At 35.5% G+C, this 72,089-nt stretch overlaps 1 protein-coding gene across 1 annotated transcript; it reads right to left on the bottom strand.

Moving 5' to 3' along the window:
- Nucleotides 1-42,566: 42,566 nt before the first annotated feature.
- Nucleotides 42,567-46,773, bottom strand: LOC149572074 (uncharacterized). The gene is made up of 2 exons (XM_089810485.1): nt 46,108-46,773; nt 42,567-42,948 (listed from the first exon to the last, which is right to left on the bottom strand). The coding sequence occupies exons 1-2, from the start codon at nt 46,394-46,396 to the stop codon at nt 42,884-42,886; spliced, it is 354 nt and encodes a 117-aa protein (XP_089666611.1). The 5' UTR covers nt 46,397-46,773; the 3' UTR covers nt 42,567-42,883.
- Nucleotides 46,774-72,089: the final 25,316 nt, after the last annotated feature.

Genomic DNA, 72,089 nt, shown 5'->3' with positions numbered 1-72,089 from the left:
TATTTATATTTGATTAATAGAGGTCCCTTTACTCCTTTGGGTTGTGGTATTCCAGAGGAAGCATGGAGTGGTAAGAAGGTGAGTTATTCTTTTCTCAAAACCTTCATTCTAAAAATAGAACCAAGCTAGAAGCTAAGTCAAAGAAATGTGTATTCATTGGATATGGCATTGATGAATTTGGTTATAGACTTTGGGATTTTGAAAATTATAAAATTGTAAGAAGAATGGATGTCATATTCAATGAGAAAGTGTTGTACAAAGATATGTTCTAGCAACATGAGAAGAAAGAAGACAATTATGTAGTGTTGGATGATACTCCAAAAGATGATGTTCCAACAATTCCTAATGATGTGAAACAACCACAACAACAAATATCATAGACACCAATGAATGTTAGACGGTCAACAAGGCTAAGTAGACCTAAGAAAAGATTTTCTCCCTCTTTATATTCTATTTTACTTATTGATGTTGGTGAACTAGAATGTTATGATGAAGTTGTGTAGGTGGCTACTAAGATTCAGTGGGAGTCTACAATGGTAGATGAAATAGACTCCTTGCTGAAAAATAAGACTTGGGATTTGTGCAAGTTGTCTGCAAGTAAATGAGATATATAGAATAAATGGGTTTATGGTTTGAAAGAAGAGGATGGAGATAAGAAAAGATTTAAAGCTAGGTTTATGGTAAAAGGATTTGCACAGAAAAAAGGCATTGATTTTTATGAGATTGTAGTGCCTACCCTTAGTTTACATTTTATTATTATTGTCAAACTCTTTTAGGCCAGTTTTATGCTTGATTATTAGTAGCATTGTTTTGAGATTTTCAGATATTGTTTTAGATTCAGTTGATTATATGCTGAGATTACTTGGTACTCTATACTTCATATATGCATGATGATCATTATAGTATTTTCAATTAATGATGATGATTAGTTAGATGGTTTATTGTAATGCCCCATCAGGGGATCCTTGGAAACAAGGATGAAAAACAAGCAAGATAGATGTAATGCCCCATCGGGAGATCCTTGGAAACAAGGATGAAAAACAAGCAAGATAATTTTTTATTTTTTATAATATCATAGCCGATCAAGTGCAATTGCATATAATATCATAGTCGAAGCAACATGTATTAAAATACCTATTTAATCCATTTACATCAATCACATTCGTAGAAGGCATAAAGATACAAGAATGAAGTAACTAACCCTAACATAGAATCCATCTTATAACATACTCAACAAATATGTCCAATAAACCATAAAACCAGATATCGTCGTAGATCTACTGTCATCTCAAAATAGCATCAACATGCAAAATGATAAACTAAACAACCTAGCAGTATAGCATCTATGGTACTAAGTCAAAGTATAACATCCAACCCTTGGGTCATCATAAGGTACAAAATAAGAGTATCAAGTATCTCTCGAATAAAAAATAGACAAGTATAGACTGCAACATGAGAGGCACTACATTTATTATCATATGTGCTTTCTTATGGATACTTACCCCATATTATATGTCTATGGTGTGCATGTATGTTTTATTTATGTATGGCATTTATGATGTGGTTAAGGAAGGGAGTTGTAGTCACCTGCTAGTCAGGATCTACACGATGCACCACTTCCTACCATTACCTGTTTAGCTTAGAATATTGTGTTTGTACATGCATGAATTTTATGCAAGTTGCAAGTACCAGGTATCAACTTCCCTAAATTGCCAGGATGAGCATACCCTATCACATTATCTCAATGGTAAGAGAGGGGAGATAAATTCTTAAGTCCAAATCCTAAACCTTTAAGCCATTTGTCCTAGAAAATTAGGACAAGTATCTGAGTTGACTACCCTCTAAATGTGTCAAATGATGTTAATTTGTGATTATAACCCTTTGGTTTGATTTTGTATGTGTATTGATATGATGGGTTTTCGTATTTTATTTTATGAGTCCTTGGTAAAAAAATTTGTTAATTAAGTCTAATTAAAAGATTAAATTAATGATTTAATTTAATAGAAAATTATTATGATATTTTAATATTTAACTATATTTAATTAATTGAGAAATTTATTAAATAAAAATAATTAAAATTTAAAGATAAAAGTTATAAGAATAATTTTTTAGAAAGTGATAATATTAATCTAATTTAATAATAATATATTTAGAGTTCATTTTTAAATAAATACTAAAAATTATTATTATTTAAGTTAATAAATATTTTATCAATTAATGTTTCAAAAATTAATTAAAGGATGAAAAGATATTAATTTAAAATTTTCATAAAGTATGCATGTGATCAAAATATAACAAATTAAATCAAAAAGTGAAAAAGATATTAATTTATTTAAAGTTTCAAAATTGCATAATGTGTGCATGAGATTAAAATTTAATAAACTAATTGAAAAGAGAAGTCAAGTAAAAATTTAAATAAAGTTATTTTATAATTCAATTAATGTGTATGGAAAAGATAAAAGAAAGATAAAGAAAAGTTAATAAAGAGTTAAGTTTGTGAGTAGAGAGTTCTCAGGTGAATGCACAATTAATGCCCCGATTTGAGGAGAGAACTCCTTATCACTAATTGAGGGTTCATTTCAAGGGACAAAATTTTTTTGGGAAGGACCATGAATTTTGGAAGAAGAAGGAATTTTTAGAAAGGAGAAGGTATTGAGAGGAGGAACTTCTCTACAATTTTCTTGGGCGTAGTGATTAGCATCAGTGTCTAGGTAGACGCTTGTGATTATTCGTTAAATTTATTACGCTCTTTCTTTCTTGTCTTCATCGTGTCTGCCGAATGTTTATTTGAAGAATTCTTGCGATGAATGTTTCAATATTATTTCTAGTATGAATGTAAATCTATTGTTTACGAGAAAATAAAGATTGATGTTATCCTTCTTTCAATGGATTTTAAGAAAGTGAAAATTTAAACAGGGAAGGGTTTTGTATTGAAATCGAAAATTTAAATGGAAAAAATTGACTAGTTGGCCGTATTTTTCCTATCAAAGATTTGTTAGGATTGTTATAAAAAAAAAGAAGTAAATTTTAAATGGGGGGCAGGGAGGAGGGGGGATTGTTTATTTGTTTTATAATATAATATTTAAAAAAAGAAAATTTATACAAAAAAAATTATGTGGGAGGGTGGATTTTTCCACACCCCCCACTGCTACGAATTATGTACGTAGTGCGACTGTGGGAGCAGTGGTACAGCGTAACACTACGACCTCAAGCCTGCTGCAACAGGGCACACCACAACCATCCCTTTAAGGGAAGGCTAACGACCATTAAAATTATGCCATTTAAAAAAAAATCTAAATTGTAAAATTTAGTTTTTTATTAAATTTTAAATTTATTTAAATTTATGTTAATATTATATGATATTAATTTTTAATTAATATTTATTAAATATAATTTTATTAACAATTTTTTAATAATTAATTAAAGTATAATTATTATAATATATATATAATAAATGAATTAATTTAATTAGATTTAATTTTATTTATTTATTTTAAAATGGTAGTTATTTAATAAGAAACAAAGAGGTTTACTTAATTATTATTAATCTTGCTTTTTTAAAATTGCAAATTATTTTTATTTTTAAAAAAATTAATAATCATTATTTAATAATTTAAATAAATAATTACCCTAAATTATTTTTGAATAATTGACTTAAAATTGAATAAGGGTAATCGAGCATTTTATTTGACTATAAGAAAGGGTTAATTGGTAAGAGTAAATTATGAATTTTATCTACTCGAAATCTTATAATAAAAAGAAAATTGAAGCCCTACTGTTAATTCAACTACATGTTTCATATCAAACTAGACTATGAGACCACTCTGTTATCTGTGTGTTGTCTGTACTTTGGATTTTGGGTTGACTAGATTGTTGACCAATTTAGGACGTCTACCAGAGGCTCAGGAGTTATGTGATTGTGATGTTATGATATTTGATCTTTGATCTTTTAAACCCAACCATGGTAATGTGTCTGGTATGCTCTATGATGTGTATTGATCTAATGTTCATTGTTGTTTGTCAGTGTTCTTGTGTGACACTAAGGTGAATGTATGACCTACTTGACTTGACCATTTTGGAGTCTTTGATCAGTATTTTTGGGATGCTTCTCAATTACTCATGGAGAATTGATGCGTTATTATCTTTTGATGCTTTCCAATCAGTTGTATAGGGTTGAGGTGATTTTATATGATTATTTGATTTATATTTTTATGAGCCTAGGGTAGGTAATCTACATGTACTGTTAGGAAGTGGCTTGCAATAGGGGTCGAGGCCCTAAGTGGTTCCCAAGGTAACCCATTGTAAGTTGTTTAATAAGTGAAAACATTATACTAAATGGGAATAAAATGAACCTAATAAGAGTCTTTATATGTTCTCGCCCATGCCTCGAGTTCTAGTACAAACTAGGATGGGAGTAGAGAGAACGCTTGGTTGCAACCTTGTATCTGTAGTATGCCTTGTCAGTATGAGAGGATACTAGTGGCCGCATAGGAATCACTAGGGGACCAGGGTCCTAAGAGATTCCCAGGGTAACTCTAGTGTGATTCGTGCGATGACACTTGCCCACTTACATAATAGGTTTCCTACGAGTCTTGTGTGCCTCTAGGAATTAGATGTTGACCTATCTTAAAACCTTTGAGATAGAATACTTTTAGGATTTCCTGGACTTAGAGAGTATTTTTATATTTGGTTTGATATCATGTTTGAGACTTGAGACTATCTCCTCAACGCAGTGGGAGTGGGCCATTTAGGTCCCACACAGTCGGGTGGTAGTGCTTTTTACTCTTACCATTGAGATCCATATGTAGTCACCGTGGCTAGAGCTTCCTTATCTGCATTTCATTTCATTCTATCTATGTATCATTATGATAAATAGTTATATTTCATGATGGATGTTTACATCTTTTATGATGGATGGATATATCATGTATGGTGGATGGTTTCATTTATTTTATTGTACCATATATCATGGATCTAAAGAGGATGATGTATTTCTATTTTCTACATATGTATATTCTTTTAGCCTTTCATACCTTGTGACATGTATAGTGGATGATTGAGCAATCCAAATTTTATTTGCCAAGAGGCATTCAGAACAAATGTATATTATTTAAATGGAAATTGGACTTTTTAATTATTCTTTCATATGAATGTGGTAGTCGTTAGAGTTAGTATTAGTTAGATTTAAATGTGACTCAACATCATGGGATCCTTAAGGAATGTAACTTGTTATGTATGCTTTTAGTTGATTGTATGTTATTGCTTCCACTACTATGTGTTTGATGTGTATGTTTTGTCTTTCTTGTTTAAAATAAAAAATGTTTGGCAAACTTAGTAAAACTTTAAGTTATTTCTTTTGGATCCCTTAGCGGGGCATTACAGAGATATTCTCTCCTATTGTAAAAATGACTTCTATTCGTATTGTTTTAAATATTGTGGCTACTAAAGATTTGCATTTGGAGTAGCTTGATGTTAAAATAGTTGTCCTTCATGGTAATTTGGATGAAAAGATATATGTGGCATAGCCATAGGGATTTGAGGTCAACGGTAAGGAGAACTCAATGTGTAGATTGAAGAAAAGTTTATATGGCTTGAAGCAAGCACCTCGGCAATGGTATCTAAAATTTGATAGTTCTTTGCATGAGCATGGATATAGTAGGTGTCATTCAGATCATTGTGTTTATTTAAAGGGGTTGGATGATGATAGCTACATTATTTTATGTTTATATGTTGATGATATTCTTGTATTTGAGTCTAACATGGATCACATTAATGGGCTGAAATGTCAGTTAGCACATGCATTTTGTATGAAGGATTTGAGAGCAGAAAAACAAATCCTTGGTATGAATATTTGTAGAGATAGGGAGAATAGAAAATTGACTTTATCTTAGGTTGATTATATTGTGAAGGTGTTGCAACATTTCTCTATGCAGAATGCTAAACTTGTCAACACACCTTTACCTGGTCATTTGAAGTTGACTAAGGAGATGTGTCCAAAGACATAAGAAAAGGAGGGTAAGAGATTAACAAATGAAGTAAACATTCACAAACCAAAAAATAAATTCACATATATGCTTAGACAAAGGAAGAAAACAAGAAGTGCAAACCTCACAAGAAAAAGCACTCCATGCTTTCTTGATTCTGTAGATGTGTCCTTTTGCTGTGGATGTATGCTCAAGATGCTCAAAAGCTGCTTCAATGGAGATGGGTAATGGAAAATTGGTAGCTTTGTGAGCTCTCAATTTGGCATTATAAGGGTATGGTTGATGGCTTCGGTTCTCAAAATAGCATGGTAACTTTAGCTCAAAGATTGTTGATGAAATGGCTTGGGATGGGATTCAATTTATAGGCTAAGGGGTAGAGAGATGGAGGGCTTAGATGCAAGGATGGATGAAGGCTTAAGGAGGGCTAAGATGCACTCAAAGGGGAGCACATGGATTGTGCTTGTTTAGCACCAATGGGAAGGTGACACTTGTCACAAAGAGGATGAGTGTGTGAGGGTAGGGTAAAGGGTTGGTTAAAGTCATGATGAGTGGGGTTGAGTATGTAAGAGGGATGTAAGAGGAATGAGTGTGGAAGAGGGAAGAGTGTGTAAGATGGATGTAAGAGTCATGAGTGGGCTTGTAAGAGTCTTTTATGTTTTGTAAGAGCAATCATGACTTAGTGGTTGGGTTTTTTGAGGGGAGACTTTGGTTTGGATTAGGAAAGTCTTAAACTTGTTTAAGGAATGTGACAACATTAGGGGGTGGATTAGGCTTGGGTTTAGGATTAGATTAGGGATGTTAGAGATGTGCAAGTGGATGTCATTAATGAGGGTGGGTGAGTTAGTGGCTAAGCTTGGTTAGTATGGGTGGATGGGGTGGATTAGGCTAAATGGAGGATTAGAGATAGGTTAGGGGTTTTTGAATTTGAGGATTTCATTTATCAAATAGATTTATTTAATAAATGGGGATTTTTGGAATAGGAGAAAAGGATTTAATTGATAAATAATAGATTATTTGATTTATCAATTAGGACTATAGATGATTAATTAAATTAATCAACTAGGCGATGACAAAGGATTAATTAAATAGAAATTTAATTAATAATGCCTTTTTAGATAACTAAATAGGATTACTAAAATAGTGTAATCAAATTTAGGTGTCTACATTTTGCCCCTCTTTGACATAGTGTTGAGACAACACTATTTCAAAGAAGTTTGAATGAAGATGACATGAGGAAGATGTTTTAGCAACAAGGTTGCCCCAGTCTCGGATAAGAAGAGGAGAGACTAGACTTAGATGATGCCCCCTCAAGAAGGCGACGGGGAGAGAAATGAGGCTCGATGACTTCTTGAAAAGTACAAAAAATTGAGGTGAGCTGAGATGCAGGTTGGCAAAGAGAAGGGGCTGAATTAGCTCAAACTCTCACTACGGGAGAATGATAAAGGGAAATCAAAGGCACAATAGTTAAGCAAGCTTAAGACTTTCCAAGATTGGGGGGGGGGGAGATGGAGGAGCGGAGCGCTATAAAAGGAATCCATTGAAGCTTTTTGAGTGGGGGGATACTTCAAAGAGAAGTACCACCATGTAGTTGAGCACTAGATTTGCTATAGAACTGTTGGTTAATTGCCAAGGTTACCAAGAACATCAAGGCCTTTTCACCAACCGTCCAGAGGACTGACAAACTGACTCAAAACAAACACACAAGGATTGCCCCAGTATCACACATGAATCCCAGAGGAAGCAGCGTGGAAACAACACCAGGTAACCCACAAGTAGAAAAAGAAAACAAGCAAAAGACCTGATCAAGACCTTACGCTCTAATTGCCCCATTCGCAGCATACCATGATATGGAAGATCATGGCAACCTTGAGGAGGGAACAAGGAGATTGCTTGGAAAAGATATTTCAAGACCCAAAAGGGAAGATCCCAAATCAAAAGAAAGTGAAAATCCAAAAGAGAACTGTTTGCCAACGAGATGGGTAGGACGAGGTACTAACGGACCAAGATCAGACATGAGGAAAGCTATATCCTGCAAAAATCTATCAGAGAGCACCTAAGCTGATGGATCTGGATGAGTGATGCGTCTGGCAAGCTGAACTAAGAAGGATAACACTTTGGTGACAGGAGATCTAGCTAAAGGATGCATTGGAATATCTAACCAAGGTGTGCGATGTGTGCAAGATGTTGATCAAGGACAAACTGACACAAACGCTGGATAGATACAATGATACTAAGCTAAAGAGGATATACAAGCTGATAGACCAAGATATGTTACAAATGTATAAGTTTTTTCATGTTTTGGTTTTTTGTGAGATGGAAATGTTTGTGAAGGATGGGGTATCTATAATAGTTGATAGGTGGATAGGTAGATGGTTTGTGAAAAGCTTAAGGAAAATGGGATTCTGTGTGTGCATGTGATAGGATACAAGATTATTTACAAGCTAGAATATGGTACAAGCTTTGGACAAGATTTGGATATATACAAGGTATGGTACAAGATTTACAAGGTATAATACAAGCTTTGGTACAAGATTTACAAGCTGTACAGGAGGTATTGACAAGATCCATCAGATTTTGGATATTTGATTGGAACACCAAGGGAACAAGCAGGTGTTTTATGGGATGGTGGGTGGATGGATGAGGGATAGGATAGTGATAGATAATGGATTAGTCTTTAGCACACAAGGCGCCTGAATTACCAGGTTTTCACCAAGGTACCTATCCAAGGCGCTTGAATTGCCAAGTTTTCACCATTGGACGCTTATTTCTCTTTACTATTTTTTTTTTGTATTTTCTCAAAAGCTGGGTATACCAAGGATCTTCAAGCATAGAACTTCTTGAGATGAATGATGTTAGTGGGATCATTCAAAAGTTCTCCTTCTGGTGTAGATAATTGATAGGCTCTGGAGCCAAAGGAGGCAGTAACCACATAGGGACCAAGCCATGTAGGTTCAAACTTGCCTTTCTTTTCTCGATCTGCTTGGACTTTCATATTTTCTTTGAGGACCATGTCACCTGGCTGAAAGTTTCATGGGAGCACCTTCTTGTTGAAATTCCTTTTGAGATGAGTTTGATAGACTGTGAGATGGTCATAGGCTTGTTGTCTCTTCTCGTCTAAGAGATCTAGCTGGGTGAGTCGAGCTACTCTGTATTCTTCATCTGAGATTTTCCCTCGCAAAGATATGCGTAGTGAGGGAAGTTCAACTTCTATAGGTAATATCACTTCGGCACCATAGACTAGGGAGTATGAAGTTGTGCCTGTGGATGTACGGAAGGAAGTTCGATAGGCCCATAGAGCTAGATTTATTTGAAGGTTCCAATCACGGCCGGAATCATTGACAACTTTCTTTAGGATTTTGAGGAGGGTTTTATTAGTTGCCTCTGCCTGGCCGTTACCTTGTGGGAAATATGGGCTAGAAAAGTGGTGATGGATGTGGAGGGAAGTGCATAATTCTTCCATGTTGATATTTTCAAAATTACCTCCGTGGTCAGTGAAGATGGTGGATGGGATGCCGAAGCGGCAAACAATGTGGTACAAGATGAACTTGGAGACTTGAACTCCTGTAGCTGAGACTAGGGGGACTACTTCCACCCACTTAGTGAAATAGTTTGTAGCTGTTATTATCCATTTATGTCCATCAGATGAGAGAGGGGTGATAGTTCCAACTAGATCAAGGCCCCAACAAGCGAAAGGCCAAGGTGGTGCAATAGGCTGTGATCCTGTGCTAGAGCGTGCACAAGATTTGCATGTTGCTGACATGGGAGACACTTTTTGACAAAGTCACAAGAGTCTTCTTCAATGGTAGGCCAATAGTAGCCTGCTCTAAGGATTTTTCGTGCTAGGACAATACCACTCGTGTGGGCACCGCAAAGTCTGGAATGTACTTCTTTTAATGCCATCGCGGCCTCATTTTCATCTAAACATCGAGAGAGAGTATTGTGATAACCTCGACGATATAGGGTATTGGCTATGATAACATAGCGGGATGATTTTTGGATGAGGTTCTGGCGTTGGGTACGTGTGAGGTGAGGGGATATGATACCATCGTTAAGCTAAGCGTGAATTTCATGGTACCAAGGGGATTGGGGACCAACCAAGATACAAACACAGTTTGAATCCTCATTCGCATAGGCAAGTGTGAGGAGCTGCTCAACTAAAAACTCATACTGCGTAGCTTCTTGGGGAATTTCCAAGAGCAAGCCGATAGTGGCCATGGCATCTGCTGCCTTGTTCTGCATTCGAGGCACTTGTGTAAACTGAAGCTTTGTAAAATGTTGGGTCAGCTGATCAACTAGCTCTTTGTAGGGTAATAGCTTTTCATCTTTGGTTTGATATTCATTTAAGACTTGTTTGATAATGAGTTGGGAATCACCAAAGACTTGTAACTCAGTGATATTCCATTCTGCAGCTATCTTTAATCCTGCTACAAGAGCTTCATATTCTGCTACATTGTTGGTGCTAGGGAATTGTAGCTTGAAGGCTTTTGGAATGTAATCTTCTTGAGGTGTAACTAATAATATTCCTGCCCCTGATCCATGAGAGGTGTATGAGCCATCAAAATAAAGCTTCTATGGGGGCTATTCTTCAATTAGGCAGATATGATCATCTGGAAATTTTGTGAGCAAAGGATATGCATCTACTAGAGGTGCATCAGCTAGGTGATCTGCTATAGCTTGCCCTTTGATTGCCTTTCTGTCCACATACTGGATGTCAAACTCACTTAGTAGCATAACCCATTTGGCCAAACGGCCTGTAAGTGCTATTCTGGAGAGCATATACTTGAGAGGGTCAATCTTGGAGACTAGTTGGATGGTATGACTTAGCATGTAGTGGCGAAGCTTTTGAGTTGAGAAAACAACTGCCAAACAAGCTTTTTCCATAGGAGTGTAATTGAGTTCATAACCAACTAGGGTTCTACTGATATAGTAGATGGCTCTCTTTCTGCTATAATCATCATGTTGTGCTAGAAGTGCCCCTAGAGCAGTAGGTGTTGCTGATATATACAAGATCAAGGGACGACCAGGAACTGGTGGAACCAAGATAGGGGGATTGGTGAGATACTGCTTGAGCTGATCGAAGCTGCGCTGACATAAAAGATCCCACTTGAAGTTCTCATTCTTCTTTAGCAAGTGTGAAAATGGTGTACACTTATCTGCAAGTTGGGAGATGAAGCGCCGGACAGATTGAAGTTTTCCCTGAAGAGAGCGAAGCTGTCACAGTGTCTGGGGAGGAGGCATGTCTAAGATAGCCTTGACCTTTTTGGAGTCGATCTCTATACCCCATTTAGAAACTATGAAGCCTAGAAGCTTGCCAGATGTGACCCCAAAGACACACTTCTTGGGATTTAGCATGAGATAATATTGGGCCAACCTATCAAAGACTTTTTCCAAGTCAGCAAGATGATCCATGAAGGTGTGAGATTTGACCAGGATATCGTCCACATAATCTTCCAAAATGCTATGGATAAGATCATGGAAAATGGCTGTCATAGCTCTTTGATAGGTAGCCCCAGCATTCTTCAGGCCAAAAGGCATCATGGTGTAGCAAAAGGTTCCCCAGGGGGTAGTGAATGCTATCTTATGCTGATCCTCTTCTGCAATCTTGATCTGATTATACCCAGAAAATCCATCCATAAGGGACAGGATTTCATGTCCAGCTGTAAGATCTACAATCATATCTATGTTGGGCAAGGGAAAATCATCCTTTGGACAAGCTTTGTTAAGATCTCTAAAATCAGTACAGATTCTGATGTCACCGGAAGGCTTAGTGACAGGGACCATGTTGGAGATCCATTCTAAGTAGTCGATAGGTCGGATAACCTTAGCAGCTAACATTCTTTCTAGTTCAGCTTTGACTAGTAATGCCACCTTGGGGTGCATTTTCCTAAGCTTTTGTCTGACGGGCTTGATCTTTGAATCGACTGCAAGATGATGAACTACAAGCTTTGGATCGAGTCCTGGCATGTCCTGATATGACCATGCAAATTGGCCAATGTTCTCTCGTAAAACCTCAAAGAGGAGGTCAGCTTGGTCTTGTGATAAGGATGCAGCAATGTGAACAATTCTAGGGATCTCTGAAGAACCAATGTTGACTTCTCTAGTATCCTCTATTAGAATAGAAGACACCTCTGGTCGATTATCTTGAGGAGGCAATACTAAATCCTCATGTTCTGCTTGTGGCTCTGGATTTTCTTGTTGAGGGGTTCTCTTCGCTGCCTTAGCTAGTCCCAGATTTACCTTAGTTCCAGTTTTGGGTGTATCGAAACTAGGTTGGGGATTTTCTCCAAAATACCCCTTGGGATCTAGCTTGTAGATGTAGGCAGAATCTGGCTTTGTCTTCTTATGAGGAGTTTCAGCTCCCATGAATCTTAGAAGCGCTTCCTCTGATGCAAACTCATCAATATGTATGACACTTGGTTGGTCCCAATCTATGAGTTATGGATGAGCAAGTGGTAGGTCAATGAGATGGATGGATAGTTCTCAGAGAACAGAGTCTCCTAGGAAGATTTGGTCTGGGATATCATCGTAGGCTCTCTTTTCAACTTCCTCAGGAATGTCTTCGATTTCGACAAGGTCGCGGTGGATGTTCGAAAAAGCATGACCATTCTCGTTGGTGCCCCCAGTTGTGGGTATGCCAAAGCCAAGACCTGACTTTATTTCCCAATCATGTGCTTCGATGGGACATTGCATGCCCCTTTCTTTTGGTCCTAGTCCACCTCCTTGATAGTTCCATTTTTCAGTGACGAGCTTATGTTGTTGGGGATACTTCTGGCTGAAGTGATCAAGGCGTGCTTGATTTCTTGGAGGTGCATCCTTATGTAGCCAATTGTTGATATCTGGAGTGAGCTCCTCATGAAGAGGGGTTTTTGAGGACACAAAGGCGATTGGGCCAAACTATTTGTATCAAGGAGGTGGAATCTCCTTAGCTCTGTGATATGTTGGCCGTCCATGGGTATGTGGATCAAGTGGGATTGCTCTGACAACAAATGCATCTGATAGACTATATTCTCCACATCCTTTGTTGTTGATCTTTACAGTAGATAGGGTGGAGGCAAGGATGGTTTCTGCGTCATTACAAGTGTGGGATGAGCTGGCGATGGCTGTGCCGATGTCTATTCCAGGGCAATGGTTTGTATATGAAGCTTCAACCGCATTGCAGTAAGCAAAGGGTTCTGGATCGGCATGGATGGTTACCTCAGTGCCTTGATGCGAAAATTTGATGCACTGATGGTAGGTGGATGGAACGGCCTTCATAGCATGAATCCATGGGCGACCGAGGAGGATGTTAAATGGTAGGTTTAGATCAACAACATGGCAAACTGTCTCTTGAATGACTGGCCCAACCTTGATTGGTAACAAAATAGTCCCTTCTGTGGTCCTTTCCAAGTTGTCATAAGCTTTGATGGTGATAACCTCACTGATCATATCTGCCTCAGTATACCCAGCTTGTTTTATGAATTTTAGGGTGCAAATGTTCAAGGCTGATCCATTATCTATCATTACTCTTTTCACAGCAAAATTGGATACCATGATGGCTATACGAAGCGGAAGGGTGTGATCTGGTTCAACCGCGGGTATGTCGGTGGGTTTGAAAGGTAGGGCACATGAGGATGAAAGGTGTCCAACAAGATTACGAAAATCAGTAGCATTGATATCAGAAGGGACACAGGATTCTATGAGAGCACTGTCAAGGATGTCTTTGTACACAGGACTAGTGTGGAGAAGGTCTAAAATGGATATTTGGGCTGGCATGTTCCCAAGGTGTTCCAAGATATTGTACTGGCTTTTTGATGGAGCTGATGGTGTTGATGAAACTGGTGGGCCTGCGATGTTAAATCGTGCTCTTTGAGTGGTGACCGCACACTCATTGTCTGGTTCTCGAATATTGATAACATTGACAGAAGGCTCTTTCTCAGATATACAACCTATAAGGCTACCATAGTCTATATAGGATGAAGTGTGGTCATTGTTCTTCCCATGCTGTTGGTTTGGCTGGCGGTTGTTGGTGTTGTTTTGGATAGGTGCTTTTCCAAGATTTTGGTTGTTGTGTGGAGGAAAAGCATTTTGATAAATCTGTAAGCCTGCATTGGGAGAGGTTTGGGCACCAACAGTGATTTCCTTCCAATCAATGAGGTCTTGCACATAGTCTTTCAGTTTCATGCATCTGAGGGTGGTGTGACCGTTTACCCTATGGAACTTGCAATACTCATTGTCCTTGTACCATGCAGCTTTGGATTGGCTTGGATCAATTTGCTGGGTAGGAGGAAATTTGATGAGGTTTTCCTTAGCCAATTTCTCAAAAATAACATCCAATGGCTCACCAAGGGGTGTATAGTTTCTAAGTGCAGGTTGGAATCTGGGCTTTTTCCCTACAGCTACATTGATGGCATTAGCTTGATTGTTAGACCCTTGAAAGTTGGGTCTTGTATTGTGGTTTTGATAGCTTTGGTTATTTCGTTGTTGGTAATTGGTAGCTTGTTGGTTGTTTGTTTGATATGGTGGGTTAGACTGGTTTTGAGAAGGACCAACGATATTCACATGTCTGGTGTCAGTAACCCCATCTGTTGCAACATGCTTGTTTTTGTTCCAATACCTAGACTTGTCATTGGAATGTGATTGATTTTGGTTGGCCTCTTTGTAAATTTTTACCACACCATCTTTGATGAGTCCTTGCTCAAGGATCATTCCTTTCTCTTTGATATCCTTATAGGTCTGCAAACGGTTCATGGTCATGTGGTGAGCCAAGCTGGGATGTGCATTATCAATAAACATTTTCACCACATGGCATTCTGGCAAGGTGCAGGATATGCGGGTGGTAAGGGTTTGCCATCTTTGTAGGTATTTGGCAAGGCTTTCTCCACCTTTTTGCTTAGTGTGGACAAGATCAACTATTGATAGCTCTGTTTCAACAAGATGGGCATATTGGGCTACAAATGCCTCAGATAATTCAGCAAAGTTTTTAATTGTACCATAGGGGATTCTATAAAACCATTCAAGAGCTGGTCCAGCCAAGCTTTTGGGAAAAAGGCGTAACAGGAAGACATCATTGTATGCCACCTCCTGGCAATGCATGTAAAATTCTTTGATATGTGTGACAGGGTCTCCTTTTCCTCTGAATTTGTCAAATTTAGGTACCTCAAAGTGTTTGGGAAATGGTGTCGTGGTAATGGCTCTGTCAAATGGGTAAGGACACACATTCTCAAACTTGAATGCCTTTGGATCATTCCCTTCTTGGATGGCTTTTAGAGCTGTCTTCATTTGCTCCGACTCTGAATTGATAGGTGATGGTTGGGGTGCCCCCAATGTAGGAGTGCCTTGAGGTAGGTATGTGCTGGATGGGGCCATTGAATATGGATGGTTATGAGGGATTTTCTGATAGGGATTGTACATTGTTTGGGCAGCTGCATGGTGGATGATGGGTTGTTGAGGGGGAGGTGGCGCATATTGCTGCATGTGCTGCGAGGCTTGCTGTTGATATGGGATTTGAGGTTGGGATTGAGGAACATAAGCTGGCTGTGGGGTAAATGGATTGCTTTGTGGAGGTAAGGTATAAGATGGTTGTGAGGCTTGGGGAAAGGATCGGAGGGCTTGTGGGGTTTGACCAATATATGTGGGTTGTGCCCCCATTTGGGATGGCATCTGCAAATAATTGGTGGTTGGCTAGGGTGGTGGATTACCTCCTAGAAGTGGCATTGAAAAGTAGTTGGTAATTGGAGGTAATGGATTAGTTGGTGGTGGAGGTAGTGGGAATTGAAAGCTTGGGAATGGAACTGATGGGGTTTGATAGCTTTGTGGCTAGATTTGGAAGCTTGGTAGAGTGGTGGTGGGAGCTGGGGTCACTTGGGAGCTTGGTAGAAGATTGGCAATAGCTTGTGGGTTTTGATAGCTTTGTGGAGTGAAGGTAGTAGCTTGTGGATTTGTGGCTGGTGGTATTGAGCTCCCGAGACCTAATGGAAATGATGGGATTGTGCTTTGGGCTATGGTGAACAAGCTGGGGGCGATGAAAGGTTGATTACTTGGCCCCATGGGTGGCATCCCTGTTGTATATTGCTGAGGTTGGCCAAAGATGCTAGCACTAATTTGGGAGATGGGTGGATTTGGAAGGCTAGGTGTGGGAGCAGCAGCAATAGTGAAGGGGGTGAACGGTGAGGTGTTTTGGGTAAAGGGGGTTTGGAGCGGAGAGGTATGAACCAAGGATGGAGTGGTGGTGGCTGGGTTGGCTTGCGGCATGGAGATTTCAACTTGGGTGGATGATGGTATGTTTGGGTCTGTTGGGTCATATGGATTGGCTGGAGGCTCTTCTTTTGGAATAAATTGAGGATAATTTGGATCATAAGAGCCTATGGGTGGTGGCAGTTGCCCAAACAATGGGTGAGATGGATCTGATAATGGAGGGGGTCTTCCAAAGTCAAAGGTTCCTACATTGTCCCTTCAAAAATTAGCCATGATTGTCTCTTTGTTTTTGTCTATAATGGCGTTTACCAATACTGCATTTCCTGGTTGGTTCATGAAAGCTTCAATGTCAGTAGGTGATAGCATAGCTGGCTCTGGGCTGAAGGATGGCTGAGTGCTCAAGGGGGGTGAGGTTGTTCGATCTAAATGATAGGGCTCCATTGTTTCTTTCTTCTTGGCTAAGCAAGTGACGGGTGGCATGAAAAATGCTCCTAGGGATGAGATGCAATAATGCTGATGGATGCAAAAAAGGGGGAAGGCTTTTCTATGCAAATGATTTCCCTAGGTTGAGGAAAAGCTATATGACAAAACCTAAGAAGGATTGGGTTGGGGATTCTAACTTCAAAGATATGTTGTCAAAGCACAAAAGGTTTGCTTTCCTATGTGCAAGCTTGGTGGTGATTGTGTCAACTTAAGGATAGATTGATGATCCTTTAGGAAGAACACGAGATTGACCACTTGCGAATCCCAACCTTTAGCTCAAGGTGATGAGGGATAACAAGTGACAAAGCTAGATTACCTTAGACAAAGCTCTGTCAAAGGGATAACCTTGGTGAGATTGGTGGATTTGGAAGATTTTAGTGATGGCAAACTTTTAGCAAGGTGACAACAATTTTGAAAGCTTAGATGTGCAGATTTTCGATTACTAGCTAGATGGTATGATTCTAAATGAGGTGGATGAGCTAATAATGCTTAAGGGGATAAGCTAAGATGGCTGGCTTTTCTACAAAGATGACTCTAGAGTGAAGCTTATCCAAGAAGATGTGGAGAAACAAGGGTGTCTAATCATAGAAATCATGCCTAGTTGGTAAGGCATAAGCAGGATTAACTCCTGGATGTTGGCTAAATTTGATGGTGCGCTCTAACCAGGCCTCTTGAAGTGCTTCGTCGGTAGCTTTGTCCTCTGCTTTGTGGAGTTTGGAAATTTGTGGGCTTGGTGTTATTTCTTTTCTCTTGGCTGAAAGTTCTTGGTATGCTAGAGATGGCTTGAATTTGACCTTGTGAAACTTCTGTTTGGGTTTGGGTTGTTCCGACATAAATTCCTAAATTTGCTTGGCTTTGGGAAAAATATCAGTTGTTTTGCTTCAACTTGTTCAACTTCCAAAATAGGCAGTGACTACGCTAAGTGTGCCCTAAGCTAGGATTGACCAAGTTTGGCAAACATTCATTCAACAAGTAAAATAAAAACAAGCAATAGATAGGAACACCCAGATAGAAGTTTGTGGTTCTCAGAATGTGATACTTGCGCCAAGGAGTGTGTATGTTCTACAAATGTTTCGATCAGTCACTCCAAACACATTAACATCCTAGATGGTTTTCTGTAAGGCTGACAATTGGTTTAGCTAGGGAGTCCTCGATATACGCAAGGTACGTGAGGCCCAAATCCGTAGATGAGACCAAAAGGATGTCACACAGCCGAGAGGAGCGGTAACCCACTTCTCCTCTTTCACTTCTCAAGGGTATAAAGTTCCTTGAGGCTTAGCCCGAATGACAAAATCTTGATCCCAAGAGAGGTGTCTTTCGATTCACCTACTGATTCTTATACTCCACCGGAGCGCTGGAGTTGAGGTCATCCAAGGGGTGATGAAATCCCCAAGCAGGCCTCCTAAAAAGAAACAAGGTTTTGGATCCTAATCTTATGCACCCAAGATGGCCTCGAAAGACGACAAGGGGAGAGAAGACTCAGATGACCTTGGGCTAAAAAACACGCTTTTTCTTTTACCAACTGACTCTTATGTGTGCTAATCTAGACTTTACAAGCACTCATGTTTAAGAGACAATGTTCAATTCCAACTTGAAGCGCCAACAAAAGTAAATCGATCGAAGAATGCAAACAATAAGAAGAGTTAGGGTCAACAAAAGCAAACTCGCGCGCCTGGAGGCCCTCCACGTCAAGTATCGATTAATTTTCTTTAAGGCATTCAAGATTGAGTGTGAGTTTGTTTTAAGCCCAAAATAAAAGTGTGTGAGATTCGATTTCAAGCGCGCGCCCAGAGGCTCTCCACTTCAGTTGTTGTTCAATTTTAGTGCCCAAACTTGAAGTGTGATCGATTTAATCTAGAGTTTTGGCCATTTAAGAATTTTGATAAAAGTTAAAGCAAACGTTCAAAGACCAAGTGAGTGAGTTAGATTGTGGAACATTTAACACCTTTTTCAAGTAGACCCATCCCCATAAATGGCGCTGAGATTGCAACCAATGGTTAATATTTGATGGGTGATTAGAAAAGAGGTGAGTCCAAGGAACTACTCAAATTGATTTTTGTAAATTTGTATTTTAACTTAACAAAGTTTCTTAAATGTCCAAAAATCAAACTTTACCTAGATTGCATGTGAAAAAGAGATTTGTAATGGTTAATTGATCCTTGGCATTCAAGATTGGATTTTTTGTTTTAAGCATGCATTCCAAAGAAAGTTGATTTTAATCCATGACATTCAAGAGTGTGTTTTGAGCAACATTCATTCAATGGAAAATGTGTTTAACCATTCAAGTTCATTTTTTTTTTTAGCAACATGCATTTAAAGACAAATGGTTAAACATTCAAGTTCATTTTTTTAGCAACATGAAAACCTGCAAGAAGCATGGTTAGTGGTTCCATATGTGCTCCAACCTGCAATGAGACAAAAAAAAAAAAGCAATTTAGTTAGTTAGCCAAAATACGAAGAGGACAAAACAGATTTGCCGCACAGAACACAGGTGAGACATCGATTTGCGCAGATGCGGATTTTCGCAGACGACGATTTTCACAGACGCGGATTTTCGCAGATGTCGATTTTCGCAGATGTCGATTTTTGCAGACGCGGATTTTTGCAGACGCAAATTTTTGCAAATGTCGATTTGCGCAGACGCAGATTTTTGCAGATGTCAATTTTCGCAGACAGAACAGGTTGCAGACGCCAAAACTGCGCCAAAAAAGCTGAAAAATGCGATTTTTTTTTTTTAAGATGGTATTTCTTCTTCTTAAGTGCGTTCTTTAACTTGAAAAAACAAGAAAAACACCCTCACAACACACTCAAACAACAAAAAACATTAGATGGTTAGAAAAATGACATATAGATGAAAATAGATGATTAAATGACCCATAGTGGGGTCCCACCGGGCGTGCCAAAATGTAGAACCAGAATCAGTATGCAAAGAACATTAACAAATGAAGTAAACATTCACAAACCAAAAACTAAATTCACATATATGCTTAGACAAAGGAAGAAAACAAGAAGTGCAAACCTCACAAGAAAAAGCACTCCATGCTTTCTTGATTCTGTAGATGTGTCCTTTTGCTGTGGATGTATGCTCAAGATGCTCAAAAGCTGCTTCAATGGAGATGGGTAATGGCAAATTGGTAGCTTTGTGAGCTCTCAATTTGGCATTATAAGGGTATGGTTGATGGCTTCGGTTCTCAAAATAGCATGGTAACTTTAGCTCAAAGATTGTTGATGAAATGGCTTGGGATGGGATTCAATTTATAGGCTAAGGGGTAGAGAGATGGAGGGCTTAGATGCAAGGATGGATGAAGGCTCAAGGAGGGCTAAGATGCACTCAAAGGGGAGCACATGGATTGTGCTTGTTTAGCACCAATGGGAAGGTGACACTTGTCACAAGGAGGATGAGTGTGTGAGGGTAGGGTAAAGGGTTGGTTAAAGTCATGATGAGTGGGGTTGAGTATGTAAGAGGGATGTAAGAGGAATGAGTGTGGAAGAGGGAAGAGTGTGTAAGATGGATGTAAGAGTCATGAGTGGGCTTGTAAGAGTCTTTTATGTTTTGTAAGAGCAATCATGACTTAGTGGTTGGATTTTTTGAGGGGAGACTTTGGTTTGGATTAGGAAAGTCTTAAACTTGTTTAAGGAATGTGACAACATTAGGGGGTGGATTAGGCTTGGGTTTAGGATTAGATTAGGGATGTTAGAGATGTGCAAGTGGATGTCATTAATGAGGGTGGGTGAGTTAGTGGCTAAGCTTGGTTAGTATGGGTGGATGGGGTGGATTAGGCTAAATGGAGGATTAGAGATAGGTTAGGGGTTTTTGAATTTGAGGATTTCATTTATCAAATAGATTTATTTAATAAATGGGGATTTTTGGAATAGGAGAAAAGGATTTAATTGATAAATAATAGATTATTTGATTTATCAATTAGGACTATAGATGATTAATTAAATTAATCAACTAGGGGATGACAAAGGATTAATTAAATAGAAATTTAATTAATAATGCCTTTTTAGATAACTAAATAGGATTACTAAAATAGTGTAATCAAATTTAGGTGTCTACACAAGGTACCTTACACTTCAGCTGTAGGAAGCTTGATGTATGCTATGGTATGTATAAGGCTAGATATTGCACATGCAGTGGGAGTTGTTAGTAGGTATATGAGTCATCCAAGAATTGAGTATTGGAATGTAGTTAAATGGATTCTAAGATATTTGAGAGGAACATCCAGTAAGTGTCTACATTTTAGGGGCTCTACTACTAATTTTTAGGGATATGTTGACTCAGATTTGATAGGGGATATTGATACCAGGTGGAGTACTACAGGTTATGTATTTATTGTTGGTGGGGTAGTTGTGAGCTAGGTTTCTCAATTGTAGAAGGTTTATGCTTTATCCACTATAGAGTCAGAGTATGTTGCTACTACCAAGGTAGCCAAGGAGATGATATGGCTTCAATTCTTCCTAGAAGAATTGGGACACCCTTAGAGGGATAATTACTTTTTTATAGATAGTTAGAGTGTCATTCATCTTGAAAAGAATTTTTTTCTGCATTCACAGACAAAATACATACAGTTACAGTACCATTTCATTCAATCATTTTTGGATGATAGACAGTTAAAACTAGACAAGATACATATAGATGACAATCTAGTAGACATGTTTACAAAGGTAGTGACAAGGGAGAAGTTTAACTCCTCTTCAACTTTAGTTGGTCTTCTAGAATAAATAGAATAAAGGAACAATAGAGTCCAAGGTGGTTTGATCTAGTGGGAGCCTTAAGGAGTAGTGACATAGCTACAAGATCAGTCTCCAAGTGGTAGATTGTTGTTTAGTGTGGAGTCTAATCAATCCCTAAGTGGGAGATTGTTAGATTGTGGTGACTGATTAGGGAAGTATTATACATACTCCATAATTCATTGATGGGGTTATTTTATTAAAATTTTATGGATGACACGTTGCAACTAATTTCAACCATGAAGCGGCAAAAATACTTATATAAATAAAAGGTTTTTGGGTTATGGATTGTTTCATTGTGGGTTATGCAAAAATTGCTTCTTGTGGTGGTTTTGAGTTGTAAGGGATTATGAATTGTAATCAGGGCATAATCACTAGATCATAATAATATTGGACTTTCTATTTTATGGACATAGCCCAGGGTTTGGGTGAGCCACGTTAAATTTTGGTGTCTTGTGTTCTCTTTTGTGTGATTTATTTGTTTATGATATTTTTAATATTTGCATGTAATTGTTATTTCTATCTAAGGTTAATCCTAACAATGTGGGAGTTCGTTTACTACTTTATTACTTATAATTGAATTTTAATTGATTTTCAATCCCAATTATTTTTAAAAATAATAAAACAATGAGAAAATCATAAATTTATCTATCCCAAAGCATATCTTCTTTCAAATATGTTATACATTACTCAAAAATATAAATGATAGAGAGTCAAGCAACAAGTCCCTGCTCAACCCCAAAGTCAAATGAATAAAAAAATTATGTTTACCACAATCAAATTGAGTACCAACACATAAACCCCTTCTAGAGATGACAATTGAAGTTATGGATTTCAATAATTTATCATTAATAATGTTACTTATGATTTGGTCCATGATTAAGTCTAGAGCTATGTGCTTGTCAAAATTAAATGCTAATGCAGCCTTGCCAATCTATGAACTTGATAGGCATGTCTCACAAACATACTATACATACTTCATATTTAAAATACAATAAAATAAAATTTTGGTATCATTGTGTAATTTAATAACAAAGTAAAATTTTTATATGATATTTTGTCATCAATGTTATTCAAGGATGTATCCCCAGCTTGAAAATCCTTGTCCCCATACTAGAAACATTTTTGGGATGGGGGCAGCTACAGGATACTCCCAACATATCCTTAGCTTGATTTCAAAAAATAATAAGGGGCATCATAGAAACTTGAGGACATTATCCAAACTTGGAGGGATAATTGGGATGCCTTGGGGATACACTAGAAATCAAAAAGACAAATAACCATCTCAGTAGAATAGGCTACATCTACACTTAAGACACACATTTTTGTAGTGCCTCCAATGTTTGCATTTTTTACCTTTTTATATTTTGATAATCATGTTGGATGATATTCAAGATGACCTGATGGTAAGATACTATATTTTGATTGCTAGTATCATAGATGATAGGTACTATGTTGTTCAGTTTGATCATATCTACATGATGATGCTTATTGATGTGACATGATGCTTTATGATTATATATGGTAATTTTGAATTAAGACATATACTCTGTTTATGATTATATGATGGACTTATTAGATTTTGGATACTATGATTTGATGCTATGTATATTTATTTCATTCTTGCTTTGAGATATTTTATGATGAAGTGAATGATGTAAATAGATTATTTTGATGTAATTAAATAAATGGTTAATTAGATGATTTAGTGCATTTATCACTTTGGCTATATTATTATATGCAATTGCACTTGATTGTGTTATTAAGTGTGCAAGATTTATATCCCCGGTAGTGGCACATGGAGTTAGTGATTCAATTGTGCATACCTAGCCAATGTCTTCCCTATATGGTCAACGTATCTTATTTAGTTATTTAATTAAACTGTCTGATGATTTATTAAATCCACACTCATTTGCATTATGTGATTAGATTCATGAGCATGTCTGTGCATTTAGTGGTTCACATTTATCGTAAAATTTATTAAGGAATATTTTGATTTAATGGTTACAAGACTTTATATATTTGATTTAAGTATTTCAATTCCTGAAAGCTTTGTTGAAGTTCAATTCCATTTAATTCAAATTACTTGATTTTTTCTAGGTTGAGAAAGGGTTGTTTTAGTGGGCCAATTAATTTCTTGATATTATATTTCACTTTTAAATGTGGATATATATTCCAAAAGGGAATTATTTTCCCCACTTCTCACTTGTGGAATAGAAATTTGGAGAGAAAATTCCAAAATCCTCTCAGATTGATTTTTTTTATATTCATTATAGGAGCTACGAGCATGGGATTGTCACAAGGTTGAGGTTGTTGGATCTAGCTTGGGGAGGCCTTCATTTGTTGAGACTTTCGACAATGACCGTGGAGCGATTATTTTATCGTGTGCATTCTTGTTTTAGACCTTTTGGATGCAAGGTAGAGCTCTCCTATTTTATTGCTTTCATTTCATTTTGGAGTTTATTTCTGGTAGTAAATAGTTTGGAGGTAGAGAAATAGTGTTTCCCTCCATTTATGTATGCTAACTCTACCCAGTTGGACGGATACGAGCGTTTGAAGCCTTTTGGGCTTAGGGTTTTAGGGTTTTGGGTCGTTATGTTGGTCATTTTTGCATACAGACTCTAAACTCAAATTTTATTTGATATTTGTAACTTTTGTACCTAATGGCATAATGTGTTTTAATTTCATGATTTTTTGGAATTTATAGTTTTTGCTTTGATTTGTGTGTCATCGAGCTTTCTCAAGTTTTCTTGGTATTGAAGTTGGTCATGGATTCAAATCATCCATAGGGATATCTATCTGACCTAAGATGTATTTTATTGTATTGGGATTCATGTCAAGTCCATAGTGACTCGTGTCGAATCTATACTCCTAGCTACATGCTTGGTTCAGTGATTTGATACTTGGTATTTTATTTATTTCTCATCTAGCCCTTGTTGTTTATGATCATTGTGTAGTTGATTTGCCCATACATGATCATGTGAGTGTGCACTTGTCAAGTTCTTGCAAGACCCAAACTCCCAATTGCTTTAGGTTGAGTTATGTTCATTGGGGTTGGGTTGGGAAATTACATTGCCTACGAGCACTCATCATGTGATGAGCATGGGCATGTATGGTAGATTAGTGAAGGGGCTTCTCTTGTAACCTCAAGTCATGTTCTTGACAATGTTAATGTGAAGAAGTTTCTAAATAAGTGATAACTAAATGAATAAATGGGTAATAAAACTAAGATAGTAAAATGTTAAATACCTATACAATTTGATCCAAGGGTATGAGTTTATATGGTTTGATCTGAGTACACAGTGTGATGGCCTCCCAAGGGAGAGTTTCCACATGATTTTTTAGCTTGGGCTCCAGGATGCCAAGTGATCTATTCTCCACCAGAGTCCCTACATAGTAGACCCATAAAGTGTCTGACTAGGACTTGTTGTGTTGCATTGTCTCATGATCTTGGTTTCTGTCCTCTGTACTATTTGGCATGAGTGTTAGCCATGGATGACTATATTATGTGTGTTTAATCTCATATCACTATCTCCATCAGCATGATGGGAGTGGGCCTAAGGGTTCTACATGGTTGGGAGGTGTAGCTACCTTTACCACTACTAGGGACCAATGTACAAAGTTAGCCTTCCTTGATGTTTAGTTCCAGAGTTGGATGCTCACATGGTTCTCTATATTTGTCAAAGTATGTTTCCATGTGTTTTATGTTATTTCAGTTCATTGAGATAGTTGATTTATGCACATGTATGTTCTCTCTGATGTTCATTTCCACATGATTACATTAGATGCTATGGATTAGATGTTATGGTTAGATGTTAGATTATTGATCTCCTTATGCTTTTGAGTGTTTACTCCTCGACCATTATGGATCTAGTACTTCGTAGTGTGGAGGTTCTAACTCTTTCCCCCTTCTGATTGTTTGTCAGGTTGTTTCCTTGCAACCTAGGTGACATAAGTTTAGCATTGGACGATACTAGAAAAGTATCACATGACTATAGAAAGAAATATTGTGTGATATTGGAAAGTATCACATGATAGTAATGTGTTCTATCATGTGACACTGGTAAAGTATCAAACAGTAATAGTAAAGTATATATCATGTGATACTAGAAAGTATCACATGGTAGTTGTAAGAAGTATTGCCTGATACTGGAAATGTATTGCCTGGTAGTATTGTACAATGTCACACGATACTGAAAAGTATCGTCTAATTTCTATAAAAAAACCTACTTGGGAAAACAACAAGCATCTCTAGACTTGTTGGTTGAGATTCAAAGCGTGTTTTGGATACCCTATTGGGTTGCACCCCTTCCCAGATCTTGACAGTTCAGAGATTATGGGTTTCTTGTTTATCTAAACTTTCATAGTTGGTTTTTGAATGCATTATTAAGTAGTGATGCTTGGAGATTGTTGGTTGTGTGGATTGCTTGGTTAAGTCTTCCATTGCAATTTTTGATCGATTGCATGTTGATGTTGTTAAATCCATTCTTGTCTCTTAAAAAAAATATTGACTATTATTTATCCTTGTTCCAAGGATCTCCTAGTGGGGCATTACAATTTTTCTCCTATAAAGCTCTTTTTTTAATAATAAAGTGGGCCCTTCCTTCCAAGTTTTCCTTTTTATGCTTATTGTTTTGTCTAAATTGAGAAGATCATGAGGAGACATACCTAATCTACTATCTATAGAAAGCATTGCCATAGTCAATGCCAAAACTACAAGATTGAAATCCAACATAATTTCCAAAGTTCTTCATGTCAGTATTTTATGGAATAATCATCTGAGAAAGTAATCATAACATTATGTATATAATGTGTGCACCAATAATTTATATTAGACTTCAATGATTATAGTGTCCTTTAATTTGGAAGGTGGGTTGTTGTTCTTGTTGCTATTAAAAATGAATTCCACATTATGTTGTTGGGTGTATTTCAAATTTCTCTATTATTATTATAAGACTACATGCATATTGCAGATAATAAATTTTGGACTATGAATGCATATTGAATATTGAGTTTGACAATTGAAGTGTTGTATGTTAAGGTTCTACTATGTACAAATGACATGATTTATCCATGTTTTCATGTGAATGTAACATATATGTATGCAAATTTAACTATATGTCTTAAATTTATCCTTCACTTATATAGTCATCCCCAAACTTGGAAAAAAATTCATAGCATAAACTAGTTCAACTATACCTTGCCATCAAATTCAAATTTCAAGCACGTGTATGAAATACTAACTATTTCAATTCTCTACATATTTAAAACTATTTAATCTAGAATCACAATCTATGAAAAATAAAAGGAAACTACAACATGTTACACTTAATCAATGTTGATATGCCATAGTAAGATCTATTAACATAAATATGTATACATGCTTTCTAGACTACCACCATAGACTCATTAATAAATGTTTAACAATAACCAATCCACAAATGTGTAGTATAACAAAAAGTATGAATCATACTTTTTTATTAGAATTGCATGCAACCAATCTCTTTCTTTTTTATATGAGATTTTATAAACTCACAATTTGAAAGAAATGATATGAGATGTGATAAATGTTCAATCCAAAAAAATATGATATAACAAAGTACTAGAAAGAAAAATCATGTGAAATTAAATATATTTGGGATAAATATACACAAGAAAAAAAAAATTTAGAGAAAAAAATCTTTCAAACAATCTAGATATTAATAAAGAAATAAAGGGGAGTCCCCTTAATAAATACCCTTAGGAACATCTTATGAGATTTGACATATTCTCTCACCCCAAGTAAGTCCTTTAAGCATGTAACATTCTCAATTGATTACATGCACAAGTTCACTCCCTCGTTAAGGGTCACTAGGAAAACCTACAAAAAAGGACTCACCAATTTGGACAAATTAAAATTTGTCCACAACCATCCTAACTCATGAAACATTGATGCATAAGCATCTTGGATTTCTTTGCAATATTATATCTCGGTAGCCTAGTAGTTGTGCTCGATTACTTTTTTCTTTGGTTTTCTTCGTAGTTACCTTGGCATGCTCAGTGGAATGTGTTGTCACCAATTTGGTTAGTTGTTGTTTTCATCAACATGGTCAATTTTTATTGTCACTGAGTTGGCTCGACATCTTCTATGCATTGATTTTTTATTTGTTAGCTCTTCTTTCTAGGTCAACTATGTATTTAATTTGAGTCATCATTAAATAAAGGGATCTTTCATTGAGAAACATGTGAACCTATTTTGGGTAGTTACTTACTCTTGTGCTGGATCTAGAAGGTTTTTTGAGCTATTTCATCCAGTATATATATAGAGATTCATGTTGTAGGTCTAGAGTAGTTTTGAGGAGATAGAAGGAGTTAGAGTTTAGATGCTAGAAATAATGGATCTCGCATGTATTAAGAAAAATGTGTAACTATTTCATTTTGTATTAGCTGCAACTGAGAAGGCTTCCCAACCCTACATGTGTTAATACTTTGAACGAATGTATAAAACATAGATGCATTGCTTTCTCTCCTTTCCTATGTTTTTTCTTTATCTGTGTTAAAAAAACTTGGTGGTTACTTGGCTAAGATTCTAGCCCCAATTATCATTTTTCCCTTACATCAAACATGGTAGTGCAACTCTTTGTTAGTATCCAAAAATTGAAAGTAAGGATTCAAAGACAATTCAAGCTTCTTGATGAGCTCCACCTCTAACAAACTTATTACATACCCCAATGTTCTCATATTACACAATTATCATTACAAGATTAGATTCTTCAAGAAGAGAGAAACAAAAATTAGTTCCATATATAGGTATATAATAATGCATGGGATTAAGAAGGGTTGGGCAACATTTGTGTATACAAGGCTTAATGTGAGCAAACATGGCTTGAAATTTGAATCTTAGTTGAGGTCTAAGTTGAATAATCTGAAACAAAGCGTGAAATAAGTATTTGTTCAAAATCAAGGGATAAAATACGTAGAAAATGGTTATAGTTGTTAAGGGTTTTAAGATTTTTTTTGGACAAGACTATCGAAAGTATTTGTACCTTTCAAGGTATTAGTCATAGAACTCAAGATTAAAGAAAAGTATTAAGATAGCATAAGGGATCTTACATTGCTATAAGATTTTGTTAGCATCTATATTCCTTCCTTAACAAATTGCTTTAAAACTTATATAAGGAAGTATTCATTTATTCTTGTTTGATATTGAGACTGCCAATATGTCTTGTTAAGCATCTTGTAGGCCAACATCAGGCATTATTGTAAGTGTATGGAGAATGTCAATGTGGGAAATAGAAAATTTAAGAAGCTTACTATAGTTGATCAAATTATAAATGTATTTTAGACTCTAAATGAAGATCAAGCCAAAAAGGGGATCTTAAGTTAGTAAAATTTTGACCATGAGATGCCAATATATGTTTAGCAATTGAGTATTCATTTTTCTAATCCACTCAGGTTCCATTGTGACAAATGGCAGTCTTAAGAAATTGTAGAATATTTTGGTTAAAACAAAGAAGCATAATCATAATGGACAACTTTTTCTACCTCTATGATTGATAAAACTTATATATTTAATTCTCTTTGTTGTCTCACCATGATGCTGAAATGGATCTATGCTCAAAAGAGTTACAAAAATTTCAAAATTTGATGATCATAAAATGGATGACTTTGAAGACATATATAAATACTAAGTATTATAAATAATATGAAGCATGAAAAAATGTTTCTGTAGTAAAGCTATAAAACTTTAAGAAATAAACTTATGTTTGCAAGTAAATAGAATGGTGGCAAATATTTGTGTCAAAAACCCAACTACATTCATTCTTTAGGAAAAGCATAGAAATAACTAGTAAACATTAACTACTTAAAAAGTAGTTCCTCGATAAGCTAAAGAAACATAACTAGTCCAAAACTCCAATATAGTTCGCAACAATATTGTAAATAAAAAATTAGGAGAAAATTATATTATACAAAGATAGTAAAAGAAAATCATCAAAATTTGATATACCATTAGGGAACTTAAAATGTGTGAAATCCACTATAATAGTGACTGGTGCTCTTCTCCTAGAACTTAAAAGTTTTAATTTTTGAACTTGAACTTGATATTATTATTAGAATATTGAACACAAAATATTTATGATGCATGATATGTCAGTATACCACATTAATATTATAGTATTTCAATTCTCATTCTATGTTGACCTTGTCTTCGAGGACCAATCATCTAAGGCCAACCCATGGATACCATGCCTAAAATATCAACAAACTACTTATTTTTTAATATTGGGATTAATTAATAAAATATTATAATCAATAAATTGTACTTTTAAATAGGATTTTTTCTCCTATCTACATAAGTCTAGATTCATGTCACAAATCTGAAGAACTTTTTTATAAATTAGAGAGTGATTATTATGAGAAAAAAATTGGAAGTAGTTTGCTTAACGCAAAAGCATGGCAAGTGTAAATAGTAAAGATAAACAAGAAGCTATCCTTTGTTACACTTTAACATAACTAACAACTATGCTTAGCTAAGTATGATCATCATCAACTAAGCCCAAATATATTTTTCAAGTCAAACAACACCAAAATTATGATCAACATGTGGACATTGGTCTAGACAATGTTGTGACCAATGTCTACACTTCATAATGTAAACTAAGAGAGAATTGTAGCCACATGTAAACAATACTACACCAATTTTCCAAATACCCTCCAGTTTGTGTCAAGTTCATGTGATAATTCATGTGCTTAAACCCATGACCTATGTTTTATATCTAATACCTAGGACACAACATGCCCATTACCAACATCCAAGTTGTAGCTAATTATCCAAGTAAGGAGCTTGTGGGTGGAATTAATAGTTACACCTCCTTGGGGAATGATGGTGATGGATAGTGGGGTTGTATGAACTATACATAGGGTACTTAAAATATTAGTTATGGAAATATGTATCGCAATATAGGATATAAAGATGTAAGAGAGTAAATAATTAAACATTGCATTGAATGTGTATTAAAATTGCAGCTTCAGTCAAATTGAAGCATGTATGTGTGTAACATTGTACACTTATATATATAATTTATGAACACACACACACACACTCTAATAACTGATGGACAACTTAATTTTTTTTTTTAATACACTATTGATCTTACCTAAACATGATATTCTCCTTGTAATTCTCAGACATCCTAAATACAAACAAAGACTTGGAAATATTATGTATTGGCCCCCATACATACTATTGGGTTTCTTAATGTTTTGTTTTATGTTGACTAAGTATGTGTAGGGACATGACCCTACATCGCAATAACCACATAGAGTCATGTCTCTACTTAAACATGAATTTCACTTAGGGTTATGTCTCTATATAAACATGAATTATGACTCCTTATAAAGAAATGGTCATTGCTTGAGAAGAAAGCATCAATTAAATCACATGTCAAGTGTTCTCATAAATGATTAATACAAAGTATGCTTCCTTGTATAATATATATTATATTCAATCATATTCACATCTAAACAGACCTTACATCATTTTGAACATAGTTATAAGTATTGGAAATTGTTCTAATCAATCACAATTGATATTAGATCTGAAGATAGAATTATATTTATATTAGACTCTTAGTTGAGTTTCATTAATATTGTTCATCTTGTCACTCTATCAAAGATCCCAAATTCCTTTACATGGTATCAGAGCCTGAGAAGAACCTCCTTATAGCAATATCGTGAGAATGCTCGAAATAACAGGATACAAAGTGATAGCAGAACTCAGAATAAATCTACTGATCGCAGGCCACTTCGAGGGGGTAACCTCCTTTGAGCAAGCTCAATACAATAAATTCGTCCGTGCCCATCAAGGGCCTCAACCTATTCTTATATACTGGGTACGATCTAGAAAAGTAATACTACCTATGCATGTGGGATAATAAAATAAACTCACGGGACGACTTACAAAGCATATGCGTCCAACAACTCTACTCTAACAAAATAAACAGAAGGAACACACAGGTTCCTAACATCCCCTCTCCCTTAGAAAAAAGCTTTGTCCTCAAAGCTTAAGGTGTGGAAATTGTTGTTGAATCTGAAGAAGGGGTTCCCAGGTAGCATCCTCTGATTGCATGCCATGCCACTGAATCAAGACCTCAGAGATGGAGCGAGAGCGAAGCTGGCGAGTGCGCTGGTCAATGATTGCCACCGGCTCCAGGATAATGGATCCTTCCGTATCCATTTCAGGGAGAGTAGTTTGTGCTCTGACAGTGGTACCCAGAACTTTCTTTAGACAAGAAACATGAAAGACTGGATGAATGCAGGAATAAGGAGGAAGTTCCAGTTTATAAGCAACTGAACCAATCTTCTGCAGAACCTGATAAGGCCCATAAAATTTTGGGGCCAGCTTATGACGCCCTTTCAGCTTTAGGGAGGATTGTTTGTATGGCTGTAGACGAAGAAAAACCATATCCCCAACTTGAAATGAGCGCTCAGAACGGTGTTGATCTGCTTGTTGTTTCATCCGATTACGGGCCATGTGAAGATTATCCTGTAAGGTACGAAGAATCTGATCCCTGCTGCGGAGAACTATGTCAACTGCCTGGACTGGTGAGCTGTTGGGAGTGTAGGGAAGGAGCACTGGAGGTGCCTGACCATAGACTGCTTCATATGGAGTCATTTTAGAGGCAGTGTGGTAAGAGGTATTGTACCACCATTCAGCTAAAGGGAGCCACTTGGCCCACTGATGTTGCTGTTCGGAAGTGAAGCAACGAAGATAAGTTTCCAAGCATTTATTGACAATTTCCGTTTGACCATCAGTTTGTGGGTGATAGCCCAAACTCATCTTCAGTTTGGTGCCAGTTTTCTGAAACAGTTCAGTCCAAAAATGACTGGTAAAAGTTGCATCACGATCAGAGACAATGGAAGAAGGGAGTCCATGAAGACGAAATATCTGGTCCATGAAGATTTGTGCAACAGAGGAGGCAGTATAGGGGTGGCTGAGGGCACAAAAATGACTATATTTTGAGAGACGATCAACCACAACCAAGATCACTGTCTTGCCACCGGATTTAGGAAGCCCTTCAATGAAATCCATAGAAATATCAGTCCAAATCCGTGTAGGGATGGGCAATGGTTCGAGCAAGCCAGGAAGGAGGGTCGTTTCACCCTTGTGGCGTTGGCAAGTATCACATTCAGCCACCATCTGTTGAATCGTCTGTTTCATTCCTTTCCAAAAGAAGTTTCTCCTTGCTCGCTCATAAGTTTTGAGGAAGCCTGAGTGCCCTGCTGAAGGAGAAGCATGGAGTTCATAAAAAATAGCCTGATGTAGAGCTGGGTTCTGAGGAAGCACTAGCCGACCCTTGTATCGAAGAGAAGCACCATCCCAAGAGTAATGTGGTATAGCAGAAGGATTATTGGCTAGCTGGTGAATGATTTGAGATAAAGAAGAGTCACTGTCATAGCCCTGTTGAACAGACGCTAACCAATTGGGAATGGGCTTAGAAATAGCGGAAAGGGAAGCTTGATTATCAAATGTGCGAGAAAGAGCATCTGCCACAATATTCTCCTTACCCTTCTTGTAGGTGATCTCATAATCATACCCCATGAGTTTGCTGACCCATTTCTGTTGTGTAGGAGAGGATACCCGTTGTTCCAGGAAGTATTTCAGACTTTGGTGATCGGTTCTGATGCAAAAATGACTCCCTAAGAGGTATGGCCGCCACTTCTGTACAGCATGAAAAATAGCCATCATTTCTTTTTCATAAGTAGAGAGGGCTAGATTCTTACCAGAGAGGGCTTTGCTAGTGAACGCAATAGGATGGTCATCTTGCAGGAGAACAGCACCCAATCCATTGCCGCAAGCATCACTCTCAATAGTGAAGGGTTTGGAAAAATCTGGCATCGCGAGAACAGGTGTACTGCACATAGCCTGTTTCAGTTGTTCAAATGCAGTCTCAGCAACAGGGGTCCAGGAGAAGGCATCCTTTTTTAACAGAGCTGTCAATGGTGCTGCAATTTTCCCGTAATCTTTGACAAACTTGCGGTAGTAGCCAGTCAACCCCAAAAAACCCCGAAGGCTCTTGAGAGTTTTAGGATGCGGCCAAGTTTTCATGGCATCTATTTTTGTAGGATCCACCCGCACTCCATGGTGTGCAACAATATGCCCGAGATACTCCACTTCCTCCTGGCCAAACACACATTTAGATAGTTTTGCACAGAGTTGATGATCAGAGAGAAGTTGCAAGACAAGCTCCAGATGATGGAGATGCTCAACCCAAGTTTTGCTATATATGAGGATATCATCAAAGAAGACTAGAATGAATTTCCGGAGGTATGGTCGAAATATGTTATTCATCACTGCCTGAAATGTTGAAGGAGCATTCGTGAGGCCAAAGGGCATGACTAAAAATTCATAGTGACCATCATGTGTGCGGAAGGCAGTTTTAGGTATATCCTCCTCATTAACCCGAATTTGATGATACCCAGAACGAAGATCTAACTTGGAGAAAAAATGAGCCCCATGAAGTTCATCAAGAAGTTCATCAACAACTGGAATGGGAAACTTGTCCTTTATAGTGAGATGATTAAGTGCTCGAAAATCAATGCAGAGTCGCCATGACCCATCTTTTTTGCGAACAAGCAGAACTGGAGAAGAAAAGGAACTGGTACTAGGGCGAATAATACCTTGCTTCAGTAAGTCACGGACAAGTATCTCGATTTCGGTCTTCTGATGAAATGGGTAGCGGTAGGGCCTGATGTTGGGCGGAACACTGCCAGGAAGGAGCTGAATACGGTGGTCCTCTGGACGAGAAGGAGGTAATCCCACAGGTTCAGCAAATATACCAGAATACTTGTCCAAAATGTGTTGGAGATCGGCAGGAGTGCTAGAGACTGCTGATGGCTGCATCTGAATGGAATGGAGCTGAGCGATGACACCATGTGAATTCTTCTTAAGAAGTTTTTCCATACGGTGTGAACTGATGATGCTGAGAGACCCTGGTTGTAAGCCTTTCAAAGTGTGTTGGTGCCCCTCGGCTGAAAACTGCATCCAAAGTTCAGCAAAATCCCAGAGAATGGGGCCAAGAGTGCGTAACCATTGGGCACCCAAAACCACATCACAGCCACCTAAGGGTAAGGCAAACATGTCAGAGCGCATGTTATAATCTCCAATAGAGAGATGCACATTGCGACATTTCCCTTTACAAGGTAAAGTGCCCCCATTGGCAATCATGACTTCAAAGCTAGAGCAGGGATGGATAAAGCAATCAGCCTGTTTGGCTATTCGTGGATCAATGAAGTTATGAGTGCTACCAGAATCAATGAGTATAGTAAGAGGGATCTTCTTGAAGAAACCCTGGACCCGCATGGTTTGTGGAGTAGTGACTCCTGCCAAAGCATGGACAGATATCTCTGGTGGAGCTTCTGGGGAAGGAGGTTCAGGCTGGTGAGGCTCAACCTCAGCATCCACTGTTTCCTGAGCATCTACATATTCTTCCAGTTCCGGTGGAGAATCCACATCCAAGAGATAGAGCTTTTGCTGAACACATCTATGGCCCCGAGACCATTTCTCATCACAATTATAACAAAGCCCTTTGTCTCGCCTAACTCGCATCTCTGTTTCAGACAAGTGCTTGATCGGAGTAGTTCTGGGAGCTGGTATGATTGGAGGGTTGTGAGAACCTGTATTTCTGAATGGAACAAAATTAGATCTGGAGCGTTGTAGAGCACTAATCTTGTCTTCCGCTAACTTAGCCAACCCAAGGGCTTCCATCATTGTAGTAGGTCGAAACATTTTGACTTCTGAGCGAAGTGCATCCTTCAGACCACTGACAAAACAACTACGGAAGAATTCATCAGATAAGCCCTCTGTGTGATTAGCTAATTTTTCAAACTCTGTCTGGTATTCTCTTACAGTGCCTGTTTGACGCAGTTTAGTGAGTGCTCCTGTGAAATCATCAAAGGAACTAGGGCCAAAGCGCTCCAAAATGAGGGTGCACAATTCGCTCCACGTTGGGCCTACATTAGCCTTGATGTACCAACGGAACCATTGAAGAGCTTCATGTTCCAAATGAAAAGATGCAAGGGAGACTTTGTGGTTATCCAAAGTATTATGCAAGCTGAAATACTGCTCTGCCCTATAGATCCATCCAGTCGGATCAGAACCATCGAAGCGTGGAAAATCAAGCTTTGGTCCACGGAAATTGCCAGAAGAGGACCCAGTATCTCCTGAATGGTTTCGGCTCATGGCTGACTGCTGAACGTTAAGACCCAGAATTTTGTCATCCAGATCTTGAAGTCTGGTTTTGAGGGATGCAATTTCCTCTTCCATGATTTTTGCTCCTGAAGGCCACGACAGAAAAAAAATTTGATGTAATTTCCACCCAGCGAGCCCAAGAGAGTGCTCTGATACCAGATGAGAAGAACCTCCTTATAGCAATATCGTGAGAATGCTCGAAATAACAGGATACAAAGTGATAGCAGAACTCAGAATAAATCTACTGATCGCAGGCCACTTCGAGGGGGTAACCTCCTTTGAGCAAGCTCAATACAATAAATTCGTTCGTGCCCATCAAGGGCCTCAACCTATTCTTATATACTGGGTACGATCTAGAAAAGTAATACTACCTATGCATGTGGGATAATAAAATAAACTCACGGGACGACTTACAAAGCATATGCGTCCAACAACTCTACTCTAACAAAATAAACAGAAGGAACACACAGGTTCCTAACAGAGCCTAGTTGATAGAGCATAAATAATCATTTATTATTCAAATTTCAGATCTATTTAAACAATTTGCAACCATGTGAACCATATAAGACTGGAGGATAGACTTGAAGGTGCTTCAAATTGCATATCACTAAAGATTCAAATTATGATTATTTTATGAGAACTTGAATTAGAAGGATATGTGGAAGAAATTAAAAATAATGCCTGAAAATGATCTAGATAAAACAATCTTGAAAAGACATAATAATAAAGCTATAAAGATTATTCTAGATTATGTTAAAGACCATATGCTTCGATCTATATCAAATCTAAAAACTGCCTATGAGATGTTCATGACTATTCAAAAAAATGTTGAAATCAATAATATAAATAGATTGCTCACCTTGAAACAACAACTACTATAAAGGAGAGACCATCACATCTTTTTTTTTTGTGAATTGTAGAATTAAAAGATCAACTCTCAACCATTGGAAATAAGGTAGATGACAAGGAATTGTCTCTAATAGCTCTTAATGGATTGCCTATGCCTTGTAAATCCTTTATTTGAGGAATCAATGCTTGACCTAAATTGCTAGATTTTGATCAACTCAAGAATTATTGTACTCAAGAGGAATCAAGATTTATCACTAGAGGAGTCTATTCAAATCAAGAGGAAGAAAATCAAGCCCTTCTAGTTAATACAAACAATAAATGAAAGAGAAGAAATTTCAAATGAAAAAAGGGGGAAAGAGTAATCGAACATACCAATAATAACACTTGTCTAAAGTCCAATACTACAATTGATATAAAGTTTGATAAGCTCACAAATTTTTCCCTGAGAGGAAGAAAAATCAAGTTGTCCTATCTAAAGTCAAAGAAGAAAACTTGCTATTCTTTCTAGCCTTATCAAGTGAGCTGAATAACAACAAAGATAAGTGGATAATAGACAATGGAGCATCTAGAAACATAACTAGATTCAAAAAATTTGAAGGTTACTCTACTAAAGAAGTAACTATAGGGGATAACTCCACCTACCCAATGAAAGGAATTGGGCCCTGTTCTATATAACTAAAAACCAGAGTTACTCAACAACTAAAAGATGCATTAGTTTTACCTATCATAAAAAATAATTTGGTTTCAATTATAGGCCTATCAAATCAAGGGCATCATATCAACTTACAAGAAGATAAAGTGTTATCCTAGCCTAAGAACTCAAATATTAAGAATGCAATCACCATAGGTTTCAGAGATGAAAGTTTGTATAAACTTTGTAACCCTCAAAACTCAGCATTAAAACATCAAGTTTAAAACTCTAATGAAATTAAGCATAGAAGGCTCTACCACCTTCATTTTTGTCCCCTATTATCTATAAAAATGATTGTAACATATCTACCTAGTCTAAAATATGATCATATTGGGACCTGCAAGGGATGTGCCTTAGGAAAACATACCAAAGGATATTTTACTAGTAGTGATCATAAATCTAAAGTTGTGCTTGAACTTATTCACACTAACTTATTGTCCCTGTGTCAGTACTTTCACTAGCTTTATCTAGGGTCTTAACTCCTAGTTGAAGTTGTCATTTTCACCCGCATGGAGTTGTGTCACCTAGGATCCTTGAGAATCTATTTAACTAAAGAGAATGGGCCAATATATATAGGCTATACTAGGGATCTTAGAGACAACCTACCCAACTATCTCCTCCTACCAACTATATCTGAGGCTGGGGTAGATAGGGTCAACGGGTGGGGGATTTTTCTTGTATTATGTGATCTTTATAGATTGACTTCTCTAAGAAAACTTGGATTTATTTCCTAAAACTTAAGGAATCAAACAAAAAATTATCAAAGTTCAAAGAGTTTAAAGAATTAGTTGAAAAGAAAATTGGGAAGAAAATCAAGACACTAAGATCTAACAATGGGGGTGAATATATTTCTAAGAACTTTAAAGAGTTATATTCTTCTATTGGGATTAAGAGGGAGTTTTCAGTACCTTATAATTCTCAATCGAATGCAGTAATCCACTAAAGCCATGATGCATGATCAAAATATCCACATCTCATTCTAGGTTGAAGCCTCTAATACCACAGTATACGTCCAAAATAGATGTCCCCATTTAATCTTAGAGAATATAACCCATGAAGAAGCCTTTACAAGAAACAAACTAGATTTAAGTCACCTAGGAATATTTGGATGTCATGTATATATTCATGTTCTGAAAGAAAAGAAAACCAAATTAGAACCCTCTGGGAAGAAAGATATTTTTGTTGGGTATATTGAATCCTCCAAAGGTTACAAAGTTTGCATCCCACGACAAAGAACTATTGAAATCAAAAGAGATGCTAAATTTGAAGAAGATGTTGCATATAACCTCTGTAAAAACATTGCACAAGAAGCAACCATAGAACTACATAGAACCCCTATAGTTGAGAATAAGAGGGAGAATGGTTCAGAAGATCATGAACCATTATTATCAAATACTAGAAATGTTGAAATCCCTAACAACAAGAAAAGGCCACTATGGGCAAGAAAGATGATTGAAGAAAATAATGTAGAACCTGATGAAATCTTTAAAGAAAGTAAGAAAACCATAAGTCATTCATGTTGTGTTGCCCTCGTATTTGACCTCATCAAATATGAACCATCAAGTGTTGAAGAGACTTTATCATATCAAGCTTGGAAAGATGCAATGATTAAATAATATCAATCTATATTTAAAAATTATGTATGGGATATCATACCTAGACCTAAGAATAAATCAGTTGTCTCCTCTAAATGGTTATTCAAAATCAAACATGCACCCAATGGTAGTATTAAAAAATACAAATCTAGATTCATTGCTTAGGGGTTTTCTCAAAAGGTTGGGATTGATTATGAAGAGACATTTGTTCTAGTTGCTTGATACACCTTTATCAGAACCATTATTGCTAATGCAACATCTAAAGGATGGAAGATATGAAAAATGGACATAGAGACTATCTGTTTTAATGGTTTTGTCGATGAAGAAGTATATATAGAACAACCAGATGGATTTTTCACTCATGACAAAAACTACTATGTGTGCAAACTAAAGAAGACACTTTACAACCTTAAACAAGCACCCAAGGGATGGTACGAAAGGATAGACAATTTTTTAAAAAATTGGGATACTCCAAAAGTGAAAATGATCCTAATATATATTTCAAAATATTAGGTGGTGACATGTTAATTCTTGTTTTATATGTTGATGACTCACTAGTAACAGGATCTTGCGCTTAAGTTTGACATGAAAGATATTGGACTTCTACACTATTTTTTGGGTTTAGAAGTATGGCAAAAGGAGAACTACATCTTAAACCAAGGAAAATACATTGTTGACATATTAACCAAATTGTAATGATCGATTGCAACTCGTTATCCAAACTAATGGAAACAAAACTTGACAAACTTAAAAATGATGAAATTGAATATGAACCTACAAATCCTACATACTACAAATAGATAATTGGATCGTTAATGTACTTGGTGAATACTTGTCCTCATATTTTTTATGCAACTAATACATTAAGTCAATTCATGTACAAACCTAAGAAGATTTATCTCATGGCAGTCAAACACATCTTATGATACATACATAGTACTATTGGACTTAGTCTAAAATATAATCATGTTGAGATTCAACTTCAAGGGTACTCAAATTGTTACTGAGCTGATTGTTCCATCGTCCGTAAAAGTACTACAAGATGTTTCAGTTTTGGCTCTGTGACGATATCTAGTTTAGCATAAAGTAGTAAACAGTTGCCCTAAGTGCCATTGAAGTAGAATACACAATTGCCTATATGAGAGCTAGAGAAGTGATATGGTTAAGAAAGTATCTAGTTGGTTTATTTGGAAAGACTTTGAACCTCACAATTATGTATTGTGATAATCAGAACTACATAAAGTTATCAACAAATCTAGTTTTCCACAATGGATCATAGCATATTCAAATTCCTTATCACTATGTCAGAGATATTTTGGACATAGATGTCCTAAAGCTAGAATACATCAGCACTGATGAGAAAATTGTCCATATATTCACTAAACCTCTATCTAAACTGAAACTAGAGTATTTTAGAGGTAAACCTGGAATGATTAAAATGTGATTGTAACTTTTGAGATTGAATCTCAATTATATTGTAAGATGTATATTTATATATTCATTTAAATTTCTTTTATGTTAAAGAGTTACTATCTCTCATGTGTGAATTATGTTATGAAAGGTGACAATCTTTCATTGATATATATTTTGAGGGTTGCTATTGTAAGGTGATGATCATATCAATAACTTGACATGTTATCATGACAAACTATATTAAGTTGTTGTCTTGGAGTGTTGATAGTCATGATAACGAGTGTATCATGATTAGAGTACATTAAGTTGTCCCAAAGTGTCAGAGATAATGATACTTATCATGCCAGAGTTCATGACATTCTAATTACTTGTTATGTGGTCAACTTCATTAAGTTGTTGCCCCAGAGTGCCAGAAATCAAATAACTTATATTCTCATGATAGACATCACAAATCTAATGTCAATGCACATATCAATTGAATATCACTATAGTGAGGAGATATTGAAGATTCAATGCTCCCTCATTAAGAGAGAGTGTTAAAATTGTAGCTTCAGTTGAATTGGAGCATGTACTGAATCAGGAGAGAGAGAGAGAGAGAGAGAGAGAGAGAGAGAGAGAGAGAGAGAGAGAGAGAGAGAGAGAGAGAGAGAGAGAGAGAGTGTGTGTGTGCATGTGCGCGTGTGCATGCGTGCACATGTGTGTGATCTTAACTAAACTCAATATCCTCCTTGTAATGCTCAAGCATCCTAAATATAAACGGAGAGTTGGAGATATTTTGTATTGGCCCCGATACATATTATACATGTCAAGTATTCTCATCAGTGATTAATACAGAGTTCGCTTCCTTCTACAATATTTATTATATTCAATTGCAATCATGTCTAAAGGGACCTTACATCATTATGAACATAGTTTTGAATATCGAAAATTGTTCTAATCAATTACAGTTGATATAAGATCCAACGATACAACTCTATTTATATCAAACTCTCAATTGAGTATTATTAATATTGTTCATCATGTCACTCTATTTGAGATCCCAAATTCATTTACAATTAGAGTCAAAAATTGAACATAAATTGTCCACATTGGGATGTCCCCCCATCGTTTATGGAGGTGGAAAAATTTGGTGGTGTCGATGAGGACACAGTGACAAAGTTCCCAAGTCCCTGGTGGGTCCCTTTCTCCGACATGTGGGGCAAAAAGGGAGACACATCTCTGTGTTCCTATGGTGGAATTAGATGCACAAACTAGAGAATCCCCTCCCATTTAGTGAGGCGAAATATAATGCCTACTAAGGCAAGTATGAAAAGGGAAAAGTCCCACTAGTCTTGATTTACATAAAAATGTGCAAAAGTTTATTGTCACCTCTTTACAAGGCATGTACCTCTACATTTCTAAATTCTTTCAATTTTTAGGCATCTCTTCTTTCCACTCTAACAATGGAATAAATAACAACACTAGAAAGACGTAGAGTCGTTAGAGAATTGTATTTAATAATATCAATAAAGTGCAATCGAGGTAGAGGCTAACCCTTGTACCACAAATTCAAATGAGAATAAAACACCAATGTCTACAGATGTTCCTCACTGAGAGGCAAGCCTATCGTCACAAATGTTAAGAGTGTTCTTTGATACCAAACTTCACCAAATTATTTCATCTCTATATCCATTTAAAAAAGGCATTAGCAATGTTTTCACAAAATTTGTCACAAGGTTGTACACCCACAAGGACATCCACAAATCATTTGTGTGTCACTTTCACACAGTGTACATTTTTACCACATCTGGTCTAATTTTGAATTAGTAGATATCAAAGTGAGAACATGTATTCTTCCATTAGTTAAGTATCTTAAATCTTGAAATATGAAATTATTGCATATCTAAATAACATCTCTACTAAAGGAAAAAAATATATTAAAAGTTTGCAAAATGAAAGGAATATATTGCGATCTCTTAGAAAAAAACTATTAGAACAATATACTAATTAATATACTACAAGTGATGGACTGAGAAAGAAATATAAAGAATTTATAATGAATGATATGTCAAACAGAATATTAAGTATTTGTGACAATTCTTGTAATGGGTATAAAGTACAAACAAAACATTAAAAATGAGGGTGTGCCATCTCTTTTGTGTTGTGTAGATTTTTACCACATTTGGCCTCTATTTGAATGAAGAAGATACCAAAGTGAGACACCTATTCTTTCATTAGTTAATCTTGAAATATGAAGTTATTGCATATTTAAATACCAAATTTCTACTAAAGAACCAAATATTAAATTAATAGTTTGCAAAATAGAAGCAATATATTGTCACCACTTAGAAAAGACTCTCAGAACAATATGCAAATTAAAACAATTTCAAAATAGATAAAAAAAATTAGTAATTCCTTATACAAAATACAAGCAATTATTCATAAAGAAATATAAAGTACTTATATTAAATTATCGTCTATCAGCTTTGGAAGGCAGTTCATCAGTTACATATGGCACCCTCAAGAGAAGTGAATTGGGTGCAATTAGCAGAAATGCCGTAGGAGATGAGCACAATTGACTGAGAGGATCAGACCAGTGACAATTGTGTGAAAATCCACCCTGCTGTACAAATTCTCTTTTTTAATAAAGACTATTTCCTCTAAACTGGTCCGATGAACCTATCTAATACATTTGATACAGATAATATGGTATACCAGTTTCAATGTTGCTTGTAAACTGAATTTGCATCAATTAAAAACTACTCCATTGATGATAATGGGAAAAAAATGTATGTCTCCACTTTTCAAGATGAATGTCTGGTCAACCAAACACCACATATGTTTGTCAAAAAAAAATTTGAACTCGATATTGAAGAAGGAGAATGAATCTAGAAGGACAAATGATATTTCAACGAATAGAATGTGAAATCACGATAACCTACTGATCAAAAGATTGAAGGTTAAAATAGATAATATGTTTCTGCAGTTAGAAATAAAAGATTGAAGGTTAAAATAGATAATATGTTTCTGCAGTTAGAAATAAATTTTTGAACTATGATGTCTAAAAAATAAGAAAATAAAATGCAGTAGGGCAGTAAGGGATAAAAGTCTGTATGTGCTCATCATAACTTTACACTTTTCAAAATGCTATTTAGAAATTTCAATTACTCTCAAATTTTTACAGCAGCTTTTTTGTCAAGTTCTCTATTGAAAACTAAAAGTTTAAGTCCGCATGATCAAATATAATAATGCTACAGGAGCATACTTTATGCAAAAGTGACAAAAAAAAGGTCTTAAATAAAACCTATAGGTATGCATTAAATCATGTCTAATGGTTCACTAATGTGGCACCAAATGAGCAGTTGTTTTTTCAAAATTTTCCCCATTTTTGAGAATATGCATTGATGGGACATTTTTAGTGCAGCACTATAGGTCTATTTTGTTCGTGTACCAGCCTGAAGTGTCCACTTCACGTAGCACTTTTTGGAACCCACTCACCTATTGGCCCCTCTCCCCTTCATATGTTTAAGATTATGTGAATGTTCAAAATCATATAATAAAAAGCCTTGCTGATCTACAAACCTGGCTGTCATGGCTCACAAACATAAATACTTCATGTTTGAAATGTAATAAAATACAATTGGGTGACATCATGGAATTTGATGACTGCGTACAATACATAAAGATATATTATCATATAATTTAAACTCAAGCAAATTGACATTTCAGCAACATTTGAATCAAATACATCAACTTTTAAATCTGTCCATATTTGAAAACTGTTTAATTTAAAGCCATAATCTACTACAACATGTTTTACATAATCAACATAGATATCCCATAGTAGAATATGTCAAAGTAAATCCTTCTCCCTACTTATTAGACTATGTTACCATAGACACACTTGTTGTATAGAGACTAACCTACAAATCTACAGTGCAACCAAAATCATGAATCATAAAATTGCTTTTGATTTTAATTAGCAGCCAAAACAAGGGAGCTAGCCCTTACACAATCACAGCCCAAGGGCTATCAAGAGATCAACAACACATTACAAAAGTTGCCGGTTGTTATATGTCAAGGCCACAAAGGGCATGTGATAAGTAGATTTACCTACCTTCCATAAAAAGACCTCTTAAAAATAAAGGGCTACAACTTGCCACTTAGAACATAGAGGCCAAAATGGGCCATTCCTAACAAACAACCAACACCTTGGTAAGTGGGTCAAAATAACAGAGCGACTTTTGGAAGTCTCTGCAAGCCTTTGCAATGGGTAACAAAATGGTATGAGAAATCACCCTTTAATAAAGAACGACACCCCTCCAACCAAAAAACCACCTCCCATCTGCAAAAACCCTTTCCATGGTAACAGACAAGAAGCCCACCTCAGTAGGAACAGAAGAGGAAGAGATTAATAGATTAGAAAGCCAACCGCAAAATCATCCCACATCCAAGAAGCCATACAGAAGAGAAGACTGCCCAAAGTTACTAATCTACATCACAAAACAAGTCCCCACCCCCACAGGAGACTCTTCCACCTCCATAGAAACCATGAAAGAGAAAAAAGCAAACTGAGTGCATGAAATCCTTCCTATGGCCAATAGAATACATCCAACCTCAATAGGGATCACATAACCCCAAAGGCAACTACAGAATTCAACCAAAAACTAGAACGAGCCCTTGAAAACAATTAGCAATCGAATGGCCACTACAAGAAACAAGACCACTATCCATAACAGTTATAATGGACAATCCAAAAAAATAATCAAATAGTGACAGAAACATCCATTGCACCCAACTAGAGGTTGCAGTAAAACTCAACCCCAAAGTTTGGGGTAGGCAACATCTTCAAGCTCGCAGCAAGGAGAACAAAAGAAGACCTATAAACATCTCCAAGGCCCTCCAAGAGCTGGAGCAACACCTTTCCATCAAGCAAAACATAACCCACCATACCTCCACCATCAAACACCCACAACTAGAAAACAAGAAAGCAAACTTCATGTTAACCATTGAACCAAAGTCCTCAAACCCCTCCACAACTACAAACAAAGGGATCACCACCACCACCAATCCCTTAGGCTGAACCAAGAAAAAGTCCAACCCAAGGTGAGAATCCAGAAGCAGCCAAACACTGAAAAAAGACGAACTGAGAAACCCTAGGCAAGAGGAAAGAGCCCCTTCTCCAGACCAGACAGGGCCCACACCTAGAAGCCTTGGCCAACATAAGAGTTGAGACCTCAATAACCAAGCAGCCACAGCAAGAAACAGGCCCAGATCTGCAAAGTGCAAGACTCGTGCAAAAGCCCCAAATTCACTAGTACCAAAAACGAGAGGCTCCAACAACAAAGGCAAAGAAACCCCAAAACAAAGCAAGGAACCAGGCAAGAGCAGACCACACCTAATAATAATAGCTAGCAGAACACACCATCCCCATGACACAGGAATGGACAACCTACCATAACACACAGATCCACCCAAACGAGGGTCCAAGATAGGGAAGCGGCAGACAACTCCATAAACTTGGGCAGTAAGCAATCACACAAAGCACAGACCTCTCCATGAACATAAAATTCACACACATGACAAAGGCAAAGCAATTTCAGCAAAGACAGCCACAAACAAGCCCATTTTAATACCCTGAATCCCCTCAACTTCTGTCCCACCAACATTAGGTTGCAAATAAAGAGAGGGGCTAAACAAAACGTGCATAAACAATTCTCACTCCAAGTCTAGCATCCTCCTCGGCACGGTCACAAGCACAAACAAATCTTATGCCAAATAAAACATCTTCCACTGCACTAGCCATAACACGCAAAATAACACTTCTTCTCAATAGTGGGGCATTCAATACAAACAATGATAGAGAGATCATCAAATAGGCTGTAACCGAGCAGTAGCGGGTGACAGAACACCCTCGGAGTAGCTTCTACAAAAAAAAACAGTTGCGTGACATAGTGGGAGACAGGCCACACCTACCTTCAACAGGAAACGAGCCTTTGACAGGAATAACAGAAAATTGGAGAAGCATCAGAGAGGTCCATCCTGTATGGCACTCCCAAGCTTCCCATGCAGCAGTAGGCACAACTGTGCAACACTCACTCCTCACCCAGAAAAATGGCGCTGGGTAGTACGGAAGCTGCCACCAAGCAGGGTAGCCGACTGAATCTATGATGAGATCAGTCCAAGAACGGTGCCCTTGCAACCTAATAACCTCAAAATGGTAACGGAAGACCTTTGCACAAGAGCGGGAAACAGCTCCAAGCATTTACCCATCATCTTCCTTGTCCCCTTGAGAATCTCCCTCTGCATCAGCGTTTGAATTTCCCACTCTGCTCCCCTTCCACTCACATGCTCCATTGAAAGAAGCCTTTGAATCATAAACTTGTTACTAGACTTGCATGCAGCAATTTTTTATCTACTTGCTATGAGATCTTATAAATTTACAATCTAAAGATTGTTAATGTAATTAAGAATTTGAATTAAGAGCAAAGCAAAAAGGAGGATCTTAAGAAAGTAGAATTTTGACCATGCGATTCCAAGATAGGTTTAGCAACTACACGTATTTTTGCTTGCCCACTGAGGGGTTTCACTGTGACAAATGATGATAACAAGAAAGTAAAGAATATTATGGTGAAAACTAGGAAGCCTAATCTTAATGGACAGTTTTATCCACCTCTGTGGCTATTTGAACAGATTTATTCCATTATCTCTCTGTCTACTGTCTCGTGATCATGCTCAAAAAAAACTATGTTCAAAACTGTTTTACAAAATTCAAAATTTGAAAAGATTTAATAATCATAAAATGAATGATGTTGAAGACGGATGTATAACATTAAGCACTAGAAATGATATGCAGCACAATAAACATCGTTATTTACTGGAAGCCATAAAATTTTCCACAGAGGGGTTCCATTGTGACAAATGACGGTAACAAGAAATTAAAGAATATTTTGATGAAAACTTTGAAGCATGATCTTAAAGGACAGCTTTATACACCTCTATGGCTGTTAGAACTCATTTATTTCATTCTCTCCCTGTCTACTGTCTCATGATTGTGCTAAAAAACATCAATGTTCAAAAGACTTCCACACGATTCAAAATTTGATCAAAAATAAAAGATTTACTAATCATAAAATGGATGTTGTTGAAGATGTATGCGTAATATTAAGTACTAGAAACGATATGCAGCACAATAAACACAGTTATATACTGGAAGCTGTGAAATTTTAACTAATTAACTTCTATTGGCAAGTATATAGTATCTTAGCAAATATTTCTGTTTAACTACTAAAGTTCAATACTTAAAAGTTGTACCACAATAAGTTAAAATGTACCAAAGCAGCACAAAATTGAGTTAATACACAGCAAGATTGTGAACTAAAAATTGAAGAGTACATTACAGCATACAATGACAACCAAAAAATCATTGAAATCCTATGTATCATTTTAGAGCTTAGGCTGCAAGAAGTTAGCTATAATGGTGACTGACTCTCTTTCTCTAAAACTTAAAAATTCCAATTGTTAAAACTTGAACTTGATAATAGTATCTAGATAAACTTGAACTTGAAAATTGAATACTTTGTCAGTATACCGCATGAATGTTATTGTATTTCAATTCTCATTCAGTGTTGAACTGTTGATCTTATCTCACTGGAGCAATTGTCTGAGACCATGCCTAAAATATCAGCACAACTACAACTTCATCAATAAAATATGGAAAGAAATTTAAAACACAATATTTTTTGACAAATCGTCCTTGGAAAAATCTCCAAGGGAAAACTAGTTCTATAGATGAAAAATATATTAACTTCAGCGAATCAAGAGATACAAAATTCTTTGTCTCTCATTGACAGAATTCAAACAACCTCCTAATTTATCCTGCTGATATTCCCATTGTTATCCCCAACACTATCATTGTGCCCTTACTAACACTGCAAGACTATTTGCTACCACTGCAAACTCATTTGATAACACTGCAAATGCTTCTACAACTTCTTCTTGTTCTCTATTATGTTATGTTCTCCAAATGCCTCCCTTGACCCCCTTTTATACTACTTAATCAAGAGGTTTCTAGTTGCTTCTTGATCAAGACAACTCAACCAAGAAGTTTCTAGTTGCTTCCTAACCAAGAAGTTTCTAGAAGGTGTTAATTAATTCACAAATATTTGTCATAACTCTAACAATTATTTGCCAATAAATCACATATGGATGAACAACTGTCCAAGCTACCTAAAACTAACACTCTCTCTTAGTGAGGAAGTTGTTCTACCTAACACCTAACTTATCTCTGAAGAAGATGAATTTTTCCTTCCCCAATGCCTTAGTCAAAATGTCTGCTACCTACTCCTCTGTAGGTATGTACTATAGTTGAACAACCCCCCATTGTACACAATCTCTGATGAAGTAATATCTGATGTTTATATATTTAGACCTATCATGAAACACTAGATTCTTAGACAACTTGATGCAACTCTGATTGTTGCAGTGTATCATAGTAGTCTCAAACTTCTGACCAAACAAGGCTACTAACAACTTCCGAAGCCATACAGCTTCACATGTCACCATGCTAGTTGCTATGTATTATGCTTCTACTGAACTTAGAGCCATGGATTTTTGCTTCTTGCTGAACAAAGATTCAACACCCTAAAGTGTTCATTTTGTCTTTTGTACTTCCTGCCCAATATTCATCAGTATAGTCCATCAACCTGATACTTTCACCTCAAACATATATGATCCCATACTCAACTATACCATGCAAGTAATGCAATACATGCTTGGTCGTTGTCCAATGCATTCTCTTTGGTTCAACCATGAATTGACTAAGAGAGTTTACTACAAATGTTATATCTGGCCTAGTGTTGACCAAATACATAAGTGAACCAATCAATTGTCTATATAAGGTGGCATCTACATCCTTCTCCTTAGATGTATCTATCTTCCTCTAATTCGTGATCATGGGCATAGACAATTGCTTTGCAATCCTCCATCTTGAATCTCTTTAAGATTTTAATGTAATATTTCCCTTGGGGTGAACAAACAATAATGGGTTCCACTTTAGTGGGATGAAGAGAAATGCCAAAAACATTTGCAAAGGCGAAATTGGGTTTAACATATGTTCGCAACGAACATACTAAATATGTTCGCAGTGAACATATATTTAAAAAGTCTTCATAGTGAACACATTATTATTTAATAATGCATGTTCGCTGCGAACATGCGCAATTAATATGTTCGTAGCAAACATCCAAAAGTCAATTTTTGGAGTTTAAAAACATTGTTTTAACCCCTTTTTTGTCATTTTACGACATTCACTGTTCACGGGTTGGAGCGAACGTGTGGTCTTCATCAGCATCATCTGTCATTTTCCTTTAGATTCTCCTCTCCAAGTATGTCTAGATATATTATTATTTTAATGTTTTTAATATTTTCAAAGCATTTTTTAATGTTTTTAAAGCATATTTTAATGTTCTTTACGTTTTTAATATTTTCAAATCATATTTTTATTGTTTATTTATATTAAACTTAATTATATTAATTTAGAAAACATTAGAAAGCAAATTTAGAAAACATTAATTTAAAACAAAATTAGAAAACATTAGAAAAAATATTAGAAAAATATTAGAAAATTTATAATAATATAAATTTTAGAAAATAAATTTAGAAAAATATTAGAAAAAACATTAGAAAAACATTAGAAAATTTATAATAATATCAAATTTAGAAAAAAAATAGAAAAACATTAGAAAATTTATAATAATCTAATTTAATTTAGAAAAAAAAATTAGAAGAACATTAGAAAAAATATTAGAAAAATATTTTTAAAACATTAGAAAATTTATAATAATATAATGTATTAGAAAACAAATTTAGAAAAACATTAGAAAAAATATTACATTTAAATATTAGAAAATATATTTAAAAAACAATAATTTAGAATTTTATATTAGAAAACAACGAGAAAATAAATTAGGATTTAAACATTAAAAAAATATTAGAAAAAACTTTAGAAAATATTTCTAAAAACATTAGTCTTGAAAATTAGAAAACATTAGAAAAATATTTAAAAATATTAAAAAAACAATAGTGTAGAAAATAAAATTTAGAAAAATATTTTCAATATTCATATAAATTTATTAATGTTAATGTACATGTTATTGATTTTCTAATACATCTTAATCTTTTATGTTTACGTACATATGTTTTATTCATATTTCTATATATGTTATTCATCTTAATGTCTTATTCATGTTTATGTGTATGTCATTCATCTTTATGCACCTTAATCTAAACTGTGTAATTAACTATATTTAATGGCATACATCTTAAGGGGAGATCCTACATTATACATAAGAATGCAAATTAAAATATACTTATTTTATTTCATAGATATATGTATATATATATTAATGTTAAATGTACAGATGTATGTATGTTTTCAATATTCATGTTTATAAATGTATATGTCAAATTCATCTTAATGTCTTAGTCTTAGAAGTGTAATTAAATGACATGTGGTCCAGAGCCTAAATTATACGTGTAAGAATGTAGATTAAAATATATTTTTTATTTTAAACATAGATGTATGTATGTTTGTTCATGGTTAAAAGTAGGTCCATGTACATGTTTTCAATAAATTCACATTTTTATATGTACATATGTTAACTATTGATCTTGATTTGTCTTATAACTAAGTGTAATTAACTATATTTAATGACATATTTTAAGGGGAGATCCTAAATTATACATAAGAATGTACAGATTAATGTATATTTTATTTCATAAATGTACATGTAAATATGTTCATGTTAAATTTAGACACATGTATTTTTTCAATATTCATGTTTATGTTTATATGTTATTATTTTTAATGCCTTTTAATCTAAGTATATAATTAACTATATAATTCAATGACATGTCTTGACTTGGGGAGATCCTAAATTATACATATATAAGAATGTAGATTAATTTGCATCTAGGTAAGAATATAACATACATATACATACATAAGAAAATATAACTTAGAACATGTGTATGACCTAAAAAATACATGACAACATTTAATTAATAAAAGTTAATTATAAGAACATAACTTGATTATAATTTATACAAACATAAAGAATGTACATCATATAATCTAATGTTCATGTAAAGAAAAGATTAAATATATTTAACTTAAATTTTAACTCTTAAACCTCAATGCTAAACAATAGTCCTAAATACTAAACCTAGTCATCATCCTAACTGCAAAACCCTAATCATAAATTATAACCCCTAATCTTAGATGCACACTTGAAACCATAACTTCTAAATCTCAATTTGAACCATAGAGGTCTAAATGATAAACCACAACATTAAATAGTAAATCATATAAATACTTGATCCTAACTTTAATTATAAATATTAAAACTGTGTGTTAAAACCATAATCCAAAATCTTATCCCGAATACAAATCCTAATCCTCAAATCCATACTTCTAACAACATGATGTAAACCCATATCCTAACCCTCTTAAACCATACTTCTAACAATGATGTAAATAGGTATAACCTAGAACCCTAATTATAATCATAAATCATAAATGTTAAACCATGACCCTAAATTATACTAAACCCTAATCTTGAGTTGTATGTACGTGCTAAGATCCTAAAATGTTAAATTTATTTATGCAAAACTCTAATTCTAAAAGTTAGCTATATAAACTAATTTTAAGTACTAAACCATAATTCTAACCCTAATCGTAAATTATGGTAAACCCTTATACTAGATGATAAGCCCCAACACTTATCCTAAATTATAAGCCCTAATCATAATACTAGATCCATAAATTTAAAACTTGATGTACAAACCATATAACCCTAAAAATAATACTAATACCAATGTCAACCCATATCCTAACCCTATATATAATACTAATAGATATGTAAACCCAATGTACCCTAACCCTAGAATCATAACTATAACCCTAAATCCTAAATGCTAAAGCCTAATTTACTAACCCTAATTGATAGACTATAATTTGTACTGCTAAGGTCTCTGACCACATGATCCTAACCCTAATCGTGGTCTCAATCCTAAATCATAGCGTTAACCATAATCCTAATTCTAACCCTAAACCTTAACTAAAATTTAATTATCCAAAGCCTAGTTAGCCTAACCATTATCAAAACCCTAACCCTAATCATTATCCAAACCCTAACCCTAACCTCAAGATCTTAAAATTTAATTTCTAAACCCTTATATTGTAAATGATAATTTACCCTAAATCATAATCTTGAACCAAATCATAAACTTCATGTATGCTGAAGTACCCTTATCCTAAATTCTTAACCATATGTGGACCTTAATTTATTAACCCCTAAATAATGCTAAATTATACTCGTATAAACCCTAACAATGTCATAACCTGTCCTAAATCTTACCATAAAATTGAGCCTAATTATAACCCTTACACTAAAACCCTATTTCAAAACCTAATTGAGGCCTAGAACTTACATAAAATTAAAACAAGTTGACCTAGGAATCCTAAATTATAATATTACATTCAAGAGATACATGCCACACATAAACACATGTATAGGTACATGAAGTATGACCCTTGTTTTAAATGATCTATGTAACCCAACATGTTCAATGTAAACATCAACATTATCCTTTAAGGATTTAATATTTAAATAATTTATTACCCTAATTGAACTCTAATGATACCCCCCAAAGTATAATAAAATCCTAACAATAAATTAACTCTAGAACCATAACCAAACTCACAACTTTAAAGTTATCTTCAACCCTAACTATAAATCAAAGACTTTCCCTCTAATTTGTTTCCTATATTTGTTCTTTGTCTGTGTTAGGAAAATGTGGTGGCATTACTTGGTTGAGATTCTAGCCCCAATTATTCTTTTCCCCTTACATCAAACATCGTATTGTGCAACTCTTTGTTAGTATCCAAAATTTGAAATTATGAATTCGAAGACCATTCAAGCTTCTTGATGAGCTCCACCTCCAACAAACTTATTATATACCCCAATATTCTCATATCACACAATTATCATTACAAGATTAAATTCTTCAAGAAGAGGGAAAGAAAAATCATTTGCATACATAGGTACATAGTAATGCATCATAATGAATAAGAAGGGTTGAGCAAAATTTTTGTATATAGGGCTTGATGTGAGTAAACATGGTTTGAACTTTGAATCTCAGTTGAGGTCTAAGTTGAGCAATCTGAAACAAAGTGTGAAATAAGCATTTGTTTAAAATTAAGGGATAAAATGTGTTGAAATTCGTTGCAGTTGTTAAGGGTTTTAAGATTTTTTGTAGATTGGATTGTAGGAAGTATTTATACCTTTCACGATATCAGTCATAGGGTTGAACATTAAAGAAAACTACTAAGAATAGAATAAGGGATCTTACATTGTTATAAGATTTTGTTAGCATTCTTATTCCTACCTTAACAAATTGCTTTCAAAATTATGTAAAGAATTAGTCATTTAGTCTTGTTTGATATTGAGACTACCAATATGTCTTGTTAGGCATCTTGTAGGCCACCATCAGGCATTATTGTTAGTCTATAGAGAATGTCAATGTGGGAAATAAAAAACTTATGAAGCTTACTATAGTTGATCAGATTATATATGTACCTTAGATTCTGAATGAAGATCAAGCCAAAAAGGGGATCTTAAGTTAGTAAAATTTTGACCATGAGATGACAATATATGTTTAGAAATTGGGTATACATTTTTTCTAGTCCACTTAGGTTCCATTGTGGCAAATGACAATAACAAGGAATTGTAGAATATTTTGGTAAAAACAAGGAAGCATAATCTTAATGGACAATGTTTTCTACCTCTATGATTGATAAAACTTATATATTTAATTCTCTATGTTGTCTTGTCATCATGTTGAAATGTGTCTATGCTCAAAAGAGTTACACAAATTTCAAAATTTGATGATCATAAAATGAATAAAGTTGAAGACATATATAAATACTAAGTATTATAAATAATATGAAGCATGAAAAAATGTTTCCATATTAAAGCTACAAAACTTTAAGAAATAAACTTACATTTGCAATGAAATAGAATGGTAGCAAATATTTGTGTCAAAAACCCAACTACATTCATTCTTTAGGAAAAGCATAGAAATAAATAGTAAATGTTCATTATTTAAAAAGACGTACCACGATAAGCTAAAAGCACTAAACTAGTCCAAAAATCCAACACAACTCACAACGTTATTATGAACAAAAAGTTACAAGAACATTATATCATACAAAGAGTGTAAAAGAAAATCATCAAAATCTGATACACCATTAGGAAACTTGAAGTGTGTGAAAATAGCTATAATAGTGACTAGTGCTCTTCTCCTAGAACTTAAAAGTTTCAATTTTTGAACTTGAACTTGATAATATTATTAAAATATTGAACACAAAATATTTACGATACATTTTATGTCAGTATACCACATGAATAATATAGTATTCCAATTCTTATTTGATGTCAACCTTGGCTTGGAGGACCATTCATCTAAGATGTCAACCCATGGACACCATGCCTAAAATATCAACACACTACTTATGGTTCAATATTGGGATTAATTAATAAAATATTATAATAAATAAATTCTACTTTTAAATAGGATTTTTTCTCCTATCTACATAAGTCTAGATTTATGTTGTAGATCTAAAGATTTATTTTATAAATTAGAGAGTGATCATTATAAGAAAAAAATTGAAAGCAATTTGCTTAAGGCAAAAACATGGCAAGTGCAAGTGGTAAAGATAGACAAGAGGTTATCCTTTGTTACACTTTGACATAACTGACAACTATGCTTAGCTAAGTCAAATCATCATTAGCTAAGCCCAAAAATATTTTTCAAGCCAAACAACACCAAAATTATGATCAACTTTTGCTTTCATGATAAGAGCCTCAAAATGAGAAAAGGTTAGGCTCTACATATTAAAGGGTAGGCTCAAAAATTACTGATGGTATAGTGATTGGCTATCACAAATTAAGAACATTGTCTAGACGATGTTGTGACCAATGTCTACACTTCATAATGTAAACTAAGAGAAAATAGTAGCCACATGTAAACCGTACTACACCACATTTTCCAAATACCCTCCACTTAGTGTTAGACTCATGTGATAATTCATGTGCTTAAATCCATGACCTATGTTTTATATCTAATATCTAGAACACAAAATTCCCATCACCAACATCCAATTTCTAGCTAATTCTCCAAGTAAGGAGCTCATGGGTGGAATTCATAGTTACACCTTGCTAGGGGACAATGGTAGGGGATAGTGGGGTTGTATAAATTATACATAGGGTATTTAAAATTTTAGTTATGAAAATATGTATTGCAGTATAGGATATAAAGATGTAAAAGAGTAAATAATTAAACATTGCATTGAATGTGTATTAAAATTGTAGCTTCAATCAAATCGAAGCATCTAGTGAATTAGAATTATATATATTAAACATATGTATATATGTGTGTAATATTGTATGCTTATATATATAATTGATGAACACACATAAACACACACACACACACACACAAATAATTGATGGGCAAAATAATTTGTTTTTCTAATATACTATTGATCTTAACTAAGCCTAATATTCTACTTGTAGTGCTTGGACATCCTAAATATAAATGAAGACTTGGAAATATTTTGCATTGGCCGCCATACATATTATTGGGTTTCTTAATGTTTTGTTTTATGTTGACTAAGTCTATGTGGGGACATGGCCCTAATGACAATAACCATGTAGAGTCATGTCTCTACTTAAACATGAATTTCACATAGGGTCACACCTCTATGTAAACATGAATTATGACTCCTTATTAATAAATGGTCATTGATTGAGAAGAAAACATCAATTAAATGACATGTCAAGTATTCTCATTGACGATTAATACAAAGTCTGCTTCCTTGTACAATATATATTATATTCAATCAAAGTTGTGTCTAAACATACCTTAGATCATTTTGAACATAGTTATTGGAATTTGTTCTAATCAATCACAATTGATATTATATTTGAAGATACAAGTATACTTATATTAGATTCTTAGTTTAGTATCATTAATATTGTTCATCCTATCTCACTTTATCAAAGATCCCAAATTCCTTTACATGGTATCAAAGCCTAGTTGATAGAGCATAAATAATCATTTATTATTCAAATTTTAGAATGAAATTTGAGAACAATGTCTTTTTCTGACAGAATATTTCTCCCTCTTAGATTTTATGCCACAAACTTCTCAAATATAATAATCTCCCTCTATGAAGGAATTACATAGCTTCTTTTCAAACAACAAACTCTCCACAAACAAATTCAAAATTTAGAAAGATATGACAGTATACTCTCCCTCTTTGACAACACATGCCAAAGACAACACAACACAAACCAAATGAGTAACAATGTACCTTGAGTATTGATTCATATACAATGTTTCCATGACTATGCTACATCAACTGATAGATCTTTAACTTGGTACCTATTGATGCATCACTAAAACTTCATTTTAGTGAGCTTTAGATAGGGGAATGACCCCTAGCTTACCTCTTAGATACAAGAATGCATCCTTAGGTAATGGCTTGGTGAATATGTCAGAAATTTGTTCTTTTGTATGGACATATTCCAATCTGATCTCCTTATCTTGAACCAATTCTTTGACAAAGTGATATTTTATTGCGATGTGCTTGGTTTTTGAATGCATTATTGAATTCTTGGATATATTGATTGCACTTGTATTGTCACAGAACATAACAACTGGTTCTTTGATTTCCACCTTCATGCCTTCCAATAATTTTTTGAACCAAACAATATTAGAATAGTTTACTGTTGCTACAACATACTCTACTTCTGCTGTAGATTGGGATGTGCAATTTTTCTTTTTGCTTGTCCAAGAAACCAACCTCTTTCCAAGAAAGAATGCTCCTCCACTTGTACTCTTTCTATCATGAATGTTTCCTACCCAATCTGCATTAGTAAATACTTTCAAGTCTAGATTACCTCCAAATTTGTACCATAATACATAATCTTTAGTGCCTTTCAAGTATCTCATGATCATTTTGATTGCCATTATGTGATTTTTTCTTGGTTTTGCTGAAAATCTTGCAACTATACCAACCGCAAGAGCAATATCTGGCCTTGTATGAACTACATATTGCAACTTTCCAATCATTGATCCATATAATGTCTGGTCTACCTCCTTTGATTCATCATCCTTGGTAAGCTTTAGTCTAGTGCACATAGGAGTTCCAACTGGTTTACAATCTTCCATCCCAAAATTTTTGAGTATCTCCTTGATGTATTTAGATCGAGTGATGTAGATACCATTCTTACTCTACTAAATTTGAAGACCAACAAAGAATTTGATCTCACCAAATATTAACATCTCAAATTCCTTGTTCATTTGCTCTGAAAAATTCTTTGCATAGATCATCATTTCCTATAAAAAAAGTATCATCCACAAATATTTCAGCCAAAACAATCTTGTTATCTGGTCCTTCCTTGATATACAAGCTACTATTATCATTAGTTCTCTAAAAACCAATCTGAATAAGATAGTTATGCAATCTTTAATACCATGCTTTAGGGGCTTGTTTCAGACCATTCAATTCTTTGTGTAATTTTTAGACCATGTCCTTCTTGTCTGGATCAACAAAACCTTTAGGTTGCTCAATGTAGACCTCTTCATCAAGAATACCATTGAGAAATGTAGATTTGACATACATTTGATATACCTTAAATCCTTTGTCTGTAGCATATGCACGTAAGGTCCTGACACCTTCCAATCTTGCAATAGGAGAAAAAGTCTCTCCGTAGTCTATTCCTTCTTCTTGAGAGTAGCCTTTACATACCAGTCTAGCTTTGTTCCTTGACACCTTACCATCTTCATTCAACTTATTTCTGAATACCCACTTAGTTTCAATCACATTTTTATCTTTAGGCCTAGGTACAAGAGTCCAAGTTTTGCTCTTCTCTATTTGCTCTATCTCTTCATTCATAGCCTCAATCCAACTTTCTTTTTCTAATGCATCCTTAACATTTCTAGGTTCAAAATCAGCAAGTAAACAAGTACCTTTTAGCTTACTTCTTGTCATAGTACCTTCAATTTTGTCTCTGATAATCTGATCTAGAGCATGATGTCTCCTTACATACTTGGCCAATATAGGTTCCTTTCCTTTTGACCGAGTTCCACTATCTTCATTTTTAATTTCAATTTTAGGTTCTAGCTTTTTTGACTGTTGCTCAGGTCCTTCAGACTTGGTAGGCATTGGCTCGATAGCATCTGAATGTGACTCAGATTCCTTCAACTTAGTTTGAACTTCTTGCAACTCAGTGACTGAAGACTCATGAGTAGAGGTTTCCTGATTAACAGATGTATCTAGCACTATATTAGGTTCAATGAAAACAAATCTCCTATAATCTTCTAGTTCCTTTTTTCTTTCTTCTTTAGCCCTTTCTGAAAACTCATCAACTTTCACATGTACACTCTCTATGACTTTGTGAGTAGACAAATTCAAACACCTATATGATTTACTCTTGCAGGAATATCCCAAAAATATGCCTTCATCACCCTTAACATTAAATTTGCCTCTTCTAGATTCTTTCAAAATGTAACATTTACTTCCAAATACTTATAAGTAACTTACATTGGATTTATAGCCATACCATAACTCATAGGGGGTTTTGAATGAGTCCTTCTTCAGTTGTACTTGGTTCTAGGTATGAACTACAATGTTGATAGATTCCTTCTAGTATTTGATAGCAATGTTCTTTTCAATCATTAAAATTCTTGCACAATCCATGATAGATTTGTTCCTTCTTTCAGCTATTCCATTTTTCTCAGGAGTTCCAAGTGTTGATACCTATCTTTTGATTCCCCTTTCAATGCAAATGTTATTGAACTCATGGGAGATGAATTCACCACCTCTATCTAACCTCAAGCATTTCAGTCTTTTCCCTATTTCCTTCTCTACTCTAGCCAAATACCATTTGAACTTCTCAAATGCTTCTGATTTCTCTCTCAGATACATGACATTCATCTTTCTAGAGTAATCATCAACAAAAAGAATGGAGAACTTTTCTCTAGTATAGCTTTCAATTCCAATAGGTCCACACAAATCAGTATGCACAATTTTCAAAACTTATTCAAACTAATAGTTCTTACTTTTAAAGCTAGTCTTTCCCATCTTACCAATTTGACAATTCTTGCATAGACCAACATCAAGTTTCTTTATACTAGGAATGCCTCTTACTTTCCTAAATTTTCTTATTTTCACCAAATTATCAAAGTTCACATGACATAACCTTTTGTGCCATAACCAACTTTCTTCAACTCGAGCAATAATACATGAACATTCACCAAGTTTAAGATAGAACAAGTTACCTTTTGTTTGTATGCATGATCCAATTAGCTTTCCTTTGTCATCTAGCAGTCTTGCTTTTCCATTCATAAATTCCACTTTGAATCCATTATTTATTAGTTGTGCCACACTCAACAGATTGTATTTTAGTCCTTCAACCCAATAGGCATTATTACATACAAGCTCTTTGGTTAGTGAGATTATTTCTCTTCCTTTTATGCAAAAAAGTTCATTATTACCAAATCTCACACTACCACCATCATAGTCTTCAAATTGTTCAAACTTAGTTTTGTCACTAGTCATATGATGAAGGCAACCATTGTCTATGATCCATGTATCATTTTTTCTCACATGAGAGATAAGTGCCATTTTATCTTCCTCATCATTATCAGATTCATCTTTCACAGCAATGTAAACAATTTTATCTTCACCATCATCAAAATCATTAGAATCCTTAGCCATGAAACATGTTTTCTTACCTTTGTCCTTGAATGATTTGAAATATTTCTTGCCATTGCATTTGTGATCTTTCTTCTCATCCTTATTTTTCTTGTTTGGGCACCTAACAGGAATATGTCCAACTTCCTCACATGAAAAATAGATTAAAGGAACCTTACTTTTGTATTTTCCTTTGCCTCTAGAATATTTTCTTGCTAGTAGAACTTAAACCACCTCAAGATCACTGTCAAAACTATGTTCTAATTCTTCTTCACTTTTTGACTGAGAATCCTTTATCTTATTGCCATTTTCTTTGAGTGAAAGCTTGGCTTCAAATGCTGATTCAATGTTCTTGGAAGCTAGAACATAGTTTTCATAGTTATCTAGCTCAAATCCAATTAATCTTCCTACCATGGCTTCTAAATTTATTTTATGATTTGCTTCACATCTTCTTTCTTGAATTGCAAAAACTCTTTCTTCTTCTATTGCTTCACCTCATCAGAGTCCTTCATTAACAACTTAGCTTTGAAAGAAGATTCAAGACTCTTAGGTTTGTAATGATCAAAATTAGATAGCTTAAAAGAAATGAGTCTACCTACTAGACCTTCAAGGGTTAGATCATTTCTTGGAATACATCTCATTTCTTGAATTGCAGAAACTCTGATAGCATAAATAAGTAGTAATGTTGTCAAGATTTTTCTTAACATAGTATCATCATCTATGTGACCAGTAGCTCCTCTTATTGCACTAACAATTTCTTTTATTCTAGCAAAACATTGAGCAATATTCTCACCTTCTTCCATTCTCATATCATCAAACTTATCTTTGAGGCTTTCAGATTTGGCTCTTTGAACATTTTTATCTCCTCCATAGATGGTGTGTAGGGAATCCCACATTTTCTTCAGTGTCACAACTTTTGATATCATTAAATTTGGCATAGCTTAGGGTAGAGGCAATCTCTAACATCCCCTGACTGTGTGCTTTCTTCTTCTTCATATCTTCAGTAGTTAGGGCTCCAACTGGATCAACATGTTCCACTATAATGGTAGATTGTGCATGATCTCCAACTCCTCCAAAGTGTAGCTTCATCAAACTTTTCCATGTAAGAAAGTTAACTCTATTGAGCTTGGGTACTTCTCTTTTAGACATCTTGATCTTTGTGCTTCTAGTACCTTGAAACTAGTTCTCTTAAGTAGATGGCTCTAATACCAATTGTTGGAATACTTTAGAATAACTTGGGGGGGAGGGGGGTGAATCAATTATCCAAGGTTTGGGTGTATAAATAAAACTTTTCAAAACTTAGTGAACCGATAAAACATTCATATCCATGCATGCAACTTACTAGATTATGCAATCACTAGAACTTGTATGTTACTATCAAATCAACTTGTAGAAATGTAAATCATGAAACATAATAGATTCATCATCACACTTGACATAATGATTTATGTGGAAACCCACTTTGGGAAAAACCACTAGTAACATGTTACTCATGTTAGCTCTTTTAAAGTGATGCCCTATGAAATGCCAACCTTGTTAAAGGTTACAATACACATTATTAAATGTGACCCAGTTAAAAGATTTCAATCACCTTGTTAGAAGTGATCCTTATTAGAGGAATTTAGGCCATTCACTTGGAATGACACCTAGTTAAAGGATTTACAAATGACTATTAGGTCAACCTGTTGGTGTTTGAAAATGTTACCTATTTCCAATTACCCTGATGAGAACAAGATGCATCTAGGGGCAGCTAACTCCCATTATCAACACATCCATTCAAACACCAGGCCAACTATAAGGCTATACTCCTTCTGCACTTTAGGCTCTACAAAACCTAGGCGGGTGGACCTATAGATTCTTTATATGGTACCAGTTGTCAAAGCATACACTGAATCTAATGCAAAGCAGATAGAAACCCTTATTTCTCCTAATAACTTATGAAATAACGTATATCTGCAGTAGCTAGATGCAAAACAATGAAATTCATAAGCTGAGTGAGGGCATTCTGTTTAGAGCTCTTCAACATGAAAGGGAAATTCATTTGATTAAAGATGTTGATTCAACAAAACTTCAAAAATGCAACAGTATAACCAGTGATCCTATAACTGATCAGTGCCTACTCCATTGGGCAATTCCATGAATTCAAAACATACATCTGTGACATCAGGGCGTATCTCATATACCCAGACATCAGATCTATCCAACCACCTTGTGATTCAGACATCAGTGTTCATTTAGGTCTCATTCTCACAAAATATCCTTCTCAAACAACCAGTAACCTTGTTTAAACATATTGAGCATTTACTTAGCCCTTTGGTCCAACAGCAAAATACATCAAACATACAACCTGAAAGGGATGCAAATGGGTCTCAAATCTTTGTTCCAAAGCCACATAAGACTTACAGATTGCTGAGACAGGAGACAAGAACCAAAACAAAACTAGTGAAATTGTTGTTCATATGTATTCCTTTCCTTGAAACTATACATTCAGATGCATAAAATTAAAACATGAAACAACCTAATATCTCAGAACTATCTATATTATCTCTACAATGCTGTTCACATGAGAGTTCTGCTGAAGAAAATGGTGTCACAGTCATGGAAACATGTCAAAATACTGGAACCAATGGTCTCACAGTGCAAAAACTGGAATCCCCAATGGTATCACAGCAATGAACTTTTTCTTCCCAAAAACTGGAACCCCTAAAAAGTGAAGAAAGAAAGAAAGATATAGCAAGAAATGAATTCCCAGATCTGATATGCAATTGCTAGGTGTCCACTTGAAATCCAATCCTCTATAACTGAAAACCCTCTTTCTTCCCTCTCTCTATCAACTGGCAGATCAAATCTTCATCATTATACCTCTCAAAGGCATCAAAATATCTGAAAAAGTAATGATGAAAAGATGCAACTGATTCTTGATGCATTCACGGTAAGAAGTGAAAAACTAGTTACAATGTGATTTCAAGAAGCCAAGGAAACAACCTCAAATTGATTTTCTTCACCTTAAGATTGCAACTAACCCCTAAAACCATCCTCTAACCAATCTTAATTATCACTGAAGAACTCAGCCTGTTCTATCGCCAATGCCTTTGATTTCACAAATTGTCCTATAACTTGAACAAAGAAGCACCTGTGCAAAAACAAACTCCAGATTTGGAAAGTTTGGGTTCTTTCGGTTCCAACGGTATATTGGAGTGCCTAATTCGGTTAAAAATTTCCCCAGATATGGCCGTTTGAAAATTAGGCCTCTGTTTATGTCTCTATGACAATATTTCACAAATATATGAACTTTCAAAAGTTAAAACTATATCAGAAGTTCAAACTTTATTTTTTTAAAAAAAAGTCCATCTCAGTTTCTTGGCAAAATAATTTTAAAATGAAAATTTTAAAATCATTTTATTTTTTCTAGCCTCTTTAATTTTAGATCAACTCCAGGTTTGACCAATGCCACATGTCACTTTCTGATTGGCTGTTGACTCTTGTCGGATTCCTGAGTTTTTCGGCGACCTCGCTATGTCGCTAGCCGGATTTATCAAAATTTTCCGAAAAGCGACATAGCGACCTGTCGGATTTTTGACTTTACCGGCCGCCTATAAGCTGCTGACGTCATCATTTGGGCATGCATTTTCTTTCAAAATTTACTTCACTCCTTCTAGCTGACTAGGACCTACATGCACCTACTTTGCCTTTTCAAAATGCTTTGTCTTGTTGACACTATATGTTTGGGTGCAAAAGCATATAAAGACTAAAAATACTTCCTACTTGCTCAATGTGGGATAATGTTCTTCAATGGTTTTTGCTCTTTGTGTTTGCTGTGATTGCTAAATGCATGAGTTTTCTTATTCCAAACATGAAACTCCATCTTGCTGGTCGTTTTTGCTATGAATCTACAGACTTTTCATTGTAATGGTCATTTCTTATGCACATGGTCATTTAAAATGCTGCTACTCCCTTCAAAAACGTGGCTGCACCTTTAGAGAAGCCATGGGCTTGAAAAATGGGGGTTCTTTGCTTCCTTTTTTATGCACATATGGTCTTTTATTGATTGCTTGCTGCAAAAACGTGAATCACATGCTACCTTGAGCTTTGTTTCACCAACAAATTTGTTCATTTCTCTAAAAAACGTGGATGCTTCTTCCTCTATGGATGTTTGCTGCTGTCCTCTTTGTTTTCTCCAGACATGGAGCACATCTTCTATGTTGAAAACTACCTCTCAGCTGCAACTTTCAAATTGAGACTACAATGTGGGAGAGAGCAACCTTTATGCAATCTTTTCCTTAATTCAATGTGCAAACTCACAACAAAAAGCTTCATTGTGCTCGTGGATTTTAATTGATGTGGAAATTTCTTGATTAATACTATCTTTTGAAATTGCCGGCAAATCAGCATCATATTGTGATCCTCTAAACCTCTTTAATGGAACACTTTCCAAATTCTCTCTTTCTTGAATCTTCACATGCTCCTTGTATTTTGCTTTTACGAAACCATTTCCACCATTTACTTTGTCATAAGATTGAATCATATGCATAATGATCATCAATTCATTATTTTAAACTCACTTTTAATCAATTATACAAATTGTGAATTAGTGTCTGGAGGCCTGTCGGTTGTAATTAAAACTTGATCCAATCAAGTTACCAAGCCACGAAAATCGGCATGAGTGTTCAATCCTACATACTCTATCACACTGCAAATTTTCAACCCATGATGGATTCCCAGTCAAGAGATTTTAATTGCCGAACATCCATACTTCAATTACTCTGCAGGCAAACAATGTTAAAAAACATAAACTGGGCTCGGGTTTGGCATTATAAACTGTGTTATTGATCACTTGGGGTTTTGAAAACTAGGATATAAGTTCTTTGCCATGAAGAGAATATAATTCCATGTTTTGGGCTCATGAAGAATCACAGGGCACATTTGGCGAATTTCCGAAAACAGGCACTTGAAAATTTTAACTGGCAAATGTGTCAAAAAGTGATTTTTGGCAAATGTACGGACATAAGAAAGTATGCAAATGGATTCATCATGACTTAAGAACTGGCATACTTCAAGGATTTCTAGGACACAACACAATGGTACAATCCATTTAGGCTAGCCAATCACACGATCAAAGTTATAACATGCCGAACAGGGGTACGGATCAATCTGGATACCGTAGCCGTAACAAAACAATGCAAACTGGGTTTTTGATCATGTTAGCAAACTGATCAAATGGATTCGACATGATCTCAAAATTGGAACATATGAAGTGTCTTACCCCTAGAACACAATGCAAAAAGGATTTTTTCATTTGGGTCAACTGGGTCAAAGATATGATTGGTCGAACAGGGCTTCCCAGAATTGTGATCAACTAGTTAAATAGACAAAACAGTAAATGACCAACTTTGCGGGGTGCAAAACCTAGTCAAACGGATTCGAAAAGACTTGAAAATTGAAACATAGGTTCTTTGTTATACACACTAAACATCCCCAAAGTGACTAGTCATGACACAGTCCTGGGTAAAAGATATTCAGATGCAAACTAGGCCTCTGATCGCTATTTGACACTTTGTAGAATTGCAAATTTTGACACTAGCTCAAAATGGGACTTCACAGAATGATTTGGGATGACAAAATAACATTGTGGATCATATGCATATGTCAAATGAAAGGTGTTAAGCCACTCAAACACCATCTAGGCCTCAAGCTACCAACTGACCACATGCATAAAAGGCACTTTAGGACATGATTTTCCAAAATTTTCAAAATGTGACTAAAAATGAAGCATGGAATTTTTAGTCCCAACAGTGGCTCTATCTGGGGATGCATGCCCCTTGCGGGCATGACAAGGATTTAGATCTTTGGGAGAAGTAGACCACACACTTGAACAGCAAAACTCTCTCGAACAACTTTATTGAAAACAAGAAAACTACTCTTAACTATGTACAAGAGATGGCCCCAAGCCATCGAAAAGTTTCAGAACTCTTTACCTCTGTCATACACCTTATTTTCATTGACATTCTCCTGAGGAAAACTGAAACTCTCATTCTTCCTTGTCTTACCCAACACATCATTATTCACAATTAGCTCAATAGGCAAAACAAAACTATCATCATCTTCATAGTGCGAATAAAAATCAGATATACTTTCTTCATCTTGCCCACTATGAAAATATGAATCAGCGTGATCATAATATCTTACATCATACTGAAAATGAAACTGATCACTACTGATTGAGTCATGGATTCTTTCAACTGGAAACACAAAAGCTTGGTACTCTATTTCATTCAACGAGTTACATGGAGCAGATTGTAACTCACCTTGTGCTTCCATAAATGAAGAGTATGTGAAATCTAATCGTTGCCTACTTGCAACCATGTTACACTTTAAATCAGATTTATCCTCCTTTGCTGAAACCTCTTCACACTCAAAACATTGATTAGTGACCATATATGAAAATTCATTCTGAAAGTGTTGATCTAGACTATGCTGATCACTATCATTTTCTTCATCAAACTGAATGTCGGAATACACCTTGAACTCATCTTTACAAGACTTATTAGCACATGAAGAAAATCTATAATCTGATTGACAACCTTCACTATTTTCCTCCTCATCATATGAAAACTCAAAACTTATTGTAGCATAATTAGCATGGAAAGAATCTGAAACAGCATTAAACTTCCCTTCATTAACATAATCGGCATTCAACAAATCGTCATGTGCAAAGACATTTGAGGAACTGTCACCTACACCTCCAAAGTCTAACAAAGATTGTTCGGATTCTACCTCTTTTTCCACATCAAACTTTGGGGAATTGATTTGACTGAATGAAAAAGTATTATGAGAGAAAATATGAAGATCCTTAGAGATACTTACGTGCTTTTCAAACTCACAAGCCAAAAATTTTGAGATTTCACTAGAGCTCAAAAAGACTTCCTCACAAATCTTCTCCTGGCTGTGATTGTCATCTGGATAACATGAAGAACTTACAACAGCAAGATCCTTAGTGTAACAATATGGAAAATCAACATTATTACAATATTCTTTCTTATCGTGGCAATCACTAGATCTACTGTTGTTACAACTTTCTTCAACTTCATATGTACTGTAACAAAATTTATCTTCTCTTTTATATCCATCTTTTTCATGCTGATTGCTATTACCTGATTCATTAACATTTGAATCCGCCTCTTCACAATCAGAAGATAGATTATCTTGCTCTACGGACTCATTGTATTCATTACTACCTTGGCCTTCAGCACACTCATTATCATCAAGAGACATAATATGAAATCTGTAATCATCATCTTCCATCTCCTGAATGAATCTTTCAATTTGTAAAAACTTTTGTAATCTTATAGGTGCTGGCCAATTGACTGAATCGGGTACTAGAACATCAAGGAAAATATTAGGTAGTGAAGATTCCTCGGGTCTACAATGAAAAGGCATCTTACTGATTACTGACTTAAGCCTTAAATAACATTGTTCGACACTTAGACCTTGAGTACTGCCTACCTCATTTCTTATAAGATTTACAATCCTTTTGTAAACCATTGTATTCAACATAGTAATGTTATTATTCACGATTTTCAAACTCTCAGAATTCGGGGAACTAATCTCAGATCTAAGATCTGACTCCATCATAAAACAAACTTTCTACCTCTTCTTTCTAGTGCTGAAAATCACTAAATAGAGGCAACTTCTTTAAACACTTGACTTCCATGAAAAGAAAACATGAAAACCAAAATACCTCCAGTGCTGATACTGAACTTGGATCTGCTGATTTGGCACAGGTGCAAGACTGAAAATCCTTTACACCACTGATCAAACTTTGTAGAGTCGCCACCTCTTTGCAAGAGGAATGAAATAACCACTGCTGTGATCTATTTTTATATTTCAATTATTTATAACAGTAGATTGCAACCAGCACTTAAAAACTTATCAAGAATTTGAAACTCCTTTTCAAGAAACTACCAAAAGCTTCAGATCTGCCCATACAACTGAAAGTCCTTCCAAATTTTGCAATGAAATCAACTAGGAACAAACTGGTACAGAGATTTGAGAGTCGCCACTCACACTTGGTGAGAAATAAAACATAATTTGTCACTTGACAAATTTGAACCAGACCTTCAATGTAGGAGAAACTTGCAGATCACTAACATCTTGAAAAGAAAATATACTTTATAAATGAATTCTTGACTCTGAAACTTTTTCTACAGTATTTGCAAAAACTGAACTGATTGAATATAGACCTATGACAGTCATAGAACACAATTTTCATCCAGTTTCAACATACTGCTGATAATGAATAAAGCTTAACTGGGGAACATGAAACTTCAGCAAGGAAAAGGAACACATCTTGCTATTGATATGATATATCCAATCTATTTCACATCAAAGGCTCCTGTTCTTTCAACAAAATGGATTGCCATCTTATTTCCCCAGCAGAGTCGCCATTTTGTTGGTGTTTGAAAATGTTACCTATTTCCAATTACCCTGATGAGAACAAGATGCATCTAGGGGCAGCTAACTCCCATTATCAACACATCCATTCAGACACCAGGCCAACTATAAGGCTATACTCCTTCTGCACTTCAGGCTCTGCAAAACCTAGGCGGGTGGACCTATAGATTCTTTATATGGTACCAGTTGTCAAAGCATACACTGAATCTAATGCAAAGCAGATAGAAACCCTTATTTCTCCTAATAACTTATGAAATAACGTATATCTGCAGTAGCTAGATGCAAAACAATGAAATTCATAAGCTGAGTGAGGGCATTCTGTTTAGAGCTCTTCAACATGAAAGGGAAATTCATTTGATTAAAGATGTTGATTCAACAAAACTTCAAAAATGCAACAGTATAACCAGTGATCCTATAACTGATCAGTGCCTACTCCATTGGGCAATTCCATGAATTCAAAACATACATCTGTGACATCAGGGCGTATCTCATATACCCAGACATCAGATCTATCCAACCACCTTGTGATTCAGACATCAGTGTTCATTTAGGTCTCATTCTCACAAAATATCCTTCTCAAACAACCAGTAACCTTGTTTAAACATATTGAGCATTTACTTAGCCCTTTGGTCCAACAGCAAAATACATCAAACATACAACCTGAAAGGGATGCAAATGGGTCTCAAATCTTTGTTCCAAAACCACATAAGACTTACAGATTGCTGAGACAGGAGACAAGAACCAAAACAAAACTAGTGAAATTGTTGCTCATATGTATTCCTTTCCTTGAAACTATACATTCAGATGCATAAAATTAAAAGATGAAACAACCTAATATCTCAGAACTATCTATATTATCTCTACAATGCTGTTCACATGAGAGTTCTGCTGAAGAAAATGGTGTCACAGTCATGGAAACATGTCAAAATACTGGAACCAATGGTCTCACAGTGCAAAAACTGGAATCCCCAATGGTATCACAGCAATGAACTTTTTCTTCCCAAAAATTAGAACCCCTAAAAAGTGAAGAAAGAAAGAAAGATATAGCAAGAAATGAATTCCCAGATCTGATATGCAATTGCCAGGTGTCCACTTGAAATCCAATCCTCTATAACTGAAAAACCTCTTTCTTCCCTCTCTCTATTAACTGGCAGATCAAATCTTCATCATTATACCTCTCAAAGGCATCAAAATATCTGAAAAAGTAATGATGAAAAGATGCAACTGATTCTTGATGCATTCACGGTAAGAAGTGAAAAACTAGTTACAATGTGATTTCAAGAAGCCAAGGAAACAACCTCAAATTGATTTTCTTCACCTTAAGATTGCAACTAACCCCTAAAACCATCCTCTAACCAATCTTAATTATCACTGAAGAACTCAGCCTGTTCTATCGCCAATGCCTTTGATTTCACAAATTGTCCTATAACTTGAACCAAGAAGCACCTGTGCAAAAACAAACTCCAGATTTGGAAAGTTCAGGTTCTCCTGGTTCCAATGGTATATTGGAGTGCCTAATTCGGTTAAAAATTTCCCCAGATATGGCCGTTTGAAAATTAGGCCTCTGTTTATGTCTCTATGACAATATTTCACAAATATATGAACTTTCAAAAGTTAAAACTATATCAGAAGTTCAAACTTTATTTTTTTAAAAAAAAGTCCATGTCAGTTTCTTGGCAAAATAATTTTAAAATGAAAATTTTAAAATCATTTTTTTTTTCTAGCCTCTTTAATTTTGGGTCAACTCCAGGTTTGACCAATGCCACATGTCACTTTCTGATTGGCTGTTGACTCTTGCCGGATTCCTGAGTTTTTCGGCGACCTCGCTATGTCGCTAGCCGGATTTATCAAAATTTTCCGGAAAGCGACATAGCGACCTGCCGGATTTTTGACTTTTCCGGCCGCCTATAAGCTGCTGACGTCATCATTTGGGCATGCATTTTCTTTCAAAATTTACTACACTCCTTCTAGCTGACTGGGACCCACATGCACCTACTTTGCCTTTTCAAAATGCTTTGTCTTGTTGACACTATATGTTTGGGTGCAAAAGCATATAAAGACTAAAAATACTTCCCACTTGCTCAATGTGGGATAATGTTCTTCAATGGTTTTTGCTCTTTGTGTTTGCTGTGATTGCTAAATGCATGAGTTTTCTTATTCCAAACATGAAACTCCATCTTGCTGGTCGTTTTTGCTATGAATCTATAGACTTTTCATTGTAATGGTCATTTCTTATGCACATGGTCATTTAAAATGCTGCTACTCCCTTCAAAAACGTGGCTGCACCTTTAGAGAAGCCATGGGCTTGAAAAATGGGGGTTCTTTGCTTCCTTTTTTATGCACATATGGTCTTTTATTGATTGCTTGCTGCAAAAACGTGAATCACATGCTACCTTGAGCTTTGTTTCACCAACAAATTTGTTCATTTCTCTAAAAAACGTGGATGCTTCTTCCTCTGTGGATGTTTGCTGCTGTCCTCTTTGTTTTCTCCAGACATGGAGCACATCTTCTATGTTGAAAACTACCTCTCAGCTGCAACTTTCAAATTGAGACTACAATGTGGGAGAGAGCAACCTTTATGCAATCTTTTCCTTAATTCAATGTGCAAACTCACAACAAAAAGCTTCATTGTGCTCGTGGATTTTAATTGATGTGGAAATTTCTTGATTAATACTATCTTTTGAAATTGCCGACAAATCAGCATCATATTGTGATCCTCTAAACCTCTTTAATGGAACACTTTCCAAATTCTTTCTTTCTTGAATCTTCACATGCTCCTTGTATTTTGCTTTTAAGAAACCATTTCCACCATTTACTTTGTCATAAGATTGAATCATATGCATAATGATCATCAATTCATTATTTTAAACTCACTTTTAATCAATTATACAAATTGTGAATTAGTGTCTGGAGGCCTGTCAGTTGTAATTAAAACTTGATCCAATCAAGTTACCAAGCCACGAAAATCGGCATGAGTGTTCAATCCTGCATACTCTATCACACTGCAAATTTTCAACCCATGATGGATTCCCAGTCAAGAAATTTTAATTGCCGAACATCCATACTTCAATTACTCTGCAGGCAAACAATGTTAAAAAACATAAACTGGGCTCGGGTTTGGCATTATAAACTGGGTTATTGATCACTTGGGGTTTTGAAAACTAGGATATAAGTTCTTTGCCATGAAGAGAATATAATTCCATGTTTTGGGCTCATGAAGAATCACAGGGCACATTTGGCGAATTTCCAAAAACAAGCACTTGGAAATTTTAACTGGCAAATGTGTCAAAAAGTGATTTTTGGCAAATGTACGGACATAAGAAAGTATGCAAATGGATTCATCATGACTTAAGAACTGGCATACTTCAAGGATTTCTAGGACACAACACAATGGTACAATCCATTTAGGCTAGCCAATCACACGATCAAAGTTATAACATGCCAAACAGGGGTACGGATCAATTTGGATACCGTAGCTGTAACAAAACAATGCAAACTGGGTTTTTGATCATGTTAGCAAACTAATCAAATGGATTTGACATGATCTCAAAATTGGAACATATGAAGTGTCTTACCCCTAGAACACAATGCAAAAAGGATTTTTTCATTTGGGTCAACTGGGTCAAAGATATGATTGGTCAAACAGGGCTTCCCAGAATTGTGATCAACTAGTTAAATAGAC

This window comes from Cupressus sempervirens, chromosome 2 (genome assembly GCF_028749045.1).
Source record: "Cupressus sempervirens isolate cs-2001-9-10 chromosome 2, ASM2874904v1, whole genome shotgun sequence".
In the NCBI taxonomy this organism is placed as follows: Eukaryota; Viridiplantae; Streptophyta; class Pinopsida; order Cupressales; family Cupressaceae; genus Cupressus; species Cupressus sempervirens.
Note: the sequence above shows the minus strand (reverse complement) of the source record. Positions and strands in the feature narration are given on the sequence as shown.

What these genes read in the sequence shown, in the direction of transcription:
- LOC149572074 (XM_089810485.1), bottom strand. Translation starts at nt 46,396, where the DNA reads ATGCTTGGAGCTGTTTCCCGCTCTTGTGCAAAGGTCTTCCGTTACCAT. An exon ending in AGGCTCGTTTCCTGTTGAAG is followed by an intron (nt 42,949 to 46,107) that starts GTAGGTGTGGCC and finishes TTGGTTGACCAG; the next exon opens with ACATTCATCTTGAAAAGTGG.